Raw genomic sequence first — 72,089 nt, forward strand, 5'->3', positions numbered from 1 at the left:
AACTAAGAAGTCTTGGATTTGAATGGTTTCACCAGAATTTGTTATTTTAAAAATGTTATATATATATATATATATATATATATATATATATATATATATATATATATATATATATATATATATAAATGCATAATTATGCGACGTCCATCCAACAGTGCTCACACACACACACACACACACACACACACACACACACACACACACACACACACACAGCTGCTCCTCTATCATTCATCTATCCTTCACAGGACCCAGAGGAGTAATGAAATCACAAATGCCTTACTGACGCATACACAAGCTGAGCCACATTCCCTTTTCCCCACAAACAGGGACGACATGGTGCCTCTTTGGCTTAATTAGGATTTTGTCCCTTAGGGAACCCTGGGAGAACAAACACATAGAGAACAATGTGCACAAGTTCGGATTACTGTGGTGAGCAATTTAGCCAGATAGATAAATCATATAATCTTTGTGTGACTAGCTCTGATGAACTAGACTTGAGTGTTGAAGATGAACCTTTAGGAATTAAAAAGAGATGGTTCAGGACTCTGGACACTGAGCTTCCGTGAACTCAAAATGATTAAGTGAAGAACATAGTGTCATTTTTATTGCAGCAGCATGGAAAATGCTACCTGCAGGGCAGCCATTTTGGCTCACCCCTCCCTTCGGTTGAGTGATGATGGTGACTGTTGCAGGCAGGAAAAGGATCTGGTGCTGTTTGATTGAAAGCGCTGTACATTGTATGAATGCTTCCTAAAATTTCGAAGCCACACAAACCAAATGATATTACACTGTATTATGCTGGTTTGTCCTATCTCTGCTCTCTTTTCTCTCCAGAAGCATATCACATCATAATTATGCCTTAGGTAGGGATGATTAATTTTTAAATTGACCTAATGTTTTATTCATAGTTGTTCTGGATCCGCATCCACATAAAAAACAAAGCTGCATCTGTAACAAACGAATGCAAGCTTTGAAACGAAACAATGCAAACACTCCAAGCCCCATATCACCAAGCTTATGTATTCAAATAGTCCACATGCATGTAAATGTACTTTACCATCTGCATGTGTTTGCATGGAAATATCCCAGATGGGTTGGTGAGGAAAGACGTTTCTGAGTCTGAAGAGAAAGATCTGTGTGGTCTACCCCCTTACAATCTATACGCGCATGCATTCTAAGAGAGAAATATGGATTTTTAAATAGGCATCCTTCAGTCATTTACAATGAATGATTAATCATGACTGACTCTGGTTCTGTGGAAGGAATTACAAAATGTGGTGTGCGATATAGAGTGGCAGAAGTGCTTGGCCTATTAATTGTTTTAATAAGGTGCCTATTAAATTCAGCTGCGTGCAGTTAATGCAGAGAGAACACAGAAAAGCAGAAGTAACAAAACATTTAATACAGAAAAATATAATGCAGTGGAAGAAAGTGAACTGATTTTTAGCTTTTTATTTTTTAGTTTAATGACCACACATTTGAACAAACTTTTCTGTAGGTGTCCATTGATTTCAATAACCTTCGACCATATTTTATACACATTGTCTTGGGACCAAAAATGCAACCAACACACTATTTTAAGAACCTAGCATGGCAGTTCCAACATGCCATTCCCGGGATTAAAATAGCAGCAGTGGCGGCAGTTCTAGGCCCTAATGAGATCTCTGTCTGTGAACACAGCTGTTGTGCATGGGACTCCTGTTCTTCCTATTCTTTTTTCCTCTTTAAACCATCAGTTTTGTACAAATGACACTCGCCCAGGTAAAGCATAGCACAAACAGAAGGCTATCCACTCCTGCTATGCCCTCCACTCCAGGCCATAGCAAACCACACAAACACACACACCGGGGACATATCAGGGGACAGAAACATTTGCAAAGTCAAATCATTCAGAGTGCATAATTATGAAGGCAAAGATGTGCGAGATATGATTGATATTATTTGAAAAAGAAATTCCTTTTTCAAACAGCTAATTAACATAAACTGAAATGAGAAGAAATACAATAAAATACTATCAAACAAGTAAGTTTTTCAATTATTTTTGTATGCACAGTTAAGACTGTATAAATGGCCTAAATACTGTAGCAGCTTGACATATTTTTTTGATCATAGTAGACAATTGTGCATCATCGAATTTTATCTCGCATTATAATACTATATAGCCAAAAATTTAAGAACACCTGACCTTAAGATCCATATGTGCTTGTTGAAAATCCCATTCCAAATGCACCCTCCCACCCCTGTGCCAATATGATCTGGGAAGGCTTTTGACTAGATTTTAGAGCGTGTCTGTGGGGGTTTGTGATCATTGAAGCATTAGCGAGGTCAGGTACTGATGTCGGGTAAAGAGGCTATGGTGCTGTTTGCATTTGGATTGAGGTCAGGGCCCTGTGCAGGCCACGCGTCTTCTTTGACCAGAACCTTGACTATCCATAAAGCTTGCTTTTGCACAGGGACATTCTATCAATTTGTGCGCTTTGTACTTTGTGGCAACACATGCATGACGTTTAGGTGTCCACAAACTTTTGCCATTATCGTCTTCATCATCGTTTTATAATCATATAGGCTTATTATATTTATTCCCTTTTTCAAGTGATAAAAAGGATCGCGTCGTGACCTTCTCAGGCGGAGACTGAACGAGGAAGGGTGGGATCGCAGTACTCAAATTACCTTAAAGGGCAGAGAGATCTTTATGAATCGTCACGAAAGTAGAAAAATGGGCGTGGCTACAGTTGGCGCTGGCGAATCGGAATGTAGGATCGCGAAAACCGAGCGGCTCGTGCCGATTGTGGGAGGAGTTTTACATGACGGGGCGGGGTTCGTACCGGAAGTGTCTCGCGACCAGTCTCCTTGTCATTTTGGCTACGGCAGATTTGTGTGGAGTGAGACGGACAGCAGCGGCGGAGCAGGAAAGGGGAAAGAGAGACACATACACAGAGAGACTGCTGGCCCGAAATTAGAGAAAGCCTTCAAACAATGAAACCATCGACTGATTTCAGTGCAGCTCACGAGTAAAACCGAAACTAGGCTATTTAAAATTATCGTTAATTCAATGACGTAACAGTACTGGGTTTAAAGCCTGAGGTTAGCAGCCTGCTAGCGACGAGAGGAGAAGAAGAGAAGGGCTGTGTCATTGAGAAGACAGGACACGTCAAGACGAGGAAGAGAAGAAAAATCTCGGAAGCGGTTACTAAGCCAAACTCGGGGAAGACACAAAAAAGACCTGTTTTACTCACCACTGACAGAAATCAAGTGCATTTAACAAACAGAGACCAGTCCTCCGCTGTCGCATTGGAGCGGATCTTCCTACAGTCATCGCCTAGGACCAAGGGTAGCCAGGAAGGTGAAAAGTGAATCTAATTTTACCTTTAGCAACGCATTGTCACTCTTCCATATACTATTTTTTCATTTTTATCGCTAAGCGGGCCTGTTTTACTGCATTCGTCATAAAAATCTTGCTGTAAAATGCCTGTGAAATTAGAAGACGTCATCATTTTTAACCAGCGTCGCTCTCTCTCTGTGTAAAGAGAAGGAAAATCTCAGGAGCCTCGACGCTCTAGCTACTATAATATGGTTCTTTTGAACTATAGCAGCAAAAAGTCAAATAATAATGAGTTTTGGGTATTTACAGCTTGGTTTCATGGTGTGGCCTTTTTCAGTTGGGCTAGCCTATTAGCAGGCTAGTCGTGTCTAGCTGCCGGGTCGAAGCAGTTAGCCGGGTGCTAGCAGGAGCAGCAGAGACGTCACGAGCCTATAATTAGCGCAACGAGGCGACAAGCAACCTGCACATTTAACAAAAGTCTAATCGTGAAAATAATTTGAAAGAAAAACCCTAACAGTTTTAGTATTTTTGCAAGTGTGTCAGTATTGTATATGAATTATGTCATTGGTTGAAATAGTCCCAGCTGTTGTGGAAATGACCTGATCCATTCTGATTTCTTGTAGGATAAGAATACCGGGTGGCAGTGTCTACTGGAAAACATAAATGGGGGATTACGGGTTTGGAGTCTTGGTACAAAACAACACTGGCAACAAGTCTGCTTTCCCAGTACGTATTCACCCCCACTTGCAAGCTCCTCCTCACCATCATCAGAACGTAACGCCGAGCCCTGCGGCTTTCATCAACAGCACCGCAGCTGGAAATGGCAGCACCGGCGGGTCGCCCTGGCTGTTTCCAGCGGCCACAACCCATAACAACATGCAAGATGATCTGGGTGCAGACAAACCCAAAGGCCAGCAGCAGGAGCTGCAAGACACGCAAGAGAAGCAGCAGCAGCTCTCTCCAGGTCACCAAGAGGGCGGCATCATCTCTGAGCTTGAGAAAGCGCGCTCGGAAGAGAGCAAATCTGAGAACGGCACATCCGAGGGCACTAATAGTAAAGAGAAGCTTCGCCTTGAGTCCCCTGTCCTGTCACCCTTTGACTATCAGGAACCGTCTGGTCTGGGCACAGCTGTCCAGTCCAGTACTTCCTCATCCTCCTTGACCAGCTTTAATAACTGGTCTGCTGCCATCGCTCCAACCCCATCAGCCATTGTCAATGAGGATGTGGGTTTCTTTACCCCGGCCAGCAATGGCCCACTACTATTCCAAAACTTCTCACACCACGTAGGCCCAGGCTTTGGCGGCAGCTTCTCTCCCCAGATCGGTGCCGTCTCTCAGCACCATGCTCCTCCGCCCCACCCGCATTTCCAACACCAGCAGCACCGTCGTTCCCCAGCCAGCCCTCATAACCCTCCGCCCTTCCCCCATCGTGGTGCCACGTTTGGACAACTTCCTCATCTCTCCAGTGGCCTGAGCAAACCACCCTCTCCCTGGGGTGCATATCCAAGCCCCTCACCCTCGCCTTCTTCAGCCTCCTGGAGTCCAGGCGGTGGTGCATATGGCTCCGGCACTGGCTGGGGAGGGTCTCGGGGTGCTGACTTCCGTCGTGGCTTGAATGGTGCCGTGACTCCACTTAGCTCTGTCTCACCACTCAAGAAGACTTTCCCAAACAATCACTCAGCCTCACAGAAGTACACCCGCTCTGGCACCACATTCACCCCCAAGACCTGGATGGATGAGACCGTTGGCCGTAGCGACAATGTTTTTCCCTTCCAGGTATGTATAGGCAAAAAAAAAACATTGAAAAATATGCTGTGACAATATGATAATTGAATAAGTCTTCATGTAATTTGGAGACAGTATTTGTTATTTAGCTTTGCTTTGATATTGATTAAGGCACAGCGGGCACTGTTGTCACCCCTCAGTTCTAAGGCCTGTACGTTCAGTTCAGGTTGGTGTCTGTGTGCTGTGGTAAAAGCCTTAATAATCTGATCACTTGAGAGTTCATTCAATAATTTGGTAGTTCTTTACTTTCTTACCTACAGGTTTTATCATTATATTCCTACTCCCTGTATAAATGCACCCCTTAGGTAATTGTCATAGTTTGTTTTCCATTTAATACAGCGCACTAATGATAAAATGTTTTATTTTTTAAATAGCTTTTGACAGGTGGACGGGATAATAAATGTATAATGTTGGGTGGGCTGAAGTTGGACACGTTTGCGACTCACTCCTACACTCCTTATTTTTATTTTTCATCTCACTTTACTTGTTGCACTGTTAGGAGTGTGTGCATGTTGCAACGAAAGCTAAATTCCCTGGAATTAAATAGCTGATTTTTTAAAATGCGGATTGGGTCACTTTTAAAATTTAGCCTGCTAAAACAGGGGGAATGAACGGTGAGTCCAAGGTTCACGGTAGTTTCGGAGTCTGAAAGACTGACGCATACAATCTGATCCTGTAGTATAAATCAGCAGTGTCTAGGTTGACTCTCTTTCAGTAATACTGTAACGTCACACTGAATGTGACTCCTATAAGCTCACATTTCTCTGTGCCTATTTGTTTACACCCTCTTCTTTATAGTCCAGGCAGACCAGATGATGTCCAAGAAGGCTTTATAGACAAGCAGCATGTTTTATAATGGTTTATTACATATATTTTGTAACAAACGTATGTTATCAAAAGTTTTAGATTTTAGGTTACATTTTGAACACATGCCAGCTAAATTGACATCACTGTAATACTGCAGGTGACTGCAATCACAAGTGGTCTTATTGTGCAGATCATTAATTTGTAAACTATTATCCGTTCTTAACTTTGCTTCAGTTTAAAATGTAAACAAAACTACTCTGTAGGGTCGCTGGTCTTAACATGACTTTCTTTGCGCTTTTCAACAGTTCCAGTTTCATTAGAGCTGACAGTAGATAGATAGACAGCCTAGGGTTTCTTACTGAACAGTTTTTACAAACTCACCAAATGTTAAATTATCATTGACCGGAGGAAACAAATTTTAATCCAATCTTATATAATGTTTAATCAGATTTCACACTGGGTCAAATTCAACAGTTTTTGATTAGTTTGTATATGTTGCATATGTAAAACTGAACTAGATTTAGCTAAAAATTGACAAAAATGTCAGAAATGCTGATTGTAATTGTATAAGCTTGTGTATGGTGATAAATTGCAATCACCTATAAATTATTGAGCATGTGCACGGCACAGCTGATCTGTGTTTGCTGATGCCCGCAAAACCCCATAAAAGGCTAGGTTTACAGAATTGGAAGTGCAAACTAGGCAAAAACAAGAAGTTTTGTCTGCATCTTGGAGAATAAAAGCATTATTTAGCAATGGAATCGCAGCACCTGTAAAAGGGAAAAAAGCTATTCTGAATTTACAGGATTTTTTTTTTCCATGTATACTAAATTTGTTGTGTAAACACTGGAATTGTTTACGCATGCGCGCGTATGGGTTTTTTAAAATTTACTTTCATTATTTTTTTAAAGGGTGGGGGTCCTGTGTGAGTGCAGTGCTTAACAGCATTGGGCAAATTACTCACCCGGACACTGGAGCTGAAGTTGATTATTATTATAATATTTATTATAATATTTTATATATGTATTTAAAATATAAGTGTGTACAATCAGCTGCTTACAGTATATGGAGGTTACCATCCTTCTTTTGGTATTTATTTAATTATTGATAAAAGATCTATAATGGGCAAGATCTATTGGCTTAATAATATACATTTTTATTTGGTGTTTTGTGTTTAAACTCAGTGCACTGGTGGGATGCACCTCAATTTTGTAACAATAACATCCTACTCGTTTTAAACCTTCCACCTGCTGCACAGCACACATCAGCTGAGCCACATTCCACTTTCTGTAGAACAATAGTTTCTAGGTAGAGTAATTTGTTTGTATGGGTGACTGATCTTTTAAAATTAAAAGCAAGTTGTCACAGCTTCTGCTAGCCAATATGCAAGCACCATGCAGTTCAAGATATCAAGAGGAAATAAAGCTGTTAGCCATACTCAAATAATATCCTTTGTGTACCACAGCTCACAGCTCTTTGGTCACTTGTCTTTAAGGGTGTCAACATAATGTGCTACATTAGAAACCATTTTAGAGAATGAACAGAGCTATAACTGCATCCTTCCACTGAAATGTATGTACTTGTGTCCTTTTATTTATATATATATATATAATATATATATATATATATATATATATATATATATATATATATATATATATATATACACTAATACTTATATATTAGTCTGTATACGTACACATAAAAAGCTACAAATTACATGAAAAAAAATTAGGTGGATAAATACTACAGTGTTATTCATGTATATGTGTGCATCAATATCTAGTTTTAAATGTATCTTCCTCAAAATAATGGTGCGTGCAAATGTATTTATAGACTTTGTATTCATACAGGCAATGAGATTATTTGCAAGTCAGTATGAGTTCAAATGTCATTTCCCATCACATAGACACACATGCCGGGGCTGGTAAAATTTGGAGCTAATTTCTGCAAGAAACTGACAAAAAGGGGGATGCAACCTTAATTGCAGTGGAGAACAATCATCATGATTTCTGCACACATTCTGTACATGTGCATTTGCCTCACAGCACAAACTGACAAACAGGGCAAGGGAAAATTATTTTAGAATGGTATATTATTTTACTAGAGATTAATGTTTAATAAATCTCTGGACTATATCTGGTGAAAAGTTTTTATCTGTGCTTGTTTTGAAAACATATAATTTGTCTATTGTACCAAGGGTGCAGCACTTGAGAGTGAATAATTTGTTGCACAGGTCTTTTCACAGTCCTCTCAGTTGGGTGTAGGCTTGACTTGAGTATGCAAACATTTGTTAAGGCAGTCACCAGCTATTTGCATGGTGCGTTCCACACAGTTAGGTAATTCATTGTCGTGAATTCGAGAGCTTCGTGTCATCGTCATAAGCAACTCCTCTTTAATGGGCCATAAGTTCAGTCAGTCCTCAAAATGCTAGAATGTAGAGTTGATAGAAGCTAGTGTAGAGAGGCAGACAGAAAACATATCTAGCTTATATTTACATATAGTATTGAAATGGTGCCTGGGTGAGTATACACTAAAGACATTTAAGTTAAGGATCAAAATAGAGAGTGGGTCATTATTCCTGCTGTTCCCATCAAGATGTGTTAAACATTTAAAACATCCTTTCTTCAGACCCACCGATTTTTTCAAGTGATTGAAACACACGAATGACGGATAACATCTGTCTGTCTATACTTGCTCTTTGAATGTGCATTTGTTAAAAAGAAAAAAATGTGAGGACAAGAATGGGGATCGTTTTGCAACTGAGGAAAAAAAGGAAAAATTGATCAGAGATCATATCGAGATGAATGCTATGAGGTAAAGGAGCCTAAACATTTTCCTACGTATGGCCAAAAATCTAACTTGATTGAAATTGATTTTGACTTGATTGGTCGAAAATAAATGTTGCATTTAGCCAAACATTACATTATTATTAAAGTTGCCATGCTTCTATTATGATCTAAAAATTATTTAATAGAAATCCTTACTCTGTAACAAGACAACTAATGCAATCTTAATTACAGGATTTCACATTTTATTTCAGAGAAACTTGTAGTGCAATGAGAAGCAATACAATTTATTGTAACTCTATTTAAAACCATGAAGCTGGTCCTTATTTTTAAAAGTTTTCAAAATGCCATTTTTAACTTTTTTCCTTTATATAGGGCAAGATGGACCAAATCATAGGTCAACTTTGACCGATAAAAGTTATAAGATGTAATATTTAGAAGGTCAGACTGATGAGCCACAAAAGTTCTAGAACCAAGATTAGGCCAAAGCTTGGAGAAAGATAGGATTTGCTCATGAGTAAAAGTAGTAGAGTAGAGTGGATGAGGTGGGTGGTTTTGATTGCATGCCTGCTTGTGGAAAAGGCTCACAGACCTTTAATGATGTAGCTTATGATGGTAGCAGCAGAATGAGAAGTCCAAACAAAAATAAACTTCAGGTGACCAGTTGGGTTGATGACATGCAACTAAATGTTATTTATTTATTATAGTGGTCTATACTTTCAATTGTAGGTAATAAAAAAAATAAAATGAAAGCTGAAATTCTTCCGATCTCAAACACACATCTTTGAAATATAGCAGAAACAAAATAATTGAACTTGCTGTTCCAATGCTCTCAGAGGGACTGTGGGTGTGCATACATATATATTGGGTGGACCCCCTTTGCTCTTAGAAAAGCCTTTTCTCAGAACATCTTTTTTCTCAGAATTAATGGCATGGATTCCACAAGGGTTTAAAACAGCTCTAAGATTCTGGTTCATGACATGGCTGCATTACATAATGGCTGCGGTTTTGTCAACTGTACATTCATTTAGCTAATCTCCTGTTCTGCCACATCCCAAATGTGATCTTTTGTATTTAGAATTGTATACTGGTAAGGCCACTGAAGTACACTGAACTCATTGTCATGTTGATGGAACTGGTTTGTGATGACTTGTGCTCTGTGACAAGGTGCATGTGAGAAGAAACCATTATTTATAAGTAATTAAAGGGATGCATTTGGTCAGCATCAACACACTGAGAGCCTGTGGCATTCAAACAACGTTTGACAGATATTAGGGGCCAAATATATGCCAAAAAAAAAAATTCTCCCTACACCACCTGAGCTCATCCTCCTCAGGTTCAACATGTGGAATTTTGCCATGGTTTTCTGCAATAATTATAAAACTTGACCTACTCAAATGAGCTCATTTGGCACCAGCAAAAATGACATGTCTAGTCAGTGATTTTTCTCCCAGAGTGATATTTGATGCAAACATTACCTGAAGATTTTGACCTGAAGCTGCATATCTTATGCATTGCACTGCTGCTGCATGATTGACTGGTAATTGCATGAATCAGCAGTTGAACAGGCGTTCCTTTTGAAATGGGTGGTGAATGTACATGCCCTGAAATAACCCAGTTAATAGTAATTATAACTGCAGAAATCAACCATGAAGTGAATCTATCTGAAGTGAGCAACCTTAATGTTTAAGTAGCTGGAAATAGAACCAAAAGATGATTGACAGGCAACGTTTTAGGCTGTGGAAGCCAGTATTCCAGTAAATGTGTGTAGGATTATATAAGAAGTAGGATGCTGTTTTGAATACAGTTTATTTGTTTTCGTATTTTTAATGCTGTAATATTAATCACACACGGCAAAAATTAATGTTACACACCACAGTTTATAGAAACATCTTGCTCATAAAATGAATAAATTGTTTAATCCAGATTATTCTTTGAAAGGCTAAATAAAATTTTGATCTATCTAATAACTCTGTGAGAGCATAAATGTTTAGCCCAACGGCATTGGTGGCCATTTTGCTTTCGCCACAAGACTTTGTGAGCGAAAGAGTGGGAAAAGATGAGCGGATTATGGAGGGATCACATCCAGGAAGAGCATAAAGTGCTGCAGACGATCTAATCTGATCAAATGAAATTGCATTACAGATGCTTACATTTTGAATAGAAAACGGTATACTAGTTTGGTAGCATTGTTTAAAGTATTATATTAACACCAAATCTACTGCACTAAATCTCTGTTCATAGAAAAAGGTTTATTACCATTATAAATGTTTGTTAGTGCAAAATAAAAATGATCTGGAAATGTGTTTTCATAAAAAATTTATTTGTTTGTTTTGTCATACCATAGTTCAAAGCACACCTTCTGTGGATGTAGGTCAGGTTCTCTCCCTAAATTATCCCTCTTTGTTTGCCACATGCCAGAGGCTGTTTTCACTCTGTTGGTGGCTGTGCTCTATTAAGGCTGTGTTAGAATTCAAGTACTGTGCACAATGGCCAGCCAAGTCTTTTACTTTCTAAACCTCAGGCATCCTCTTAACGCTCTATAATCTGTGCTAAAGTCTTCTGTGATTGCATGGGTTTGGGTATGTGCCCATCATGGGTCTTGGTTTGGCTGTGTAGCTCAAAGGCCTATTTTTAGTTGTAGCCTTTTAGTATTTCACCTTATACCACAGCGAGCTTGAAAGTTCAAATGTGGTCAGTCAGACCCCGTTAATGTGTTTTACCATTGTGGCTGGATTATTAGATTAAACTTTATTGAGGAGCTGAACAGTGGACAAATGCACAGTAAAATGCATTAATATAAAGTAAAATAAAGTTTATCAAGAGAAAAGATCTAATTGAATAGAGTGACTTTCACCTCATGCGTGGCAGATACTCATGTAAATTATGACAATCAACTGGAAACTTATTTTCCATGTACACATTCACAATTGGCAGTAATGTTGTTTTTTCCATATGTATATTACTTCATGAATGTAGAGGTAGGATGCAGGTTGTTCCATCCTAGTTCCTTATGGTGTCACATTAGACTAGTGCCTGATGTGGACACTGAAAAGAAAACCCTTACTTATACGCCAATAATTGCCAAGACATCAGCTCAGTATTACATTATTGTTGTTATTATTCAGAATTACATTCTTCAGAACCAACGCATCATATATTTTCTTCACAGTAGCACAATTGTGAAGGTTACCGCTATGTAAATCTGTCGCTCTGACTGGTGCTACAGTTTAAATTACAACTCAAATACCCACACACACCCGCCTTGGAAAAATATTTCACCTCCTGCCTTTGCACCCATGCTTGGACACAGGATTAATAAACTTTAGGGGCATTTGATGTGGAACATTTTGAAATACCTCTAATAGACAAACAACCAATGTTAGGGCTTTGTTTTTCTCCTGTATTAGTTTAGCTATGATATTCTGAATGAATGGGATTTCTGATATTTTAAATATTGTCATCATTGGACTTTTTGTAAAGGTGTGAATGTCTTACCTCAACATCATTTAGCTGTAATAAATGGACATTCGGTTCAACCCAGATGAGGACGTGTTCTCTCTTGAGTTTGGTTTCTCTCAAGGTTTCTTCATTATGCCATCTAAGGAAGTTTTTTTCTTTGCCACAGTCGCCACCAGCTCGCTCATTAGGGACAAACTTACAATTATAAAGAACAATCTTGTCCATTCTTTCTTACTTTCTTGCTTTGAGACAATGTCCATTGTTAAAAGAGCAATACAAATAAAAATGAATTAAATTGAATTAAAGTCTTTCATCAAGGCCTAATTGTGAATTATCAAATATAAATTAAACTTTGCTGAAAGGAAAAAGGCTCTGTATTATACTTGGCTGCATCAGAAGGCAGTTGGACCTGTGTAGTCTAATTATAGTTTCACCTTGTTGAGACAACAGACAACCCAAAATAGCACCCAGCAGCGCAAGGTGAAGTGCCTATTAGCACTTCTTTTATTTCAAAATAAATTACACTGAATTTGTCCATGTGTAGAATTTTTCATGTCATGGCCCTCTCAGAAAACTGCAGTGAGCATTAATTTCATGATGATCTGCAGCAAATATTTATATTTTTGCATTTTTTCGTAGTTCAATTGTGTTTGGGAAGAGATCTGTGCAAATATTGTATCTGTGTCTGAGCATGAGTACAGCCTGCAGTGAAGTTGTGCTAAGCTAGGCTGGGCATGTTGTTCCAACAGCTCTTTTTGTTTCAGCAGTTTACAATGCAAACTACAAGTAAGAACATTTTGTGTCCTTGGCACTATGCAGAACATTTTACACCTTTTACAGTTTAGTTTTGAGCAATTTATTGCGCATCAATTGTTCGGCATGACTTTTAATAGAAAGAAATCTGTATATGTGATTTCAACATTTAATGTAAAACTGATCATGATCATAAATACTGAATGGAAAAAAATTCTGAAATTGTCCCTGAATGTCAGAATAAACCTGCTATCAGCAGTGTTTTGTAAAACCAGGTTTTTTTTTTTACTTCTGGGTATACCATGGCAATGTCTTTTTTTTTTTTTTTTTTTTAACTAATTTACACAATCAAACAGACACCACCTAACACCAGGCTAACTTGCATCTGATGGATTGGCACAGGTGTCCTTAATAATTACTGAACAATTTTAAATGCAAAAATATTTAGAGAGTTAACAGATTTTGGAAAGTAGCAATGCACTTATTTTTCATTTATATTAATTTTATATAGCTTAGGCTTGCACCCTTGTCCTCCAGATTCCTTGAATCTTTTAATTATGTTATGCACTGTTAAAGGTGAAATATCCAAATCTCTTCCTATCTTTCTTTGAGGGACATTGTTGTTAAACATTTCAATCATTTTCTCACATTTGTTGGCAAACGCGATCTTCTGCCCATCTTTGCTCCTAAAGGACTAGACCTTTCTTGGATGCTGTTTTTGTACCAAATTATGATAACAATCACCTGTTGACATCACCTGTTTCAAATCACATCATTATTTAACCAATTTACCTCATTACTACCCCCAAATTGCTCCTGTCCCAACTTTGTTTGGAATGTGTTGCAGGTCTGAATGACAGGAAAGGATGTATATTTACAAATGACATAAAGTTGACCAAACAAAACATGAAATATTTTGTGTTCATATTGCCTGCAATGAAATACAAATTACATTAAATCACATAAAATATGGATTTGTATTTAGATTGTTTTTAGATGCCCATTTTACATTTGCTTATTAGTTCAGTTATTTTCCTCTTTTTTTTTTAAGTAAGACTGCACAAGATAACTGAAATTCTGTTTGAACTCTAGAGACCGTTTTGGGTTATAATCCCAAGTGTTCAGCAGTTTAAATAGATATACCACCCCATCTGATACCATTCATGTCACAGTTAAAGTCCGAGGCATTGCTCTTTTTCTGTCCTTTTTGAGGAACATTAATTAAAGCTTGTGATCTGCATGATTTTATGCATTGTGCTGCTGCAAACTGAGCGGGGTGTACAGGTGTTCCTAAAAGTGGATGTTGAGTGTAAATGGAATGAATGAAGATTGGTTAAGACTGATTTTTATCCACAAGTGGCTTATGAGCTGCTATAAGCAGAATAACAGGAAATGAGAATGCCTTTTTAATTGTTTTTTTTTTTTACTTGTCCATTAATGATCATCATTTCCTTCTTTCTTTTCCTGACAGGAACGCACTCGATCATTTGATGGCTTCAGCATGCACTCCCTGGAGAACTCTCTAATTGACATCATGAGGGCAGAGCAGGACACTCTGAAAGGTAAAAGAAAACACATTTGTTGTAATGTCAAGGCTCCATGGGTGTCCATAGATAAAAAGAAAAACAGATAAACACTTGAACACTTTTTTTTTTCTATGGACACACTGTGTAAGCTTGTCAAACAAATTTATACCAACAATGAAATCAAAGTCATAAATGTCATTTTAAATAATCTGTATTAGTTTGCATGCATGTTAGCTTGTGACTAAACAAATGTTCATACTTATGTTTGTATATTATACAGTTAAATAGATACATTTTCTAAAAATGTTTATAATTCTCATAAATTCCCGGTAAGTTTCCAACTTGGAATAGTTCCAAAATTCCCCAGATAAATTTCCCATGGAAAGTTGCCTGGAATTTACCGGACACTTTTTGCCCCTTTCACCCTAATTGGAGATATTAAAGTATTTTCATGATTTTAGACATTAGATACATCATGTGGACACAGATTCACATCAGTTATCTGTGTGTACATGAAACTACATGTCTTATTGTGGTGGAAAACAACAAGGAAATCCACAGTGCTTGCTCTGGGCCAATAGATGAACTTTATATTACGCATTGTAATAGTACTGATTGCTTGTTCGGTCTTGAGAAAGTACCGTATTTTTCGGACTATAAGCCGCTACTTTTTTCCCACGTTTTGAACCCCGCGGCTTAAACAACGAAGCGGCTTATTTATGAATTTTCCTGGGTTTTTCCCGGTTTCACAAACTTCAAGCCAAAAAACGGAGCTCCATAACATTAGACCAATTAAATTTCCAAACGGAAACGAAAAAAACGCACCTCACCTGTGTTCTGAGCTGCACGGCATCGGGAGAAAATTAGTTTTTCTTAAACGCACGACGATGACAAAAGATAAACTCCCGAGAGAAATAGTTGTGAAAGGAAGGAGGAAGACAGTGAACAATGACTTACTTGGTCGGCTACTGTTTAGATACAAGCCGTTGTAACGCGTTGAGTCTGGGTTAAGGGGTAGCTCGCTAACTCCAGTTGCAACAGAAATCATATAAGCACAGACAGGTTTCCAAAACTCGTGCTTTTTTATTTTTGTTTATTTTGTGTGAAAAATCCTTTTGTCTGACTGCCTTTAACCTTGCTGTTTTTCTGAAATTTTACTTTTTGTCATGTGTTTTATGATAAAAGATGCATAGCATTTAATTGACTTTGTTTTTACATTTTTCAATCTTTACTAATGCAATCAAAATGCTTTATGCAGAGCTTTTGGCTAGTCACTATTAAGTGGACACTAATTTACTCTGATTCTGTTCAGGGCTTTATGTGTATTTTTTATACGCAGGTTGTTCTTGAGCATGAGGGTATGCGTATTTTTAATACCATGGGTATGCAGAACCCATCGTGAAATAAGTTCTGATGAGTTTACAGTATATTTCTTTTATATGCTGCTGTGAAAGAGACAAAAATAATGAGGGATTTTGTCACAATTTTTCAACACAACAGTTTTGTGTTGGCAAATTGAAAATGTGTGTGTGCCCATGCACGAGTAATTTTTTAAGCATAGAATTGATCAAAATTCACTGTGCACCACTGTGCATACACATGCGATAAATGCCAATTTTCTCATGCATACTGCTGGTTTTTAGATGCAGAATCAGAAATTGTTTTAAGCTGGTTAATGAGGCCCCATGTATTTCAGTTTTTCTGCCTTGAATTGCTTGTCTTTTACTAATTGATTCAGCTTTTGAATTACTTCCAGCAGTGTCCCATCAAGTTTTGGAATTAAATAAATGCCTTTATAATAGGAGCTCCAGTAATTAAAACATAATTGTACCCACTGTAGCCCTCTGTATGCACTCACTGGTGTTGGAAAATACACGCGATGGGATGAGGCAGAGAGAAACTCTGGTGTTAAAAGCTTTGAACGGCTTCTGGCATTGCCAGTATTGTCCCCTGCCAGTAGAAAGGGGTTTCTGTTCTCTCTGCAGCAACAAAACATTGTTCTCTCTCCAGCATTGGCACTTGCCTCGCTGCCTCACTGCTCCTGTAATGCCTTTCTGGAAGAGAATTGGGTACATGGGAGAATTCTAAAAGGAATTTCACTGTAATGGCATTAATAAACAGTTTGCTCTTTGAATGAAGATGGCCATTTATTTATTTTAATGGGGAAGAAATTGTAAGATTGTTTACCATTTCAATAAAAGGAATGAAATGTCCCCACCACCCAATGCAACCTTATGAAACTCACACCAGTCAAACGTGTGCAGTGTATATATGAATACCTTGACATGCAACATGTAAATATGTGCAATATACATACTGTTTTTCTGTTTATTATTCATAACAATTACATACACTTTTTTTTTTTGTACAAAAGATTTGTAACTTTTGCACATGGCGTCCTGATTGTACATTGCATTTAAATGTCTCTTCCTTTATATTGAACTTATATTTTGTTGTAGAAGCTGCACTGTAGCTCTGTCCCCACAACACATTTCAACGCAATAAATAGCATGGCAATAAAATCCACTCAGATTTTTAATCTGAAGTTTTTGGCCTTCAATAGCATTCTCTGTTTTAAACTAGCACTCAAGTGGCTTTGATTGTTTCAATACCATATATATATTCCCATGTGTATGTATAGAGGAAAAGCAGTCAGCAGTATTGTGATTATTAGTCTACTCATTTATATATATATATATATTTAGCTCTAAAATGACAGGGAACAACCTCAGAATTTCAAGATCCAATAAAAGCTTACCAAATACACTGGACTTTTTTAAAAGGTTTTTAAAGGTTGCCATCCAATTTTTTGTCCCTAATTTATAGAAATAGCCTTAAGTTAAATAACTTCAATGTTTGGCGTGACAGTTTATAGTGTGCAGCAAAAAGCTGTTAATGGTAGTTTTCAGAAAGACATTGTGTGTTGTAAAGAAAAGTCAGTACTTCCAAAAATAGACAACTTCTCTTAATATTTCTCTCTGCATTAATTTGCCTAAATAAGCCATTTTTTAATGTTTGATGACAAATATTTTACACGTTAAAACAGTATTAACCACCATTTTCACAGCAGACAGCCATATGCTTATAGTACTTTTCCACAAAGTAAATTCACAAACCTTAAGTGGTTAGAGGACACAGATGTTCTGTACTGTTTTTCAGAGATGGACTAAATGGTTAATACCCCATTTTTCCATAGGTCGCCTTGGATTCACTCATCCCGGAGGAGACAACCCTTTGCCTATAAATGGTGCGTAAATGATTTTATTGCTTTACTGTGCTAGCAGTTTAACCCTGTATAAGCAGATGGACTGACTGGCCCAGCAAGCTCATTGTTGACAGAGTCAGCAGATTTAACAGTATGTTTGTGCCTAGGAAGCACTATCCGTGTGTTTTAGAGCAAGTTATTTTTTCTAAAAGAGTGGGGGTGTTGGCCCATGCTCCCTCAGCTAAAGCTTATTTGCATAGATTGAAGACATGTGCTGATGCAAATACTTATAATTAACTACTATTGACCCATGACGGAGGGGTAGCTGAAAACTACCAATTTATGTCAAGAGAAAGTAAGACATTTTAACTAATAATTTTGTAATTGTTTCTTCTCCGTTAATGTAGAAGGTTCTATAGACAGGTCTAAACTTGCATAAAACACAAATACTTGTGTGCCGTTGATTTTTTTTTAATGGTGTGATTTTACTTGATCAGTGACCGATTTCAGTATTTTGAGTTATTTTGAAGCAAATAAGATTTTGTAATAATAAAAGAGAAATAATGTTTTGTGCATGTGGGAAAAACATATGGATCTTTCAGTAATCATTTAGGCAGTACTCACTACTCACTTGGGCTCCAATTAGCACATACCTAATATGTGTGAATGAAACCAGTTTGTATTCGAGCTGTTGAATATGCCCAAGGATGTTTATTACTGTGAATCAATAAGAGGAGAGGTGCCATCGCAAAAAGATTTTGGCTATGTACGTTGCTATTCATAATTATTTGCCCCATTTCAACCTGAAGTGTAGGTAATGTAGAGAACAAAAAATACATCTTCCTACATTACCTTTTCATCTGATCTTATTTTACATGCAGCAAGGAATTATGGAAGGCGACGAGGTAAAGAACAATCTTTTAACCATTCAAAATGATAAAAAAATAATAATAAAAAAAAAAGGAAAAATCTGTGATTGAGCAGTGAGAATGTTTGTGATGATCCAAGTGGCAATGAATGCATGATGTGTTTTGGGAAGAATTCTAGGCATGGACAATATCTCCATTTGTGACTGTATGACTCCTTGCATAACTTGTACCTCATTTCCCAAATTTTAAGTGGAAAAATAAATAGAATTTGGGCTTTTAGTTCTTTTTGAAATAGCAAATGTGCATATTCACTCATTCATTCATCTTGAACAATTGCTTTATTCTGGTCAGGGTGGTGGTGGATCTGGAACTAGTCACTGTGCATGTGGCAGGAGTACATATGCGCACTCTGACATTTGAGGCCTGCATTCTGTCATGGAAGGAGCAGTTGTATTTTAAGCCCAGAAGCAGCCGGCATAGTGGCTTAACGAAATAGATATAGTCATTTTAAACATTTGAGATTAAAATAACTTGTTTTGCTGTTTATAGCTGATGTAAAAAAAAATTATTTAAATGCACAATTTATATTGCCTAGCTGTAAGTAGTTATAGGGCCTAACGGTATGTCTTTCATGTGTATTACTGCTACTTGGCTTTTACCTAGACCTCATTTAGAACAGCCAGACAGGTACTTATCTTTGTGGTTCTTTTACAGGTCACTCATCCTTGTTCCCCATGGAAGATGGCTTTCCAGACGAGGAGAGGGCAGAGCAAAGCCTTCCTGGTCTGGGCTCTCCCCACTGCTTCCCTCATCAGAATGGAGAGCGAGTAGAACGTTACTCACGCAAGGTTTTTGTAGGTGGTCTTCCCCCAGATATAGATGAAGGTATTGGCATATTTGACTAACAGAAAAATAAAAAAAACATAAGTTGTTGGGAATGTTTTTTTTATATTTGGGATGACCTTTTCTAGATGAGATTACTGCTAGTTTCCGTCGTTTTGGACATCTGTTTGTGGATTGGCCTCATAAGGCTGAGAGCAAGTCTTACTTCCCACCAAAAGGTATGTAAAGATTATCATTATTTTTTGGTTTGTTTGTTTTCTTTTGGTTCAGTTGTTGTAGCCTGATGGAGTTCTCACTTCAACAGTGATTATCAACATACATAATTGTATGGCTTTTTAAAAAAAAAAAATTATGATTTTCAGTCCAGTGAATACGTACCATGCTTGAAGAATGTATTACATGTATTTACTGATTAATATGTAATAAATACATGGCTTTCCCAATGATAATGTCTTTTGTATTCCTTTAAAGGTTATGCATTCCTTCTGTTCCAAGATGAGAGTTCTGTCCAAGCTTTGATTGATGCTTGCATTGAAGAAGATGGCAAGCTTTACCTATGTGTGTCCAGCCCCACCATTAAAGACAAACCTGTAAGTTATTTTATATGTGAAATCGCATCCTTTTTTAAAGCAATATGCATTTCACCTTTCTTGAAACACAGCTCTATTTGTCTACCACTATGATGGGTGAGCACATGACCGTGGCTAAGATAAAGCCAGTATTGAAGATAAATGAATAATTTCAGTGTGTGCATCATGCGGGATCAGGCGAGAACCATATACACTGCCTGGTTAAAAAAAAAAAAAAGTCACACACTGCCTGCAGTACTTTGTTGTTCCGCTTTTGCTTTGATTGTGGCATGCATTAGCCATGATATTGTTTTGATAAGCTTATGCCATGTCACATTTTTTTCATTCATTTTGCCATGATTATTCTGTGTATTCTTCTTCTATAAAGTCTTCACTAGCACATCCCAAAGATTCTGAACGGGCTTAAGGTCTGGACTCTAAGGTGGCCAATCCATGTGTGAAAATGAACCACCATCATGTTCCTTTTCATCATGTTCTTTTACAATTTGAGTTCTGGCATTGTTATCTTGAAATATGCCCATGTAATGGCGGAAAAAAAAAAAAAAATTATGGAAACCTGGTAAAATGTCGCTGGCCAACTGACGCAACTCCAGATCATAACACTGCCCCTCAGGCATGCACAGTAGGCACTAGGCATGATGGGTGCGTCATGTTATTTAGCTCTCTTTTGATGGGTAGCCCTTATTTACCCATCACTCTGAAACAGGGTAAATCTGGACTCATCTGACCACAGGACCTTTTTGCATTGCTCCAGAGTCCAGTTTTTATGCTCCCTAGCAAATTGTAACTACTCATTGATAAATGTTCTTTTTAAAGGAAAATTCAACAAATCATTCCTTTTTCTTTGGGTTCTTTGTTTTGTTTTTTAAAATCAGGCTGTGGGATGTTAAGAGCTTATTCTTCTGCTTTCTTGCACTGATTTCATAAACAATATATGTACATCAGAATTAAAAAAAAAAAACATGCATTATTGCTCTATATTAGCACAAAGACTTTTACCCTTACAGTCATCCTTACAACCTGCAACATACAATTTTATTAGGCATCAAAGCATGCACATCTGCAAAAAAGTGATGGCACAAAGAACAGATAGTTGTCGACTTACGACCTATGCAACTTACGACCATTCGACTTTATGACCACAATCGATAGCCGCGGCGAATGACAGTGCGTACCAGCTTCCAGCATAATTTCACATTACTGTACATATAGCCTACTCTACTTATGACCAAATCGTGTTACGACCGGTCTGTCGGTCCCAATCGTGGTCGTAAGTTTTTAGTGTTTGCAGATAGCAGTCATGCCCTTACTATGCATAGCAGACGATACTGTGTTGTCAACAGCACATCAATTAACATAAAATGTTAGCTACAGTTCTGTTGTGCTCTGGAGGCACAGAAAGGAGCTTTACACTAAAGAAATCCTAAACCATTTCTGATTTAATTAGTGATTGTTATTTGAAACAGTATATTTCAAGTTTTCTTCCTAGAACACTTGGTTATAAGTGATGTCATTTGGGTTTCGTTAAGCTATGTCATTTAATGGAGCTGACCTTCTCTACCACCAGGTTCAGATACGGCCTTGGAATCTGAATGATAGCGACTTTGTGATGGATGGGTCTCAGCCGCTCGATCCTAGGAAGACCATTTTTGTTGGTGGAGTACCACGCCCTCTACGTGCAGGTATTGCGGATAACAGAGTGATTTCCCTGTTTTAACTGTACTTAATTTTCACATGTATTTATGTAATTCATCCCTAAATTTTGTATATTAATTGTCCTTTATAAACCTTTCTGATTCTTTACCTAAACATGTTTGTGTTTGTTTTTTGTTTGTGATTATAGTGGAGCTTGCTATGATCATGGACAGGCTGTATGGTGGCGTGTGTTACGCAGGGATTGACACAGACCCTGAGTTAAAGTACCCTAAGGGAGCAGGGAGGGTTGCGTTTTCTAATCAGCAGAGCTACATTGCTGCTATCAGTGCTCGTTTTGTACAGCTGCAGCATGGGGAGATCGATAAACGGGTCAGTTCTACCAGCAGGTTCCCTTCAAAATGTATTTATATATATATATATATATATATATATATATATATATATATATATATATATATATATATTATAATTTTGTATAATGTGTGTGTGTGTGTGTGTGTGTGTGTGTGTGTGTGTGTATATATATATATATATATATATAATTTTAACTAATAATGTATTCACGCAGTGCTGTTTTTACTTATCTGAAAATGTTAGTCTGTACCCTCAAAGTATTTATTCATTTATGAGAGTGAAACTTAGGCTGGCAAAAAGTTGGAAAGAAATTATATTATGCCACTATTATGATGATAATTGCATTTATTTCACTAATTTGATTTGCGTAATTCTTGACTTGCACTCTCATGCTCTCTCGGCAGGTGGAAGTGAAGCCATATGTCTTGGATGACCAGCTGTGTGATGAGTGCCAGGGCACACGGTGCGGAGGCAAGTTCGCTCCATTCTTCTGCGCCAATGTCACATGCCTCCAGTATTACTGTGAATACTGCTGGGCGGCCATCCACTCACGTGCTGGCCGAGAGTTCCACAAACCACTGGTGAAGGAGGGTGGTGACCGACCTCGCCACATCTCCTTCCGCTGGAACTAAGGTTACACAGGCAGGGAGTGAGAGAGACGAGGGAGAGAAGGGTAGGAGTCGCAAAATCATTGTCTAATAAATGCACTTTCTGTTGCTGTTTCCTTTTTAATTTAATCTGAAAAAAAAACCCATTACTTATAATTTTTAGTGGATGTCAATCCAAAAAAATGTTCAGGAAAAAAAAAAAGATACAATGTTTCATGCATCTGTACTATTTATGTAATGCCATTAGATTTCATTTTTGTTGGTGCACAGGCACCAAGAAGAATTGTACACCAGACACCAGAAATATTGAGTATTGGTAATTTGTTATTCAGTACCTGTTGTGGCTCAATTAGAAGTATTACATTTTATTTTAATTTGATTCAAAAGGCTACAGAGCAGACGTGAAAAGGTGTTGCAAAGAGTGCACTTATTTCTTTTCTGAATAGAGTGCAGATGCAGTGTAAGAGCCCAGTGTTTAACCAAAGCTTAATTGGTTTTTAAAGAACGGCAAAATAACATATATATATATATATATATATATATATATATATATATATATATATATATATATATATATATATATATATATATATAAAATATATAAATAAATTATTCAAATCAGCAATGCAAAACAATTAATTCCACATCAGATGCCTGGGCTTGATCTTAATTTTTGCAGGAAAACTTTTACCTCAAGCTTAGCTGCTAGTTTGTTGAGCAAAATGTAGAAATCAGGCTCGCCTTTCCTCCCTTATTTCATGCTGACCACAGAAAAGGGAATCGGCAGCAGAAAAGACAGTTGGAAAATCTGTATTGTCACTTCCTGAATTAAAAAAAAAAAAAAAAAGATTAGCAGCCAAACAGAGCATCCTAGCCGGGGAAATGTATGGCGTTGAGGATGTAGAGGTCTGCATACGAGCTGGTTTAACAGCAAGGAATTTTAATTCCATGGTGCCCTGCAGAACTAAAAATAGCTTTGTTCAGCTTACTTTAAGGGTGGCAATTTTTATTTTGTCCAACGATATATGCTAACTTCCAGATCTTTAGCCCGTTTTTGACACTTTAACCTAATGCAGGTTAAATGGCAAAAAGTGCTAAAGATATTTAATAAAAATACCCCATATACCTCCTGGTCTGCAGTATCCACTCAGCTGAAGTTTTGAAGCATAACTGAAGGTAGTTCACATTTACCACTCTACTTTATCCACTTTGACTTGCAGCATAGATTTTTTTTATTTTAATTTTTTTTATTTTTAGATGTTAGGGAACCAAAGATGGCTGTGCATTAGTGAGCAAGATGGCTCACTCTTGTTTTACTACTTCAAGTGGGTCTCATTTCAGTTTATTATTTTTTGCCCCTCACTCCCTTTGATATATGAGACCAGACGAACTCCAACGAACCAAAGATTGGCCTTGAATTGACGAGCATGCAGTCCAATTTCAGAGTAACACTAGTGAAAAAACTAAACAAAACAACGAGCATACGTGCATGCTGGCTTTTCCGCAAGTCCACCTGCTTCTTTTCCAAAGGTCAAAAAAAGGAGACGTATGTAGTTCAGCAGTCGGGTATCATTTTGAGAGATTGCTAGCTGCTGGGATTTAGAACAGAAATGCTGTACTTGGAATATAAAATCCCGTTCCAGTCACGATTCTAGACTTTTACCACCTTCTAATGCTAGCACAAAATGTCAGGGACATAGTGGTGAATTGTAAACTTCATACACTAGTGAGAAACGTATCCACACGTTGGCTTGATGATGTTCCAGCGCACCCATGCAGCACCACCACTTAAGCTTGTGGGTGTTATGGTTCTACATTTTAGAAGTTAAAACACTTTTTGAAGAATTTGCTGTTAATGAGATGATAAAGATTATTTTCTACATGGCCTAATGATTTTTGGTACAGTGTTTTCTAGCTAAATTATTTTGTCATGCACATATGAACATTTATTATGCACTACTTTTCTAAATACTTTTGTTTATTCAACAGTCATTTTAGGCACATTTTTCACAGATGGGAAAACTCCTTTTTGCAATACCTCAATTTTTCGCATTGTGAAAGGTAGCTTTTGTACTTTTGTTACTGAGAGATCTGCATATATGGAAATTTTCTTTTAAGAGGAAAAAAAAAAAGTCAAGTGATTTTAATATATATTATTTTCAATTATGCTTTTTATACATTTCAGTGCTGAGGAATCTTTACAACTAAGCGCACACTTGAGTTGATGCGACTTCAGATCTGCAGAAGAAAGATCAAAGTATATCGCTTAAGGTCTTGGATCTTGTACACTAGATTTTAATGACAATATATATTTAAAAAAATTTAATCCGCATGGCAAGAACAAGTTGTCATTAAATTAATGTTAATATTCAAAATGGTTAACCTAGTTGGAAATACTTGTCATTTTGGTTTCCTCTCCATAGCTGGAATATAAACTATAATCTAAGAAGAATGCTAAATTTGGCTGACTCTCGTATCACAAGAATGGATGTTTGATGTTTAGATATTTTACCATTAAAAAAAATATATATATATATTCTTGAACTGCCAAATAGCTCCTATTGTAATCCTTAGCATGCATGAAGACAAAAATAAGTACATGAATTAAATATGAAAATTAATTGTTGTGGTTGTGCACCAGATGTTTCTAAACTTTTAATTTGTTAAGGACACCCTGCACCCTCTTGTATATTACACTCTTATGCCTTCCCCCATAATCCAGTACATTCAGGACGCTGAGAAAAAAAAAAGCTAACATTTTAGGCAAAGAAAGAACTTTCAGAGTTAAAAACAAACAAAAAAAAAATAGCCGTGCAGAACGAGCAATTTATCAGACACTGTTGAAAAGACTTGAGAACTTCATCCCTACTGTCTGTCTGAGGTAAAATCAGAAACCTATTTGGAGGAAGGGGAACTTTAAGACTTGAATGTGGTAAATGTTGCAAGTTAACTTCGAGTTGTTATGTGCAATACTTTTTTTGAACTTTTTTCCAGATAAGGACTCTTTGCAATGTAATTCTTTAATGCCATTTTTAATTGCTGACATTTAAAAGAAGATGTTAATATGTTTTTCACAGTCATTTTCTACTGTTATTGTAATCCTTTTCATGCTGGTGTTTGTAAAAAAGAACAGAAATCAAAACTATTTGTACTAATATAAAATAATTGAAGTTATTTTTAAAACATTAAAGGTTTTTGTGCTCATTTGCTTATTTTATTTCAAGCTACTGTGATTGCATTGTAATTATTAGGTCAATAATGTATTTAGCTGTTTATTGGTATATTTTTAATTGGAATGTATAATTAATTTTTATAATTTTGATCAGATTTTTGTTATATTTTTGAGGTGAAGCTTTTAATATGTTAAAGTGTCTAGTTTTTACTAATTGCTATATTGTGCTCCACAATATATGGTTCACATTTTCTGAAGGAAAAGAAATATTTAAATATGTCTGTTAATGATGTTACTTAATGGCAAAATTTCAATAGTTTTTAACTGTGTATGGGAAGGTTGTTGTATTTATTAATAGCATTTTTTTACTTAAGATATCACCTTAATTTGTATTGTCATTTCACTTTATAAGTTCCTATTTTTGTATTTTCCTTTGTAATTAAGTTATGTTATACAAATGTCCATATTCTAGGAGTTGGTCTGTAAGTGCTAGTGAAATAAGAAAAAGAAAAATCTAATGTTATTTAATTGTTTGCAGCCAACTATTTATAACAATATGCATAATTTTTAAATATTTGTAATGTGAAACGTTGAATGAATAAATCTTAACTGTGACAAGGCATTCTGTTTGTTCTTGTGCTTTCTTTTATGCGTCATTTCACTACTGGGCCTGACATTCTTTTTTTTCTTTTTCTTTTTTTTCTACCATGTGCCACCAACCGTATTCTCTGCCAGATGTAGGTTTGAAATTATTTGAATATCCTTATTTTTATTATTTTTATTTTCTCCTTGCACATTACAAACAGTTCACTGAAAAACATTTTGCATAAATTACATGTTTGCTTGTGCATCTTTGAGCCTCTGGCTGGAAGATTTACTAATTCTAAGAAGACCCAGGAAATAAAGATATTGCACTCCGTAGCACCATCTGGTGTACATTTTACACAATATATTCTTGTAAAATATTTATTCTGCTCTACATCAAATTGTTTGTTCTATAAATTTATCCTAAGCAGTTTGCATTGCAATCAGTCTGACTTTTAGTCATAAAAATCTGCCTTGTATGTTTCATAACCGTTCTGACACACACACATCAGTCCTGTATTATTTTCCATCAACTAGGTTTCAACAAGTCTAGTCCTTACTGTTCAAATTGGCATATGTGAAATATATTCAAACAAATAAAAGTTTAGCTTCAAACAGGACAGAAACTTTTAAAGGAAGACCATTTCAAATATGACCTTGACCCAGTCTGGTCCTGAACCAATTCCACAATCTAATCAGTTTAACTGGTCATAATTACATATATAATGGATATAAAGTGTACAACAGTTGTACACACCCATGTTTAATTACAGCTGAAAGCAAAGTATTAGAAACAAATGATCATGTTTCCCTTCATCTTGTCTAGTTTCCCCAGTCACAGTTGAAGAGAAACAGCCCCATAACATCATGTTGCTATCGCCATGCTTTACTGTGCTGTTCATTGGGTGATAAGCTGTCATTTTATTGCAACAAACAGGTTTTATTTATTTATTTATTACATTTTCTTTTATTATTTCTAGTCCTACCCTGGTCTCATCAAACAATAACCCACTTTGCAACAATTTGGCATAATTAAAGCTAGCTAAAAAAATTTTTTTGTTTGTCTTTTAATGAAAAGAGCAATCCAGCCAATTCTATAAAAATATAAGAGATTGGTTACCCTGTGTAACGAGGGACCAGTACTTGACCTACTACTACGGATCCTTTAAATTTGCATCTGTATAACGCTCTGATGGAGGAGTTCTATAGTTTGGCTGCCAGCAGAAATGATCTACTGTGGCACTCAAGTAGGCTTTTATTGTCATTTCAACCATATACAGTACAGTACAGTACACAGTGAAACAAAATAACGGTTCCCCAGGACTAAGGCACTACATAAAACAGCAATTTTGTGCAAACGGTTACTAATTAAGTTAATTTAAGCATGTGTGTCAGTCAGTCCCTTCATTTTGAGTGGTCAAATGGATTGTGGAAAGAAATTGTTACACTGTATAGACGTGAAGGGCCTGCATGCTTCAGTACCTTTTTGCCAGAAGGCAGGAGGGTAAACAGTGGGTGTAAGGAGTGTGTGAGGAGTGTGTGAGGAGCCGCAATGCTAGTAGTGTTGCGATAATGAGTTTAAAGTGTTAACTTTCAGCTTTAATCAAGCTGTGTTGGTATGGTTAACAAAATCATTGTATTAATTGTTTAGGAATTCCAGCCATCAATTTCATTGTCCCTCCATTTTTACAGGCTCAAAAGTAATCGGACACACCTCCTGCTATTAGATATTAATGAGATAAAAGGTCTGTAGTTGATTCCAAGGGTTGCATATAGTAGCCGTTCATGAGAACTCTCAATATGCAGTCTGGAGATGTCAGTGTAATGATGCCAAACAAAACAAAAAAATTATAATAATAATTAATACAAAATTTAAAAACATCTACCAGAGAGATTTTTAGGAGTGACCCAATTAACAATTTAGTACATTCTTTAAAAAAAATCAATGAACTTGCAAACTCAGTGGATCATTTACCTTGGTGATAATTCCTTTGTTAGGAAAAAACACAATCAGTTAAGGATTTATGGCATTAAGTTAATTTTTTCCTGTAACCTCAGAAGACAAAAGACATACAATTAATTCAGTCAACTGTTCAGTTGGCAGTGTCTAGACAGTTTGCACCACAACTGTGAACAGATTAAACAGTTTTATTGAAGCAAGTGATATTTTTTATCGAAGCAAGTAATATTGATAATATTAGGTCATCCTTATCTGTGTATTGTAAGTGCAATTATACAGTTTAATTTGAAACAATCTGTCTCTCAGCTAAACCATAAGCATAATTTGAAGCTAAATAAAACTGGGCAGAGGTATAAACTTGATTCGTATTCAAGCTTGTCCACAGAGACTTTAACTGAATTAACTGGACGAAAAGTGCAGCGTTCCAGACAATCATGAAACAGAACACGTGTTAGTTCTGCTCCATTTCACATGTACTCCAAAGAATTGGCAGAGAATGCAGTCCAAAATTTCACGGATGAATTGAAAAGTTAAATGAAGACACTCATGACACTATAATGTACTCATTTCTTTTTAATTGCACAATGACACCTAAAACAATCACAGCATAATCATTGCAAAAATGCAAGGTCTAGAACAAAGTTCTCAAATACAAAGAAAGACAAAAAAGCATGATCAACATGGTAAAAAGAACAAGTAAAGGTTTGAATGTATAGAATTACAGCCATAGCACCAACTAGATACTAACTGTGATTAAAGTCTACAATATACTGTACAATTGTTCACTGTCTCATACATTGTAGCTTTGGGGAATTGTCATTTAATTAGAAGGTGCATTTAATACTTTTTTAGGTCTAGAAAGAATGAATCATTCTTTTGCATCTACATTGCTGGTTGGTTAAAATGCACATATGTTTTGTGTTAACTGCTGGAAGCACTGATTGAGTATGCTGATTATTTAATACTGTTTGTCAGTCAAAAACAGGAATCTTAGCCTACAAATGGGCACAGGCACACCAAAACATAGCAGCTGTAGACTGGAAAAAAATCTTAATTTCTGCTTTAACATGTGGTAGGATCAGAATACAGCATCAACAACATAAATTCATAGACCCAACCTGCCTTGTGTTAACAGCTCAGGCTAGAGAATGGTGTTGGAAAGGTGGGGGGAAATGCTTTCCTGGAACACATTGGGCCACTTAATAACAACTGAATGTTGTTTAAATGCCACCGCTGATCTGAATATTGTTCTTAACCATGTGCATCTTTAAAAAAAAAATCCCATATACTTCTTTAGAGGTACATAATCTTTATGAGGTGGGATACGACTGGAGCTGGAGCAACCTCAGGATGCTTCGGGATGGGAAGAGTAAGAGAAGCAGTGGAGAGGAATTAGTGTAGCTGCTGTTCATAATACACAAGTTGATAATGTGCATTTGATCAGATGTACTGGAGCACAAACTTATGATATGTGATGTGTGTTATGTGGAGGCTTTGCTAAAAAGAAAAGAGTGTGTCTGAGCCACGAAAACTGTCAGGAAGACTATTCCAAAGTCTAGGAGCTAAATGTGAGAATGCTCTACAACCTTTAGTGGACTTTACTATTCTAGGAACTACTAGAAGTCCAGAGTTTTGACATCTCAAAGAGAGTGATGGATTGTAGCGTGTTAGAAGACTGGATAGATACATGGGAGCCAAACCATTTAGGACTTTGTAAGTAAGTAGCAATAGTTTGTAGTTGATTAGAAACTTAACAGGTAGCCAGTGTAGGGATGATAAGATTGGGGTTATATGGTGATATTTTCTCGACTTTGTGAAAACTCTGGCTGCTGCATTCTGGACTAACTGTAGCGTGTTTATTGTTGATGCAGGACAACCACCTAGTAATGCATTACAATTGTCCAGTCTGGAGGTCATTAATGCATGGAAGAGCTTCTCTGCATCAGATATAGACAACATGTTTCTTAGCTTAGAAATATTCCTAAGGTGGAAGAAGGCTGTTTTTGTAATAATAATAATAATTTGTTACATTTATATAGCGCTTTTCTGCAGCACTCAAAGCGCTTTACATATGAAAGGGGGATTCTCCTCAACCACCACCAATGTGCAGCATCCACCTGGATGATGCGACGGCAGCCATATTGCACCAGAACGCCCACTACACACCAGCATATTAGTGGAGAGGAGAGTGATATAGCCAATTAATATGAGGGGATGATTAAGTAGGCCAGCGGGCAAGTTTTTTGGCCAGGATGCCGGGGCACACCTCTACTCGTTTTCGAAAGACATCCTGGGATTTTTTAATGACCACAGAGAGTCAGGACCTCGGTTTAACGTCTCATCCGAAGGACGGTGCTTTTGTTTTTTTTTGTTTTTTTTTTTACAGTATAGTGTCCCCGTCACTATACTGGGGTGTTAGGACCCACACAGACCACAGGGTGAGCACCCCCTGCTGGTCTCACTAACACCTCTACCAGCAGCAACCTGGTTTTTCCCAGGTGGTCTCCCATCCAAGTACTGGCCAGGCTCAACCCTGCTTAGCTTCAGTGGGCAAGCTGTCTTGGGCTACAGGGTGATATGGTTTTCTAAAGACATGTTGCTGTCTAGAATCATTTCCAGGTCCTTTACTGTTGAACTAGTATTTACAGTACATGCTTCTAAATGCAAGTTAAATTGCTTAACATCGGGGAGTTCACTCCAGACACTTTTTCAACAATTTTTACAAACCCGGAAAGTTATTTGGAGATCTTAGTTGGAGCTGCAGCCACTCTCTATGGCACATGGAGGAGACACCGGCGGGGGAAGCGCGCCGGCGCGCTAGTGAAGCTGCGACAGAGGGGATTTAGAACTGCGCTCCCGTCGATTCACCTGGCGAACCTCCGCTCACTGCCGAACAAAATGGACGAACTAACTCTTCTTAACGGAACAAACAAAGATTTTGCATGCTCCGCTGCTCTCTGTTTTACTGAAACTTGGCTCAGTCGCTCAATCCCGGACAGCGGATTACTTCTCTCGGGCTTTCACTTACACCGAGCGGATCGCGTAACGGAGCTATCGGGCAAAACGAAAGGCGGCGGAATCTGCTTCTACATTAACGAACGTTGGTGTACAGATGTCACAGTGCTGGATAAATACTGCAGCGAAAACTTGGAATCACTGGTAATAAACTGTAAACCGTTTTACTCACCGCGGGAATTTTCCTCATTCATTCTGACCGGAGTTTACATCCCACCTCAGGCCAACGTGAATGATGCACTGCAAAACCTGGCAAACCAAATATCCGGCTTGGAGCAAAAACATCCGGATTCTCTTTTTATTATCCTTGGAGACTTTAACAGAGCAAAACTAACAGTAGAACTTCCAAAATACAGGCAACATATTAACTGTCCGACAAGAGGGAAAAACACACTGGATCATTGCTACACCGTTCTTAAGGACTCGTATCGCTCTGTACCCGGGCAGCTTTAGGGAACTCTGATCACTGCTTGGTTCATCTTATTCCAACATACAGGCAGAAACTAAAATCTGTTAAGCCTGTAGTCAAAACAGTGAAGAGATGGACCAGTGAGGCAAAGCAGGAACTACAAGACTGCTTTGAGTGCACTGATTGGAGTGTCTTTGAGGCTGGAACTGACAGCCTGGATGAGCTGACTGACACTGTGACATCCTACATCAGTTTTTGTGAAGACATGTGTGTGCCAACCAAAACCTTCTGCAAGTTCAGTAACAACAAGCCATGGTTCACAGCCAAACTGAAAAACTTCGACATGCCAAGGAAGATGCATACAGAGGGGAGGACAAAGCTCTGTACAAGCAGGCCAGGAACCAACTGACAAAGGAGATCAGAATAGCCAAAAGAAGCTACTCTGAAAAGCTGAAAAGCAGGTTTTCAGCTAACGACCCTGCATCAGTGTGGAAAGGCCTGCAAAATATCACAAACTACAGGAGACCACCCTCCCACTGAAGCAAACAAAGACCTGGCTGACGACCTTAACACCTTCTACTGCAGGTTTGAGGACAATATCTTCACACCTCTCATCCAACCCAGCCCAATGTCTGCCCCCATCACACCTCTGGATTTCTCTCTTACAACTCCTTCCAGCACTCAAGTTGCGCTCACGATTTGTGAAAAGGATGTGTATCGGCTCTTTCAGAGACAGAAGACAAGGAAGGCTCCGGCCCAGACGGTGTCTCCCCTCCTGTCTCAAAGCATGTGCTGACCAACTGGCTCCCATTTTCACCTCTATCTTCAACAGATCACTGGAGTTGTGTGAGGTCCCCTCCTGCTTTAAACTCTCCACAATCATCCCAGTCCCCAAGAAACCCTCCATTACTGGACTGAATGACTACAGGCCTGTCGCTCTGACATCTGTCGTCATGAAGACCTTTGAAAAGCTGGTATTGGCCCATCTAAAGAAGGTGACAGAACAGCTGCTGGATCCCCAGTTTGCATACCGAGCAAACAGATCGGTGGATGATGCAGTCAACATGGGGCTAAACTACATTCTGCAACACCTTGACTGCCCAGGAACATATGCCCGGATTTTGTTTGTTGACTTTAGTTCGGCTTTCAATACAATAATTCCGGGAATCCTCCACTCAAACTCCTAAACCTTACTATACCCCTGCCATCTGTCAATGGATCACCAGCTTCCTGACAGGCAGGAAACAACAGGTGAGACTGGGAGGTGTTACCTCCGGTATTCAGACAGTCAGCACTGGTGCTCCTCAGGGGTGTGTCCTTTCCCCACTGCTATTCTCCCTTTATACGAATGACTGCATATCAAGTGACCCAACTGTCAAACTCCTGAAATTTGCAGATGACACCACGCTCATTGGACTAATCCAAGATGGTGACGAGTCTGCATATAAGCAGGAGGTGAAGCAGCTGGTGCTATGGTGCAGTCAGAACAACCTTGAGCTAAACACACTCAAAACTGTGGAGATGATAGTGGACTTTAGGAAACATCCTTCAACACTACTCCCCCTCACAATATCCAACATTCCTGTGTCACCTGTGGAGAACTTCAAGTTTCTGGGCACTACCATTTCCCAAGACCTGAAATGGGAATCAAACATAAACTCAATTCTGAAAAAGGCCCAGCAGAGGATGTACTTTCTAAGGCAATTAAGGAAGTACAGTCTGCCACAGGAGCTGTTGATACAGTTCTACACTGCAGTCATTGAATCTGTCCTGTGCTCATCAATCACCATCTGGTTTGGAGCAGCAACAAAACAGGACAGAAACAGACTGCAGAAAACTGTTAAAACAGCTGAAAAATCATTGGTGCCCCTGCCCACTCTCCAGGACTTGTACCATACAAGAACCAGAAACCGGGCAGGAAAAATCATTAATGACCCTTCACACCCTGGACACAACATCTTTCAGCTCCTCCCTTCTGGCAGGCGCTACAGAACTTTGTTCACTAAGACTGCCAGACACAGGAACAGTTTCTTTCCCCAAGCAATCACCCTCACTAACAACTGACCATAATTAAATTCCATGCTCATATCTATGAGTACTGCACAGAACTGTCACAGAACTGTCACTCATCACATTATCTGTATATGTTGCACACACTATTGCTTCTATATACTGTACAAAGTTTTATAGTAACCTCTCATCATACCTGGCACACAATACTGTCATTTGCACTACCATGCACTCCACACTTTATGTACATTACTGGTCTGTATCCCTATTTATTACCCACACTGTCTATACTGTCTCATATTGTCTGTATTGTCTGTATTGTCTTGTATAGTCTGTTTTTGTCTTGTTGTGTCTGTTTTGTCATGTATAGGTTTTTATTTATGTCTGTACTTTTGAGAGTAACAAACAGCTGGAACCAAATTCCTTGTGTGTGTCAACACACTTGGCCAATAAACCTGATTCTGATTCTGATTCTGATTCTGATTCTGTGTACTGGTTTTTGGGGCGATGAGCATATCTTTTAATTTTAATCTTATGCCTTCTAATAATATTTCCCAAGGGAAGCATGTATATTGTGAAAAGCATGGGTCCTAGAACTGAACCATGTGGCACCCCATAATTTACTTGCGTTAACCTGGATAGTTCTCCATTTAAATCTATGAAATGGTAATGAGAAATTTCCCCACTGTGGGACAAAAAAAGGAATGTCTTATCTTATCAGACCTGTAGGATCTAAACCGTCTTAATGCCTGTCCCTGCATGCCGATGTAATTCTGTAAGTGATCTAGGAGAAGGTCATGATCTATAGTGTCGAAAGCAGCGCTAAGATCTAGAAAAACTGTGGCAGTGGTAAATACATATTTTAAGAAGAAGGAGGATCATAGGGTGACGTATGTGAGCGGTGGAAGGTGCACTGGTGGACTATGTTCTATGTAGGAGATGTTAATAATAGAGACTAATAAGTCAACTACTGCAGAAGTGATAAGGAAGACAGCTAGGAACGTACTTGTGATGTGTGACATCTGGAAAGAGAAAGGAAGAAAAAGGGACATGGTGGTGGAATGAGGAAGTGCAGGAGAGCATAAGGAGAAACCAAATTTGGATCGGCAGAGAGACGAGAAAAGTAGGCAGGAGTACAAGAAGATGTGACAGTAGGTAAAGAGGGATGTGGCGAAAGCCAAGGAAGTTTTTTTGCAGCATATTTAGTGAGCGCATTTTTGAATGCGATACTTACCATTCTAGTGAGGGGGGGTTGATAGAAATTATAATGAGGTTGATGATGATGATGATGATGATGATGATGATGATGATGATGATGATGGTGATGAAATATCTGGTATGGTGCAATATGGATTTTAACATAGTATACATTGTATATTATACTAATAAAAAAATAGATTTGGACTCAATTTTAAATGTGATAGTCAGGTGTCCAGGTTTTTCCTTATACAGTGGCCCCCCTGTGAATTTAGGATGCACCATTGCAGCCCCTATGGTACCTTAGTGATTTCATCTAGACATTATGTCACTTTCATAGAATAATGTGTTTTAAAAATGTTTATGAAATTTGTTAATGAAAACATAGTTTAAAATCTTTATTAAATGAAATTTATGAAAGGGACCGAACAGGTAGGACGTTTGGAAGACAAGGTGAGAGAGGCACGATTAAGATGTTTGTGTCATGTGCAGAAGAGCGACATGGGGTAGAAGAATGCCGGAGATGGAGCTGCCAGGGAAGAGGAAAAGAGGAAGGCTTAGGAGAAGCTTTATGAATGTGGTGAAGGAAGACATGCTGGTGGTTGGTTTGAAAGAGCAGATGTAGAAGACACTATGATATGGAGACGGATTATCCGCTGTGGCGACCCCTAACGGGTATCAGACAAAAGAAGAAGAAAAACAACAAAAAGTCAGCTGAACATGTGTTACATCTGCAATCCCCCACCAGGTGGCGATTAGACACTATTAAGACAGTGTGCTGAAAAGGAAGCGCACATCAGAGCAACATTTAATGCCAAATATCCAATAAGAAATGAATTCCGTGTGTTACAGAAAGACACCATCCTCCTCTTATTCGAAGGTGTTTTATTTAATGCCTCATTATTTTCTTGAAAAAAATCCTCAAGCTTTAACAGACGCCTCTTTATCTGCCACGTGTCAGACTGCACACAGGCAGCAGGGGGCGTTCAGCTCCATCTTTCTTATCGCTCTAACCCACTGCCATTACATCCGAATTAAACGGGCACTTGGGCAAAAGCCCAATGCTAGATTTTCTCTGGATCCCTCTAGCGGCGTCGGCTCGGTTGTGCGTGTGGAGGAGCGGTGTGTTTCACGGAGCCTCACCTCCTCCATACTGCCTCCTTCCTCCTCCTCCTCCTCCTCCTCACAGCTGCGCGTGCACGTCTCCGCCCGACCGCCTTCAACAGAAACAGCGCTCATTGTTTTGGTGAGTGTACATTACTGATCAGCGCTTTCATATACCTGAGATACACAGCTGTGTCTGGTAAGAAACCATCAAAAATAGAGATTATTATTATTGTGGTGGTGATGATGATGATGATGATGATGATGATTTTGTTGTGTCGCTTGTGATAATGTTGGGGTACCTGATCAAGACAAGACATTACTGATTGTACCTGGGTTCTTATATAAACAGCATATTTATGCACAAGGATTTTACATTTAGTATTTTGCACTATAATTTCCTGCGAAATATTTTATGTATAACCGAAAATGTAAAGCTTCATTACGACCTCATAAGGATGCAGTCAGGTAGACAAGAAAAAAAAACAAAAAACATTTATTTATTTATTTATTTCGTGTGTATTTGTGTTGTTGTTGTTTTTTATGTGTGTTTGTGTGTGTGAGAATACAGCAAAAATATGAGTGTTGCTTTCCCCAACCAAAATGGTTATTTTACAGGCTGGAGAAAGAGGAGATCAGTAGATAAAAATGGTTAAACTTGGAAGTAATCTCCAGGACAAAGGGATTAAAGCAGCGACTGTTGAAGATGGATTTCAGACGGTTCCCCTTATCACGCCCTTGGATGTTACTAGTCTTCACTACCAAGCTCCAGACAAGGTAAGGGACATTTCTGTCCTGACAGCCACCTGATCATCTTACATAAGCACTCATCAGATCTTACAACGTATCACAATACAGTAATGGAGTCTTCGCCGCCGGCATGAATATATTTATTAAGATCTCTCAAAGGCTTGCCTGAGAAGTACAATTAAGTTGATTGTTGTATGAATACATACTTTTGTCTGTCCTCTGTGAAACCGAAAGGATTGAAATGATCTATATTACAATATTTGCCTCCCTGTTCCTTATTGAGTTTTGTAATTTTGCACGCTGAAATGAGCCCATCCCACCCAGCGTTTAATTCCTGCCTCACACCCAGTCTTTCTAGGATAGACTTCAGTGGCATCACAACATTAGCCAGGATAAAGTGGGTACTAAAGACAAATGCATGAATAAGATGCTTTGCGTGTTATTTCATGACGATCTCAAGATTTCAGGGAACATGGGTCAGTATACGAGTCAAGGATTTAACTTAAAAAAATAAAGAGACTGTTTTGAAGCCAAATTGCATTTTGGTTCATTTGTGATTCTACTGAGAAAAGCACAGTTAGTGCATGCACCTGCTATCTGGTCACCTTTTCAACTTGTACGCATACAGCATTCTGCTATTCTGCACCACGAGTAATACATCCACTTAACCTTACAAAACCCCACTCCCACTCCCACATATCTGCCAAGGGATTTTTATGATTCTTATGATTCTTTCATTTTGCTGAACATTGTAGATTCTGAAGAGAACCAGCCATCTCCTTTTTTTTTGTCTCAGACATTTCTCATATCGCAATTTTTGTTGGGGTCTGAAATTTGTTTTTGATTCCATTTTTTTGAAAAATAAAAAATGCATTGTGAAAAATTTCTACATTGTTAGAGAGACTATATGATTAAAAGGAATGAAGGAATGAATGAATGTGCTTTTAGACATCATGCAGCATAACAGTCATTAACAATCAGACACAAAATTGCTGGACTTTAAAAAGAAAAAGAAAAAAAATACTACAATAAACACAATATCGAAATAAATGTACACAATATGATTCGAAATATATGTTTAAAATAAAAATTTGGGCTTTTGCTAATTTTATTAAATAACTTTTTAAATAAAAGTTTATAATAGTTCATAGTTATACTAGGTTATTAATAATAATTTTATGTTACAGAAATGTGTGTAAAAATTTATTGGAATCCTGCAATTATATTTTAGGATTTATTGAAAGCTAAGAGCATGAACACAAATATTACACAAAGAACATGCATTGCCCCCTGAGGGCACCAAGATCATAGATTATTGATTTTTACCCTTGACCCTTGTCAGATTTCTCTAGTTTCTCAGAGTCGTTTGTACTGTAGCTGATGAGATATTTATCTTCACAATTTTATGTTATGGAACGTAACTCTGAAATTGTTCCACAATTTGTAGTTGCGTTTTTTTCGCAGATTGGTGTAACTCTGCCCATTTTTTCTTTTGACACTAGACACACATTTTTTTCTAATATACACTATTATTCTTTGCATTATTGTTATATAGATTCCACTATAGCTACTTCTATACTACTCATTATACTACACTATAATACCACACAATATACACTATATACCACTTTATAATAAATATTGTTTTAAAATAAAACTAGTAATTCATGATAAAACTGCATACCCATTTGTTTAAGTTCAGGATATCACACATTTCTATTCATTCTGTTTATTTTTGCTCATTTACATAAAGGGTGACAAAATACTGGATATGTGTTAAAGTTGTTCTGGTAACACCTGCCTTGAACTGTCAGGGCTTTGGCTTTAGGATTATGTATTCACTGTCAATTGCACTTAGGATTTCAACAGTTCTGTAAACGTGTATGCTAACAACAAAGAAAACCTTCAGTCTGGTCGGATTTAGGGCATTTCTGTTTACAGACTGCAAACACTTTGTAAGAACAGACCTAATCAGTCCAGGGTTGATGTAAGGGACACATTTAGAAGGCAACTGAAGAGATGTGATTGGTTTTATATGCATGACAAAAAGCAATCTAGGGGAAATAAATTAGGCCATTATTTCCCAAGGCAACTAGATTATTTCCAGGACACCAATTTAACCTCATTTCCTAAACCCATTGTAGCAAAACAATCATAAGACACAGAGTATGCTGACAGTGATGCTTATTTGAAATTTGTTCTGATCTTGAGATATCTAGTCTGGTGGGCCTCAGATGGGCTCGTAACCCAGCATGTAAATATGGAGGATAAAAAGTGTCAAGTGTACAGTTATACAAGGTGGCAAACAAGGAAAACTGAAAAACATAAATAAAAGTGAGCAATCTTTGCATAATTATAATGTGTTTTTTATTAATATAAAACCTTCTTTAACAGTTGTAGATATTTCCTTGAAACATTTCACCTCAATTCCTAGTTTATTGTTTAGACAATATTGGGTAATTTAACAGGATTATTGATTATTATATCTGAATGAATTCATTATTGTAAATAAGATTTATAATGTAATGCCCGGTTAACGTGTATGAACAACATTGAGAGGAACAAGACAGGTTCTTGTTACTGACTTTAAAGATGTTCATTTGTTTTAGAAACATAAGAATACAGAGATTTTCTGGAGAGGTGCATCTTTAAATAAGGCCCATATGGAGAAGATGGTCCTTGTGTAATGGCATTTTGCAGTAGAGGCTGGCACCCATGTGTCTTATAGGCCAAGATGATGACCCTCATCCAATGATCAGCCTCTGGTTAGACATGAGAGCAGCCTGTGTTTTTTTTCTCCATGGCAATTGAACACTTTGTCTGAGGAGGAGATAGCTACTATCTGGTCTAATTAATCCCAGAATCACAGCACAGCAATGAGTGCTCTTCAAGCGAGCCCTCACTCAAGATTGCAAGTTTCATGGACTGACTCACACAGTTGGGTACTATGACTTTGGACAGAAACCTTCCTGCCCAAAGTCCACCACAGAGTTATTTGGACATCAATGTATGCAAGGCAAGCTGCCACAGCATGTAACTTTCCTTTTTTTAACAGAAGTGACTTCTAAAAAAGACACACCCAAAGACACACAAACTTCATGCATAAGCTAATAAGGATGGTCTTTAATTTAGCAGAAGGTGCTGGGACCCAGCAAAGAGAGCCCTCAACCCTGTTACCCTGATCGCTGATTTATCTGACCTCCACAATGTTGTCTCTGCAGATGGCATTGTTTAAAAATCAGCAATAACTTAAGAGCCAGATGGACTGCCCTTAGTTGCAAGGAGTCAATATGCCCTTAATACCTCTTTGGCATCACATGTCCCTCAAAATATGAGGGAGACTACTGGGCCTTGGAAGCTAATTGGAAAAAAAACTACCACTCCCAAAAAAGGGTTTTGGGGAGTGTAGACCTGTAGTTAGCTTTTTAAAAAATTATGATGAAAAATAGGTGGTAAACACGGTACTGAAAGGGAAAGATGTATCCACTCTTGATAATTATCGTGTGGAGTAAGGATTGGAGAGAAAATTAAGTGGACTATGATTTAGAAGAGCCATTGGATGTTAAGCATTAACAATAGTTTAAACAAGAGGAAGCAAAGCAATTACAGTAAGATCCAAAATTGTTACCTGAAGAAATGTTATTTATTTTCTACCTAAAATACCTCTAATTACAGAAGTCTAGGTAGTTCACAATTTCAGGATTTTAACTGAGTTCCAACAAACTAAAGCAACTTAATTATAATGATCAGGTAAAAGCTTTTCTTGAGCTTGTTTGTTGTTTTATTGTGGGTTATATACCCACTTTTGTATTTTATTTTGTTGTTTACCCACTTTTTTGTGCAGGTTGTGGTAAAGACACGGACTGAATATCAGACGGAGCAGAAGAACAAGGCAAAGATGAAGGTGCCTAAAGTGGAGGAGTACACCATAAGCTTTACTGATGGAGTTTCAGAGAGACTGAAGGTATGGCTTAATTTTTCTTATGTACCAAAACAAATGGCTTTAATTATTTGCTGTTTACTTTAAATACACAGTAGCATTGCTTATCATTATAAGCTTTATGCATGTAATAGATTATGTATATGAATATCTATAACTAATCATGAACCTCCACATTTATTGAATCTGATCTATTGTACCAGTGCTTTTTATTGGTCAAAAATTCTTCAAGAAAGAGAACTTAACTTACCATAACTGGACAATCTGTGGTTTTTTTCTTAGATTATAGAAAAATGATAGGCTTGATAAAGGAGTGTTGTTTATAGCTGCCATAATATAAAACTGGCCTGTTTTGCATACATTGCTCAGAATATCAAATTCTGCAACTATCACTTCACCAAGCCAATTTTAATTGTCATAATCACTTTTAAGAATATACATTTTTGAATATTAATGTGTAGGTAAAGAAATTTGCTATTCATTCATCATGCACAAAAATGACATTAAATGGAAAACATATCTGGATCTACACTGCATGTGTGGAGTATCTAATGTTCTCCAACTAGCATTCTGATTTAGTTAGACTAAATGATGTACCTGTGATGCAATAGCATCCCGTTCATGGGTGAATTCCAGCCTTAGTTATTTCTTGACTGTTATTCAGCATTATACTACACCAGTATTTTCACTGCTCTAACACCCAGTTCAGTCCAAATCAGGTTGTCTACTATCTTGATTTATGTATAATTGATCAGGAAAAGCACTAAAACACTGTATGTAGGACAAAGCTACTACAGGACTGGTGTTGAAAAACACTGATTGTCCGTAATGTATTGAGTACTGACATTTATACAGCCTCCATTGATTTGCATTCGGAGTGAGATATTTGAGTCAGTATGTTTTAGTTCAGAGTTTTTGTATTGGAGAGATGCTGGTGCCAGTGACCTTCCAGGTTTAATTAATTCAGAAATGAAATAGGATGCTTTACTTTAGCGCTGAAGGTCATTGTAGTAACTGATAAAGGGAAAGGGAAATTATATGCTACAAGCACTTAGCCCTCTGCCTGTCCTATTAGGGGATGTGACTTAGATGTGGATCAAAGCTCTCCATTACTTGTAAGGCTTAACTGTGACAGTGGTGTTGCAAATGACAAAAAACAAGAACCATATGGCCCTGAAATCCCCAGCATATTTCTCTGTAACTAATGCACTTCAGGGAGGCATTTAAAAAAAAAAAGTGGAATATTCACACTAATACGTTTTCTCTCCTTTGATTATCATCATCCATCAAAAATTAGTCTGCAGAGCTGCGGGTCTGAAATTGCTTTGACTTTTGCTGAGGGCTGATTTCTGTGTTAATATGTAGAATACAGAGCATCATTTAGAATAGAAAAAGATTACTAATCGCACAGCTCTGTTGCTTGGACTCTCCCAGTGGAAGTCTGCCGTATTCCCTGCTGTTGCTCCACTAGCAGTTGGAGGAAGAATGTTCCTCCTCATTAAATGTTCAAAACAAAGAAAAGCATAGGTCTCTTGGTATCTAGTGCAGCCAAGCAGAACATATTAACACATCATGCTAAAATAAATAAGGAAATAAGACGGCATAACTTAGAGTGGGAAATTTCATCTTGGCTTGCGAAATTTGAGCTGCATTTAATTTATGAGCTGCGCAGACATCTCAGGCCCAGACATGCATCTCACGGCTTAGTTGATGAATGACAGGTTGTTAGTAAGCATGAAAGAGGAAAAGAAAGAAGAGAGAGACAGATGTAGTGAGGAAGATAGATGAGCCAGCACTGCTCTTTGTCAGTTGGCGTCTCTCTGACAGCTGACTACGTAGTTAGTGAAATTCTCACATGCCACCTGTAACTGAAATCTTTTATTTAGTCCCCTAATTATTGAGTGTGGAAAAAGAAGAGAGACAGGCAGTGATAAAATAAGCACCAGTGTGAAAAATGGTGGCAGGCTGTTAATTATGTGCTATTGGAACAGAGCTTAAGCCAATCAGATAGTAAAAAGTCACTTTCCGTCAGCAGCAAGACATTGAGATTGTGAGTATGTTTACAGCCTGGGTGATTTTAGAAACAACTCCTATACTTTACTTGTTACTCAGTCAGTTTTATTGTTGCTGATTTATTAGTTTAAATAATATATTTTGAAATATATGCAGGCTATATTACAAACTTCTCTTACACATTCCCTTAGATTGTAGCAGTTTGCATTGCTCATGTGTCATTCACACTAGGATATGATGCAGAGCATAGAGGTGTCTCCTGAAGCTACATTTAGAATCTTGTAAAAGCTCTACATTTCATGATAAAATATGAACATGATCCCACTTTGATGTAATGCCTTTTTGCTTTACATTTATTTGTTTTTGCTTTTTTTAATTCTGCATTATTGTGCAAAGATTTATGGCAATCTATTCACTATTAAATCAGTTACACAATGTGTACAAAAAGTGAAGAGGTTTGAATATATCCCCAACCCACTGTAGTGAGTGGAAATTATATAACTGAATTATTGATCTAGGGTAAATGATTGTGACTGTGACATACACTGTTGGCAAACTAGAGATCCATAATGAAAAGGCACTCATTTCCCCCTACATAGCATCTAAAGATTGTATTGATTATCTAGTATAAAAGATCAATTGTAATTCATAAGCACTTAATATAAATACATTATGAAAGTAGACATAACAGTGTTAATCTTTTTTTTTTTTTTTTTGGAAACACAAAAGGTAAATATAAGACTTTTGGCATGCAGTACAGATTTGTGGATCAACCATTTTTGCCATTATACATACAGCTTTGTACCGTATTAACTGACCTGTAATGGCTCTCTGTAAATTGCAAATTGTATGTTGGCTAATAAAATGGCCAGTAAGAATGAAACGGCAAAAGACAGACCTAAAGGACATAACAGTTTCTCACTCATGTTAGTCCTTTATATCTGAGTGCTTTGGGAGCAATTAGTACTACTGAACACTTTTCCCTGCTCTCTCTCCATTTTTGCTCAGTGTCTCTCTCTATGTCTCTCCCGCTTCCCTCCCAGTGTTCAGTATACACTGTTAGCATGACTAATAGTGAAGATGCCCAGTGGATTGTCTGTGTGGGAGAGGCTGCCCTAGAGAACTGGCCTTGTTATTCTACTTCTGGATTAAACCCCACAAAAGCTTTAAAACTGCCTGGCAGTTCACTTCTCCAGCAATATTTTGCTTCTACTTTACTCAATCCAAATGCCACGGGTGGTGAAAATAACTTGGATATGTTCTCTTATGCATATGTGATGAGACCTTCAAAAAAGTCCCAAAAGGATTTATGATGCAGCATTTGCAATAAACCCAAATATATTTGGGTTATCCACTTAGCATTCCCTGTCTCTTAGTTTTCTCTTGTCTCTACTGCTGTGATAAGTTTGTACAAGACTTTTTCTTGTAGAACGATGTGGCAACTGCTAGCTTTGAGGCTTTGGCTCCCCTTGTTAGCAGTGCTAGATTTATTAGCATTGTTGTTACCCACGTGTGGGTAGGGGTGTTTCTTCACTCTGTTGATGCCAAAAAAGTACATTCAGCTGACAGATTTAATGCTGGTCCACAAAAGGCACTGTGGTTCTAGGCACAATATACAGAATAAACAAAAAAATAAAAATAAAAGGATTATATGGATGGTACAGCCACAATGGCATGCAAACTTTACAGATCATGGTGACATCCGAATTTATAGATGTATGAATCATTTACAACCTGAATGGTTCATGTGTATACTGTGCATGAGTAAATTACCAGAATGAGTTTAAACATTCTTGTTTAAACTTATGTTTCTTCGTGTTCTTATGTCTGTGCTTGGTAATGCAGAGATCGTAATCCAGATGTGTGATGTCCATGGTGTTTTTGGATGCTCGCTTCCTTGCTCTAGGGGTAAACAGTTCTCAGAGGAGAACCAATAATCTTCTCAGCAGTCCGACCAAACTACTGTAGACTGTAATCAGTGTACAAAGGACTCAATGACAGCTGAGTTAAAATGCAGCAGCTCCTTTGGTACGTTGAAATTTCTCAGCTTGTAAAATGTCTCTTGCTTAGCCTGGATCATGATTGCATCAACGTGTGTCTCTCACTTCAGGTCCTGAGAGAGATGGTATAGCTCAGGAATTTGAATGACTCCACTGCAGCCACAGTGCTGTTCAGGATGGTGAGAATTAAAGGGGTGTTCTGTTATTATCTCTACTGTTTTGAGTGTGTTTGGCTCCAGCATGTTCAAACTTCTGCCTGTATGCAGGTTTGTCACTGTCATGGATGAGGCAGATAATCATAATGTCATCTGCAAAAAAGCTTGACAGAGGGTTTGTTAGCAAAGCAGTTTATATATATTATAGTATATATATATATATATATATATATATATATATATATATATATATATATATATATATATATATATATATAATAAATGTTCTCAACTTAATACATTTCCAATTGCTTCGAATAAATTCACACTATATAATGTGTCTGCAAACAGAATTATATTTACTATTTCATTATTAACCTAACTTTTGAAGGGACTGATTTTAAAACACATTTTCACTAAATGTTTAAATCTGTTTTGTTGCATAGTTAGTTAAAGTACACAAGAGAGTACACAATAACGTGAGCAAAATAAAGCTAGAGTTTATGGTTCTCTATACTGAGCAGCAAGATAAAAAATATCAATTGAGAACAGCAAAACTTCGGCTTGGAGCTGAAAACTAGGACAATGTAATCAGTAACCAAAGAAGGGAAGGAAAATTAACATGGAGAAAACTTTGCATTCCTCAAAGCAAATGCTTTGATAGACACACAGCGTTTTAGCTGAAATGAAAATCTTTAATGCTGACATGGACCTTCATCCAGGAGGATTTTGCTGTGCATAATGTTGTCAGAATTTTCTAGTGAGACTAGGGATACAGAGTAAGCCTAGCATGGAGTATTTTTAGAGAGCAATTAAATGCTACAGTAGAGGTTTTGTGTGAGGATCCAGTAAGAGCACTGTGGAGACTGCTTGTGGAGACCATTTACTTTCATAATTTTTAATTTTTTTTTCCAGTACCATCTAAGACATGGGTGTAAAACTCAGGCCAGATTTGGCCTGTAGTGTAATCATATTTTGCCCTCGAGATCATATTAAATGTGTATTTCCATTAAAAATAAACTTGAGAGGCTATAGATAGATAGAGAGAGACATAATAAGAAACGAATACCACTGATGTGTGTTTTATTTCAAAAGTAATTTCTCATGTGTTTAGAATATTAAGCTTTGGTTGTTCCAGATTCAATGTTTATGCAAAACTAAAGTTTGTTTCCATATGAAAAGGTTCAACATTACATATCTGGAGAGACGGGAAAAAAATTGCAGTCAATTTTTCAATAACTATTGAGTTTGGCTCGCAACTTCATCCCAGTTTTTAATTTTGGCTCACTGTGAATTTGAGTTTGACACCCCTGATCTAAGACATTTCATATAAACTTAAACAATTGTTTCATGCCACTGAAGGACATTGCGACTTGCCCTGAAGCTTGCTTCTGAGGCTTTATGTCGTCCTGAGAGGTAAATCTTTCCCACAGTTTGAGGTCTTGTGCACTCTGAAGTGCGTTTTTATCAAGGACATCTTTGTAATTTTGCTTCAGTTTAGCCACTTGACTATAAAGGCCTGAGATGGTTGTGCTTCAGGTTCTCCCATCTCTGACGGAGGACTTCGGAAACTCAATACACCACGGTGTGTCACTTTCTAGATCATGTCTAATCAATAACATTTGCTACAGCTAGACTCTAGGCAAGACCTAGACACAGTTTAAGAAAATTAAAGCAAACCTGTAGCACCTGAGATCAATTTGGTGTGCCCTAGCCATAGGTCTGAATTCTTGGCTAAATAAGAGAAATTTGTTTTTCACTTTTGAAAAAAACAAAATAGGGAAAAATATAGATGTTTTTTGGTTTGTCTCTGTGGACTGTGTGTAGATTCATGTCCAAAAATCTATTTCAAATTAAATATAAAAGTAACTGCAAAAAGTGCAGGGGTTACATTCTAGACCCGCTGTTTGTTTGATGCTTTATATGCAGCATGCAGTCAGAAAACAGCTGATAGAGAATCTGACTTGACATTCTACAGGATGATTTCCCCAAAGGTGAGATATGATCTACAGACTATTTATATGGTAAAAGAGTAATCTGTAGTCAACCCTGCACAGGACCAGACTCTTGTGGCCATTTTGTTCATTGATCACATTTGGTGAAACCCAGCTACCTGTCATAAATATATAGTCATAGCTATAACAATATAAACCTGGTTCTTTCAACACATCATAATCAATGACAGTATTTTCATTAATGAGTATCTAAAGGGTTTGCAAATCCTTTAAGTTCTGAGAGACATTTCCTGCATACTGAATAAGAGACTCCCAATATCTTGCACCATTATGAAGGCCATTGCCTCATCTGCAGTCAGGAGAAAAGCTTCACTTTCTTTCCCATCACAAATTATGGTGGTGTGAATCGTGCCTTTCGAGTGTTCATGAACTTAATTTAAATTCCACTGCTAGTGTATTTTTACTTGCTAGTTTTTTTAGAACAGCTAAAATTGCCTTTATTTTTGGATAAAAGTGATTGTGTACAGTATGTCCTCTCTGGGATATGTTTTGGGTAGCAGGTAGAGGTAGTCAGAGGATCTCTGATTATATTTTTATACACACCTGATTTGTTATTATTCGCCTTTCCCTTTCTTTTGTTTATTCTTTCTATTATTCATGAGTTTCTCTCAATGTTAATCTGGTGCTGCTTCTATAGAAACATTGCATAAAACAGTATTTGGCATCATTGCTGGAGCACTGGGAAATGTAAAAATGTCTACAGCTATAACAAACAGAATCTGTTATTGTTTTAGGGTTCACTGAATGTTCTCATATTGTGTCAGTGCTGCATCTTGTGATATGACTTCACATTAGAGTGAATGGTTTCAACAGCTCTAGATCAGTTAATATCTAAAAATATATGCTTATCACAACTTAGGAAAGAGCAATGATAAATACTTCTCCCTAACAACCTGAAAAGAACAAAAATTGTTGTCAAAAATACATTCCACGGTCACTTGTATTTTTCTCAATGAAGAGATTTTCTTTTGTTATTTATATGGCTGGCTGATGTGTCATCTCGCGATGCACCTTGGTACGCATAACAATGTATTATGTACAATTTGTGACCTACTCAAATGTATCACCTGTAAAACTTTTGATCCTCCTGATGGCTTTCCTCTTTTGAGGAACTGGTGGAGATCTTTCTGAACTGTTAATTAAGGTAGTAGAAATTTACTTATTTCTAAATAACTGAAACTAAAAACCATGACTCTAAAATCACATTTGTTCCCCTTTCTGATGTTTAATATGAACATTAGCTGAAGCTCTTAACTTGTGTCTGCATGATTGCATGCATTGTGCCGCTGTCACATGACCGGTACCGGTACCCCTGGCCTTCGCCAAAATTTCCGCCCAGCCCATTGGTTTCGCTGACACCATGTTTTCCGCAGAGGGCTTTGATCTGCTGCAGATCTCCGAGAAGGGCGTCACTCAACCTCATCACGCCGGCCAGAAGTTCGAGGTGCCCACCAGAGACCTGCCCCTTGGTGCAGCCACAAGGAAGCTTGCTCCACACTTTGTCTGGTCTTCCTTGTCCTTCAAGGCATTTTACCCAGTGGTGGTCCGCATTAAGTCCCAATTTGTTCTTTGCTGGCACCCGATCTTCCCCATCTTCCTCAAGGCCTGTCCAGTAGTGGCTGCTAAACAGCACATTTTATGAATGTGACGTGAATGTGAATGTGGTTTCAGTCTTATATAAAAACATAAACTACTGGTACTACAGAAGTTAAAACCACTGGTGAAATAGACTTTGACAACACAAATTTTGATAAAGGTCACATTAAGTTTGTGTTCTTTTTTCATTTACAGGTCACAATCCTAATTGTTCTGGCTTTAGCTTTTCTTGCCTGCATAGTGTTCTTAGTGGTGTATAAGGCTTTCACTTATGACCACACCTGCCCAGATGGCTTTGTGTACAAGGTGAGTGAGTATTTATTAGATTTTTTTTAGTGGGTATGGAAAACAGTACATTACAGTACTAAAAATGTTTAAAGTCCATAATGTGCAATGTTCCTGTGAAGCTTTTTAACACCTTAGTAAAATTTAACTTTTCACATGCCCTTTGTTTCAAGTGTTTTGGATTTAGAGTCAGTACATTCTTGAACAATTTGGTTTATTAGAGAGCGTTGTTGTAACGTAAACAGTACAAAGTCCCAAAGGTCTTTGTGTAATTTATTATAAACAAAAGTAACAATACTGGTACTAGACAATTACTGGATCACATGTAGTGCAGATTAAGAAAGTTACATATCAACATTCAAGAGTAGAGGTCGACCGATTGATCGGCTGACCGATTAATCGGGACAATTTTTGGCATTTTTTTTTTAATTCATTGCCATTGGCCAATTGTGCTGCGTATTAGGCCGATTATTTGGCAGGCACATTTGACACACCAAACCGTCCCTGCACATTCTGCTCTTGCAAGAGAGAACCAGCAGGTGGCCGTAGTCTTTTTGCAGTATCCGAACAGGGAAGCCGGAACTGTGAATATATAAAGCATGCAGCGTTCACATCTGCCACAGTCATTACTAACGGATTCGTGTAGCTTTTTTCAATCACGTCTGCTAAGTTTCAAAGATAAGAGCTAGAATAATAAGTGAATAATAAGCTTTCCCTCTTTACTCCGTTGTTGTTTGCTTTCTTCAGTTTTTTTTCTTGTGTGCTCATTCGCTAAGCTGAATAGCCAATCAGAGTTCTCTTTTTTGCCGACGAGCTTCGCTGGTGTTTAGACGTGCAGAATCTCTAAAAAACAGCTGACACCATCTGAATATGGCCAACAGTGTGGAACACAAAAAAAAAATGGCTTGGTGTGTCCCGAGTTTTTCGTTCTTAATCTAGCCTTTCATTAGTTATATTATATGCTAATTCAGGAGAAAGAATGAGAATAACATTTGAAAAGAGAATGCAAGTAACTTTTTAGAATTGTATTGTTTTAACGATCCTTCAATCAACTGTAGTTTAGGCTACAGGTAGGCACCAGGACCAAAACCTGGTAACAAGTGCACTTATTGGAGACGCTTGTGTTGTTCAACAAATGTGTAATTTAAGCAATTTTCTTTATCAATTCTTATTAATTATCTTTTTTATTTTATGAGAATTGGTGTGGGGGGGTGGGGGTTTATCAGACAAACATATTGGCATCGGCCAGAGAAAAACTTATATCAGTCGACCTCTATTCAAGCCAACAGATATGCACTGTGCAAGTAGAAATAGTACAACACAATTAGTAAAACAGTTATAATAGTAGAACATACCGTAAACATCCAATATAATAAAACCCAAATTCCAAAAGCGTTGTGCAAAATGTAAAAAAACTGATTTGCAAATCTCATATTCTAATCACAATTTAATTGGGATTGTAGATAGAAAAATAGATTGTTCTATTCAGAAACAAATTTTACGACATAATCTGACTTGAATCTGCAAACATGTCTTTAAATGATAAAATAAATGTTGTATTTTGAAATTAATCGACTTTCACTCCAACAGCACAAACGATGCATCCCAGCCTCCCTTGAGGCCTACTACACCGCACAGGATGCTCACTCTCGTGGCCGCTTCTACACAGTGATCAGCCACTACAGCAGCATGGCTAAACAGACCATGTCACGCTCTGTCTCACCATGGCTTCCAAATGCCAATATCCAGCACGATGATAAACCACCCAATACTGTCAGCCAATGAGGCTGCTACTTCTGATTTCTCTAGTGGCCATGTCTTCTCATCAACTTCCCTAATGCTATTCTCCAGTTCTACTCTTGTATTTATTTTTTTTACTCATATAGTTCATTTGTACAGGCTATTTATTTATGACTACTTTATTGTACGATTTCTGTTTTTATTGTATTGAATATCAGTTAATTGTTTGTACAAAGGGATGCGTCTGTGACGCATGTCAAAAGCAAGGACCCATAAGAAACCCATAGTTTCATGGCTGTCTTATTCATTGTAAAAGGCATGTTGCAGATACTGTATGGGATTTTTTTTGTGTGCTTTGTTTTCAAGCATATTGTTTCTGTGGTTTTATGTCCACACTGGAATATATGAAGAACACTAATTGAAAGAGAAAAAATCATATAATGGTGAAAAAAATACATGGTTTATGTTATGGTTCCTCCTTGAGCCTAAATGTAAATAGCTCATGATAAGTAACATCCAGTGTCTGTGTTTCCATAGAAGACGTTGTAAGATTAGTACTGTTTATGATTAATATCCTTTTGGAGCTTTGTGTTTTACTTTAGCCTGCAGTCTGTGATCAGTCTGAAGAGGATGTTCCAGGGCCAAAATACCCAATGCTCTGGGAGGTAGAGACCCTGACTGCTGCTTCGTCAGATCTGTGCCATGATTGCTTTTTTATTTCTTGCTGTCTGTGAAAAATAAAACTGTATGCTAAATCCTAGTTACTATGTAGCAAAGCCTTGAATATTTTATTCTGTAGCCTTGGGGTTTAAAACAGTAAAGATGTTATAAGACGTTAACTATTTGTGTACATTTTGTGTCTGCCAGGTTACTTCATTGTTACTGTATAGCTTGCGCCTGTCCTAGCAACATTTTAAGCTGTCAGTGACATTATCATGTAGGCAGCAGTAGTAAGATCAATATTGTACACTAAACTATTCACAAGCCAAGTCAATATAGCGATAAGATGCAGTTAACTCCAAGATTATAGGGACTGTAAATGAAAATAAACAAAATGATATACATTCATTAAGCATTCATCTTCAGAAACAGCTTTATTCTGGTCAGGGTTGCATTGGATCTGGAGACAGTCCTGTGATTTGCACCTAGTAACATTGTACCTTGTAAAGTGTTCAGTGATTCATTAAATTGACATTACAAAGATTTTAAAATATTGAGAGAAAGCAAAAAGTAAACCATTCCTCATCTGGATAAATGATCAATGACACCATTGATAATGGTAATGTATTTAAAAAAAATCTCTTCAATAATTGTCTAGCTTGGAGAGGTGGAGGTACATGCTGGAGAGAAGGGGAATGAAAGTCAGTAGGAGTAAGACAGAGTACATGTGTCTGAATGAGAGGGCGGGCAGTGGAGTGCTGCGGTTGCAGGGAGAAGATAAAGGAGTTCAGCTACCTGGGGTCAACAGGGTAAAGTAATGAGTGTGTTAGAGAATGAAGAAAAGAGTGCAGGCAGGGTGGAGTGGGTGGAGAAGAGTGACAGGAGTGATTTGTGATAGAAGAGTATCTGCGAGAGTGAAAGGGAAAGTTTATAGGACTTTGGTGAGACCTGCGATGTTCTATGGTTTAGAGACAGTGGCATAGTCTAAAAGACTGGATGTGGAGCTGGAGGTAGCAGAGCTGAAGATGCTGAGATTTTGATTGGCAGTGACGAGGATGGACAGGATTAGAAACAAGTTTATTAGAGGAACAGCGCATGTAGGACGTTTTGGAGACAAGGTGAGGGAGGCATGATTTAGATGTTTAGACATGTGCAGAGGAGGGACATGGGGTATATCAGTTGAAGACTACTGAGAATGTAGCTGCCAAGAAGGAGGAAAAGAGGAAGACCAAGGAGGGGGTTAATGGATGAGGTAAGGGGAAGACATGCAGGTAGTTAATTTGTAAGAGGCAGATGTAAAGGACAGAGTAGTATGGAGACGGATGATCCACTCTCTAACGGAAGCAGCCAAAACATGAAGATATCGTATAGCTATTGCTATCATTCTGATACTGTACTCATTTACCTATACTAGTATAAAAAAAAATCTGATTCAAACATGTGACACCATGTGATACTATGTTACATAACCATTTATGTTATTACACTGATGTACAGATAACATGAAATTATGAAAAGTGGGAATATTTCTCAGTAACTGATAAAAATCAAAGCAAAGTGCACATTGAGCTCATTTTTGTCATTAACTGTAATTGTTATATTTCCACACACGTTGGCTTTAAGCAATTTTATCACCTTGTCAAATCACACTTTCCTCTAAAAGGTGGCAAGACACCACATCATCATTCATTATCATTCTCTGTGTGAATGCCCTGAGGGCTCTTAATTCTGTCCCCACTAGGCCATTTAAACATTTTAAACCTTTTGTCTACTGTCACCTGTACAGAATGTGTAAATGCTCTTTTCTCTTTTAAAGATGATGTGATGCATCATGGGCCTCTTTACATCTGAAACCTGTCTTATAAAACCTGGATTCATTCCATTTTGCTATACATGTAACCATCCAAAAACCTGATCAAATAGTGTCAAAAGTGCACTAGAATTTTTTTCCCAAACCTGCCATGGATTACTGTGCAACTTCTGCAACTTCTCTTGGTTTGTGCAAATCATAGAAAGTAAATAATCAGAAGAAGACTTCACCAGAGTACCCTGAGAAGCTTACTAACAAAACATAAAAGCTTATACAGTCGTAGAACATGCAACATCCCGTGAACAGATGAGATAAAGAATACCTTGTACCAGAATGATGAAAAGAAAAGAGTTTAAAGAATGGCTGGAACTGCTGATAATCCAAAACACACCACCTAATCTTTTGCTGCGTCAAAACGAATTGGATGGCGTGTCACACTGCGGGTTGACCTGAAGTGTTGGTGAGTAGAATCTCGGAATGTGCATGTCAAACACGTGACAAGTTGAAAAAATGTCTGCTGATAACAGGAATCTGATAATACAGTGGGCAAAGGTTATCACAGAAAAACTTTTTTTTTTTAAAGCATATAAATTTTGTGTTTAAATTGTTACCACTGTAACTTCAGATTTGTTAGATTAGCTATTTTTTGCTTTACTGTGTTTCATGTTAGAAAGCTGCATGATTAAATGGGTGGCCTGTCACTTCAGAAAACGATGTTCTCAACATACTTCCTCATTCCAAAGAAGGAATTCATGATTTAAATCAATTCTAGATAGAAACAATATTATGGGCATATTATCTTTAATGTTATGTGGTTATAATAACCATGTTATTATTTGCTAATACATTCCCCTTTCGACTTCATAGATTCCACCTGATGTCACGTTACTTACATGTAACAGGGAAAAGACGTGTTTAGACCATTGTGTGGGTGTTTAATTATTTGTGGTAATGAACCACATACAAAAAAAAAAAAGAAAAAAAAGAAAAAGGAAAAAAAAAGGCACAGGAGACAAGGGATAACAGCATGAAACAAAACTCTGGAATAGAGAATACATCAAACAAGGCTAGGAACAACAACGAGAACAATTTGAAACAACGGAAATCATAAGCAAGTTATATAATGTCATTAAAAGGCTAGAAAATGAGCTGCAGATATTAGTTTTCCCCAGATATTGTTGTAGTGTTCTGGAGTGCTCCAGGATTATTAGTTTGTTCTTGTGAGATGGCAATTGCTATGGGAATATAGCTATATAGACCATTCCTGTATGATGATGAGTGATCTTACAGGGTGTCAGTAGCTAGTATACCAAAAGAGGAATCTATATGATCACAATGTTGATTTGTTAGCATAGGCATAGTTAGCATAGAAGTGGGGAGAGGAGGTATAACCACTTAAATTTCAACAAGCCTTTTAAAGTATTAACATGTCTACAATACACATTACACAATTTTTGATCTAATGGATGCAAGATACTGGCCACCATGAAAGGGTGTGTTTTGACATACTTAGTGAATGCAGTGTTGTGTGATTAGAATAAGAGACATTGTGGCGCAGTGATCCTGTTAGAAAGAGAAGCACTGACATCTTGTGGGCAACAGCTGCATGGAGATAGCTGTTGAACTGGGGGGGATGGGCATGATAAAAAAAAAATAATCAAATGATGTACAAAAAAACAAACAAAATATATAAAAGACAAATATATTAATTCTAGCACGGGAGCATGAAAAAATCACAACAAATCATTACACTATAATGGACACTATTATAGCGGAACACATGTACATATACTCCACAATGTTTAATTAGTTTATTATTACAAGGGTTACTTGTGAGAAGTGTAGGCATTAGGATGGAAAAGATTTTGGCATTTTAGAGACAACAAGTGATACTTATAGCTAGAGAGAGTAAGACATGTGTGCAAGCATGTGATGAAAAAGTGAGGGAACAGAAAACAGTATAAAAGCCCTTTTCCAAGAATACAAGAATTTGTCGGTGCTACTGAGCCTGGACCAGTTGGTGTGTAGAGTACTCTGCAGCTGCTGCAGCCATGCCCTGCATCATTTTGTTTAAGATGGGACCACAGGCCATCCCAGATGTGTTTGTTGAACGCAAGAGTGTGAGTCTCGCCAAATTCACAGTGGGTTCTCTGATTGCAGCTGCTATTGCTAGGGGAAGCCCATCTCAGTCTAACAGCTTTTAGGAAACATATTGGATGCCATCTAGATGTTTGGACAAGCAGGGAAGGTTGGAACGGATACAGAAAAGCCTCACTGGGGAGTACTGGCCACACTTATCTGTAAACTTATGGAATAAACGACTAGCAGATATATACATATAAAAACATACAGATTATTACAAACAACCAGCCTTAGAAAAACTTGTTAGAGTGGATTTAGAAGAGGCGCAATTTCTAGTCTAGTACATGAAATAAGAGCTGCTCAGAAAAATACAGAAGATGTGACAGGCCTACAGAATACTGTGGAAAGAAAGATTGCTTAAAAAAATAAGAAAGTTGGGTGACAGGAAGAGAAGAATATGGAATATTATGTGTCCTTCAGTTCCCTCCATATCTGCACCTTTACCTAAGAAAACTCTACTGATAAAATACTTGACTTAATAAATACAAACTCTATTCCAAAAAAGTTGGGACACTGTACAAACTGTGAATAAAAAAAGGAATGCAATAATTTACAAATCTCATAAACTTATATTTTATTCACAATAGAATATAGATAACATATCAAATGTTGAAAGTGAGACATTTTGAAATTTTGGATTTCATGAGAGCTATACATTCCAAAAAAGTTGGGACAGGTAGCAATAAGAGGCCGGAAAAGTTAAATGTACATATAAGGAACAGCTGGAGGACCAATTTACAACTTAATAGGTCAATTGGCAACATGATTGGGTATAAAAAGACTCTCAGAGTGGCAGTGTCTCTTAGAAGTCAAGATGGGCAGAGGATCACCACTTTCCCAACTGCTGTGGCGAAAATAGTACTAGCAATATCAGAAAGAAGTTTCTCAAAGAAAAATTGCAAAGAGTTTGAAGTTATCATCATCTACAGTGCATAATATCATTAAAAGATTTAGAGAATCTGGAACAATCTCTGTGCGTAAGGGTCAAGGCCCGGAAAACCATACTGGATGCTCGTGATCTTCGGGCCCTTAGACGGCACTGCATCACATACAGGAACGCTACTGTAATGGAAATCACAACATGGGCTCAGGAATACTTCCAGAAAACATTGTCGGTGAACACAATCCACCGTGCCATTCGACGTTGCCGGATAAAACTCTATAGGTCAAAAAAGAAGCCATATCTAAACGTGATCCAGAAGCGCAGGCGTTTTTTCTGGGCCAAGGCTCATTTAAAATGGACTGTGGCAATGTGGAAAACTGTTCTGTGATCAGATTAATCAAAAATTTAATTTTCAAAAGTTATTTTTGAAAAACTGGGACACCATGTCATCCGGACTAAAGTGGATAAGGACAACCCAAGTTGTTATCAGTGCTCAGTTCAGAAGCCTACATCTCAGATGGTATGGGGTTGCATAAGTGCGTGTGGCATGGGCAGCTTACACATCTGGAAAGGCTCCATCAATGCTGAAAGGTATATCCAAGTTCTAGAACAACATATGCTCCCATCCACATGTCATCTCTTTCAGGGAAGACCTTGCATTTTCCAACATGACAGTGCCAGACCACATACTGCATCAATTACAACATCATGGCTGGGTCGAAGAAGGATCCAGAGACTGAAATGACCAGCCTGCAGTCCAGATTTTACACCTATAGAAAACATTTGGCACATCATAGAGAGGAAGATGCGACAAAAAAGACCTAAGACAGATGAGCAACTAGAAGCCTGTATTAGACAAGAATGGGACAACATTCCTATTCCTAAACTTGAGCAACTTGTTTTCTCAGTCCCCAGACGTTTGCAGACTGTTATAAAAAGAAGAGGGGATGCCACACAGTGTTAAACATGGCCTTGTCCCAACTTTTTTGAAATGTGTTGCCATGAAATTTAATCAACTTATTTTTCCCTTAAAATGATACATTTTCTCAGTTTAAACATTTGATATGTCATCTATGTTGTGTTCTGAATAAAATATTGAAATTTTAAACTTCCACATCATTGCATTCTGTTTTTATTCACAATTTGTACAGTGTCCCAACTTTTTTGGAATCGGGTGTGTAATTATATGCTGCAAAACCCTATAAAAAAACTCATTAGCAACATTACATACAGTATAAGTTGAAAAGTCATATCCATCTATATAGTTTTGCATCAATAGTGTCTCTTTTGTCTCTCTAACATCTTAAAGAAATAAACATAAAGGAAATAAAGGCACACTGAAATAAAAAACGTTCTTTCGGCTTCTCCCATTAGGGGTCGCCACAGCGGATCATCCGCATGTTTGATTTGGCACGTTTTTACGCTGGATGCCCTTCCTAACACAAACCTCCCCATTTATCCGGGCTTGGGACTAAGAGTGGCTGGGGTACACTGAAATAAAATATAATACAATTATACATATGACTCTGGTCAGCTTAAATATGTATAGACTCTCCACACCTGTAGGGGCAGTAGTCATGTACTGTTCGCCAACCGCCATAAAACCAGAAGATAAAGAAGAGCGAGGAGAAATGAAGGAAAACTCCCCGATAGCCTCACTACAAGTGGAAATGGGAGAATTGCCCCTAGATCTCCGCAGGTTCAAGCTCAGACTGAGGTACTGGTACGGTGTAAAGGGTCATCTGGAAAATCATCCGGTTAAACTGATTTTGAGAGAATGTTGGGAATATGAGTGCAGGGAAATTACAAGCTTTGGTTGGTTAGTAAGGAAGGAGGTGGATAAGTTGGAGCCGAAAAACCATGAAATTGCTCCTTCTGTGGCTCTACCAGCAATTCCACCTTGGTTGTTTCATAACCCTGTGATAGATCTACGAGTTACGAAGTTATTGAGTAATCTGGGGAAGAATGTGCCAATTGAACTAATAGTTCAGCAGTACATCACTCGAGAATATGATGATGCACTGCAGGTATTTACGGACGGCTCTAAAGACCCAGAATCTGAAAGGACTGCAGCAGCAGTATATATCCCTGCTTTTGAGAAAAAGATCGCAAAAAGACTTTCAGATCAGGTGTCTGTTTTTGCTACAGAACTTTTAGCAATCATACTAGCCCTACAGTGGATAGAAGAAGTAGAACCAGAAAGAACGGTGATCTGCAGTGACTCGATGGCAGCCCTCACTAGTTTAAGAAGTGGTAAATCCGAATCTAGGCAAGACTTAATATTAGAAATTTTACAAAGTCTGTTTAGAATTAGGCAGCTAAGGGTGGAGGTAAATTTTCTGTGGGTACCTGCTCATGTTGGTGTGGGTGGTAATGAAATGGTGGACATGCTAGCGAAGAACGCGCTGAATCATTCCCTGATAGACATCAATGTAGCGTTGAGTAGAGCTGAATTCAAGGCAGTGATCTCATCTGAAGTGGGTAAAAGATGGCAGGAAGTATGGAACAGTGGGACTAATGGAAGACATCTTTTCCTGATCCAGGAGACTGTTGGGAAAGAGAGGAAAAGATTGGGAAATAGGAGGAAGGATGTTATCGTCACACGGCTAAGAATTGGACACGCTGCATTAAACAGTGATCTCTTTAGAATAGGTAAGCATGAATCGGGGAAATGTGACAAGTGTGGGGAACCGGAAACAGTGAGACACATTTTGTATAAGTGTCCTGCATATGAAAGGGACAGGTTCCAGCTGATCCAGGAATTAGGGTTAATAGGAGTGGGCAATATCTCTTTGAAGGTATTGTTGGGATGCGAGTATGGGCAATCATGATCTCGAACTGTTGTTTGAGTACCTTAAGAATACAGGGACTATAGACAGAATATAGGTAGTTATTTATTTCCGTAACCTTTTGTTTTGTTTTGTTTGTTTGTTTTTTTGTTTTTTGTTTTTTTTTTTTTTGGTTTTTTGGTTTTTTTTTTCCTATTCAGTGTTCGCTCCACACTCCAGATCAGTAGGTGGCGATAAATGCACCTTTCGTTGGTCTGCCAAACCGCCATAAAACACCACGAGAAGAAGAAGAATGAAGGAAAACCAAACAAACAACAATAAGAAGAAGGAGATGGAGGAGGAGGAGAAGAAGGAAATAGAACAAGGAGAAGAATAATAAGAACACCAATTATATTTAAGAGGCAGAAGAAAGAGGAGGATACAATTATACTCAGAAGGTCAATAATTAGAAGAAGAAGGAGAAGAAAGGAAGAAGAAGGAGAAGCAGGAAGAGGAAATAGAAGAAGTACTAATAGCGCTGAGGGTGCACTTTTGTTTTCATTTCAGTATGGCTTTGTTCGGGAGAAAGCTACTGGCAGTTGGACGGTATGTATTTGTCATCCATCTACAAGGGCAGTTTGTGGTCTTTAACATTAATACCTGTATTAATATATTTTTAAAATATGTCGTATGTCCAAATGTGCGCAGCTTCCTATATGAAAATAAGCGGTGGGGGATGTGGTTATCTTTCTTTTCAAAAACACTGAAGTTAAATTATTTATTTAGGAGCCAAATTCTGAACTAGTGTTTGTCACCTTTAATCATTACTATGCCTGTCATCCAACTTATTTTAGATGTATTAATATGAATAATCATTAATAAATCATGATTCTAATTATATAGTTCTTATTTGTCTCGTATAGATTATTATAAAGTAGTTTGACGAAGGAAACCTCTTTGTATTATCATTATGACGAAGTGCAAATGATTTATTAAGGAAAAACACACTGAATAAATAGTAGCAGAAGTGCACAAACTTGACGCTGTCTGACATTTTCGCGTGAGGGGAAATGACGTCATAGCAGAGTTGTTTTTTGATCCTTGTCACTAAGGCCTTCGAGTAAACTGGAAAAACCCAATCCTAATCTGATTTAAAGCGAATGTTTATATATATATATATATATATATATATATATATATATATATATATATATATATATATATATATATGTGTGTGTGTGTGTGTGTGTATTTTTATCTCAGATGTTTCTCCAAGTATATAACTGCAATAATTCCAAATAGCGGTTATATATATATATATATATATATATATATATATATATATATATATATATATATATATATATATATATATATATAATATATTACCGCTATTTGGAATTATTGCAGTTATATACTTGGAGAAACATCTGAGATAAAAATAATTAATTAAAATGATGTCTAATAATTGTATAATTACTATAAGTGGAACAATAAAATTCAGTTTCATTATTTTTTATCCCATTATTAGAAATTATTAGACATGGTATTATTTCTGATGTTACTCTAAGTATATAATTGCAATAGCCGAATAGCAGTAATAAATAATACGTTGAAATAAAATAATTTAATGTATGACCTATACATTCCAAAATAATTATGCAAGTATAATAACTATATGATAATAACTATGCTTATTAATTATAAATAAAAAAATATATAAAAAATAAACACAAACAATAATAAAATTTTTTTTAGAAGTTATTAGAAATAAAGTCATGAAAAATAACCTCATTACAAATAAAGTCATTACAAAAAAATGTCATCAGAAATAACATAACTCAAGTATAAATGTTATCTTTCTGCAATTTATTTTGTATCTGATTAAACAGGAAAAGCATGGAAAATTCAAACCAAAAGGTGTAACCAGTTTGGCATGTTTTTGCGCTATCACTTAAAGGGATAATAAATTATATTTTGTAATGATGTTTGTTCATAGCTGTGCAGTTGTCTTGCTGAGCGCTGCCAACAGAGCACGACAGATACTCCCATCAGTCGTCAGGAGGAACTGGATTTCAGTCGGCATCTCTGGTGGTCTGTGTGCTGTTCCCTTTGTACAGGTTTGATGCGTTTTGCTGACTGTATTCATAAAAGCCTGGTAACATCCTTAAGGGAAATACAACACAACAGAACTGAGTAGAATTGGACAGTATGACAAAATGTTTATCCCACTGTATAGTTTATTTTGTATTAGTATAATGGGATTTTCCAAGAACCTTAAAAACCCTGTTCCAATATTTTGGTCAAATATAATGATTGATAATGATTTATTAGGAAATGATGACTAAGGTTCAAGTATCCTACTACTAGTCTTAGTGCTACTGTGATAAATATAGCTAGCATTTCGTCTGAATGAAAGTCTTTCTCCCATGTGTATGAGCAGGACAGTGTGACCCATGAAACCTTAATTCGTAGAGCCTCATCTTTGGTGACCAACAGTGCCAATTCTTTTCTGTCTCAAACCACCCTGGCACTAGTGGACTCACTTACTCAGTATACTAAGGTATTCAAATTAATATTTTCAAATCAAAGCTTTCTATGACTTAAATATAAAAGCATAAATATGGTTTTGTGTTCATGTGTATTTTCGCTCTTCAGACAGTGCACACCCTTATATCTCTACACAAGAGCTACGTGAAGAATATCAACAAACTAACTCCTGCTGATGAGAACGCAGTATGGCAGGTGATCGTTAAGAAGCGGGAGGAGGTAACAATTTTCCAAATGTTATAAAAATGTTCATAGTTGATCAGTCACCTGCAAATGGATTCTGTCAATCACACAAACATTGATATTAGCAATGTCAAAGTGATTTTGAACTGATTTTCTTATTTCTTTGAAAGTTTAATATTAATAATACATTTCATGAATTATGTATGGACATTCCACTGAAGAGTGGTCATTCTATGAATCATCTTTTAGTCCCCTACATTTCCAGCTCTACTGGTTTTCTTCACTCAATCCCTCTTTTTTAAAATGTCTGATCTTTTTAAGACATCAGTGTGCATTGTGTATAATTCTTAATCCTTTGAGCATGTACTCATGTATTTATTCATGTATGGAAATGTGTTAACTGAAATGCAGTTTCTAATTTCTTGTTAGATTATCAAATATCGGGGAGACTGCAAAGAGTTTGAAAAACGATGGATAAACGCAATTAACTTGTCACAGCTGGCAGCCGAAGCAGCTTTTGACGCAGGTACGAAATGTTTTTTTTACCAAACTAACTTTTAGCATTGTATATGTTTTGATATAAACACAAATAAATTAAAGTCGAGTATCACTGAATAAGTACTGCTCTAAATTGGTACGATTTTAATTAAGGTATTTGGCCACCTCAATCAAGAAATAAAACACAGGGAGGCAGATGTAATACAATGATATGGTGATTATATGGGTTTAGTGTTACCACCATGGAACTGATTATTGTCTTACACCATTGTCCTGTGTCCTAAAGTGTTTTCGTTCTCCTTTTTTTTTAATTTACTATAGAATGCCACTTCCCTTTATTAGCAGCTGTAAAAAGCCATTCCTTCACCACCCTTCTTTTTGCTTGTCTTTTTAAGTAAAAAGACAAATAGCATGCAGGTTTTCATGTTGGCACAAAACCACAAAGTTTAATCTCCTTTGTTTTGAAGATTTAAGTGTCCTACAGCATTCCCTCTGTCTGTTCCAAGAATTTTGTAATAATTGTTTCACAGAAAACTTCCTGTGCCAACAGTTTATGTGGACAGTCTGCCCAACAAGTCCCTGTATAACTTCTATTAAAATATCATTGAATTAGAACAAGCACATTAATATAAACATATGATTTGTGCCATTGATTTCTCAAAACTGTTAGTATAGAACGTTTATTAACACACATCGGATTAAAGAATTCTTCATTACAATGTTGTGAAAAATGGTTTGCTTATGTTAGTACTGGGAGCACAAGGCCAACACTTTTGTTTTTGCTGTGCATGATAAACATTTGTGTATGAGCTCACAAATGTAATAATAGACGATCGATCAGTATTTCAGCTTTTTTTTTTTTCTTCTCAGATATTAACATCTAGATGCATTAAACAACTTTAAACATGACCTGTTTTTTATTGTTCTACAGGTGTTTTGTGTTAGATTGATAGTTTAAACAAATAATAGCTCTTAATGTCTACTTTTGAATTAAGCCAATTTTGGATTTTCTCATGTGTAGACTACATTTTTTAATTAAAAAAGGTATTAACCAATATATAGACCAGAGAGCTTTCTATAACTGAGAAAAAAGGTAAAATTAATCAGTATTTGTTATTTAGTTACCGGGACTACCTGTACTGATATGTTTACCCACTCAAAAATCCCTGCCACCCATTGTGTGATATTAATCATTTGATCTCAGATCTATACACCTTATAGCAAAAACAAAACTATTGGCTTTGCTGCTTCATACCGTTTGAAAATAATTATATGTTAAATTTATGTACAACTAAAATTCGCTGTGTTTTCTTTTCGTTTTTATCAGGAGCCGATCAGGCTTCGGCCACAGTACACACAAACCTGCAGATAGCACAGACTCATGTAGAGCATGCTCGACAGCGCTTCCTTGAGGCAGATCAGAAACTAAAAGACAGCGATGCAGAGTACAGCCAGAGGCCCCAGAGCACTGCACCAGCAGAGAACGAGGAGGAAATCCCCGAGGCATATCTGAGAGAGGACTAGTGACGAATAGCGTTTTATGAAACACATGCACTGTTCATCTCCACCACTCCAATCACAAGTGCTCTTTCTTTGTATACAATAGTGCACATTGGTTTGTTTCTTTCCTTCTTTCCTTCTTTCTTTCTTTCTTTCTTTCTTTCTTTCTTTCTTATAACTGTCTATTGAACAATAAAATATTGCACAATGAGAGTATAAAATACAACAGTCAAGAGAAACACCAGTAAAGAGCACAGTAAGCAAGCCATTCCTAGGCACATTGCTTAGATTGGTATTCGTTCTTAATGGTTTGTTTTAGAGATGCAGTTCCTGTATAGTCTCTAATAATAAAAGTGCAGTTCATAGTTTTTGTAATTGTGTAATATTTATGCAAAAAAAACCCATAAGATGTGATTTGCAGTATTGCCATACACTTTTTTTCTCTATCCCTTACTTTTTAAAGTATATGTAGTTGTGGGAAAGTAGAAGCCAGGACACAGCAGGAAAGGGCTCAAATATTTAGAAACTGCTCCTTTACTTTGTAAGTCTATACTTAACAATTTATACTGTAGTGTTAACTGAAGCTTTATTCCCTTTAGAATTTACACACACACACACAAACACATAGATGTATGTGATTCTTGATGATTTGCTTCATGCAATAATCAGAAAATGTGATTTATATGTTTTTGTTTACATTTATATTTAAATGTAAATACAGGCCAAGGGGGAAATCAAGTTGCTGATCTGTTGACTGATGTTTGTTGAGTAACATGATTCTGTGTGCTAATAAGTGAACATGTTCTGAATTGTGTGAATATGTGAATTGTCATTGAATTTACACTTTGCATGTTTAAACGTTTTTAACATTTGTGAGTGAAACAGCTGAACAATGAACAGTGGTCTGTCATTTATTTGCAGTGTAATATTTTATGACTTGTAATATAAAATTAGTCATTGGTTACATGTTTCATGTTATGAATTAACTTGTAGGAAAGTTTTCATTTAGTGATAATGTAGCGTTTTGGTCTTCCGTTATACAGTATACAAAATACTGTATTTTTGTGATGTATAAAAAGTGCACTTGAAATGATGGCACTTCAAAGTGCCATCATTTCAAGTGCACTTTTTATTCATCATGCGCACAGTAAAAACAGAAGTGTTAATTTAACTCCTAAAGAGTTGAATTTGACTCTGTTTCAGATAACATTTGGTCCCACTCGATATCAGTGTAAAATTTACTCTTTGGTCAGTGTCAAGTTTTTAGAGTTAATTCTACTCAATATTGTGTAAAAAAAAAAAAACAATGAAATGTGTAAAAGTATTTAACACTGTAGGTTAATCACACTGTTAAGAGTAATATAATTACACAGTATAGAGTTAATTTATCCACAATTTGACTTTTTTTTAAAAATGACACTTTAAGTGTAATATTGTCAGGGATCCACCTGCCACGCCCCCTTTGGTGGCTCTCTATGCCTCCGCTCTCCCTAAAGCTTCAGGTTTAACCACGCACACCTGGAGCTCATCATCACTCATGCCTCCACTCTCTATGGAGCTCCAGGCCTAATCACGCTCACCTGGGGCTCATCATCACGCAACCCCGCTTCTATATACGCTCCTCACTCACACTCACTCCCTTGTTCGTTATTGTATGTGTTATTAGATGTTACGTACTGCTGCATGGCTTAACGGTTGCATGCAGTCCTCTCCTCTGTCCGTCCCATTCGGACTCTACTATCCAGTACCGGCTGTGCTTCTCCCCGCGCATCTACACTTCTCCTCTAGCGCACCTCGGACTCTTTCAACCTAAGGACTGCCGTGTGTGAGTGTGTGCGTGCGTGTGTGTGAGTGTGTGTGCTCGTGTGTATCTCTCTCCCTCATCTTATCATTAAACTTGAGCGAGCTGTATTCCGGCGTCTGCCTCCTGTTTCACTTGCACCCTGACAAATATTTACTTTTCATTTCTCTACAGTGTTTTAAACATATAAATCATAAGATGCAGTGTTACTAAATTATAGAACTATCAACTACTATCCAAATAAAACCAAGCACAATAACACTAGATCACAGAACTCACATTTTATTGTAAACAAATAAATCATTTCAATGTCATTGTATTTACATTGCAAACACATTGCCTTGTCTCTGACCGAAACATGTATAACGTCATAAAAACTGTGACTCAGCCTCTAAATATTCAGTCGACTCTTCAACATGAGAAACATTTACTTGTATTGACGGTTCTTTGAGGATATAAAATCATATTTTACAGAATCAACTAAACTGCTTCCATGGCACATATTAAGATGTTTTCTTAAACCTGAAAAACTACCGAAAGAACGTGAGCATCCTTTTTGACCACACTTCAGAAAAAGAGTCCTGCCTGTACATAGCCCATGAATTACCCATGAAGTGCTTAACAAGGTTGTTTGGACTTTCATGGTCACTTTTGCAAAGAAAACACTTTATAGCTTTATCTCAACTAACGCACCATTCTTGCCCGCAACTCTAGGAGTCTCCTTTGTTTCCCCCATGTCGATGTTATAGATGGTTGTTTGGACAAAAATGAAAAAGCTGCTCAGGGAAGAACTGTATGACGTACCAAAGACGTAATGGGCTTTAAAGAGTTCATCAAAAGCTCCAACTGAACCTGTTGCCGTGCATGGAAGTGCATGCTTGCTAACCACAATGAAGTAGGAGTGAATGGTGCTCTGTGTGGATCCCTGGGTGAGAAGGTAGGGCTGACTGCTTTGGGTGATGTCTAGATGCTGCTGCACACTGGTTCCAACCTACAACAAAACACATTCAACAGAATTGTTTTGTGACTAACTTCTGATAGATCAGATCACCTCCAACTGTGCACAAGATTGAGGTGATGGAAGATATATTTTAAACTGTTAAAGAATTTGTTCACTTTAAAAAATGTTTTTGCTGATAATTTACTCACCCCCATGTCATCCAAGAATCATGTATTTCTTTCTTAAGTAGAAAATAAATTAAGGTTTTTGAGGAAAACATTCCAGGATTTTGCTCCATATACTTCCATGGTGACCAACGGTTTGAGGGTTCAAATGAAGGGTCAAATGTCTGTCTTATTATTTACTTAATATTATGCTATACAGTCATAAAAACTGCATAAGCTGGAAAATTGTCTGCTATTCGTTTTGACCAAATGATTCATGTACAATTAAGCAGCCCACAAGGTAACTTTCTGTGGTGTAAATAACCTGAACTGACACATAATTACGACCCATTATAATGAGCTTTTTACAGTAGCTTAAAAATGTTTAGTGAAAATACAACAGAATTTTTAAAATGTATTATTTACAACTGTGCTGCCATATCATTATTTTTTGCTCAATATATTTCCATTGCTTCCTGACTTTTCAGACACCCTGTGTAACTACTAGAGTACTGCTGTTTTACAGAAGCCACAACACCTCATGCAAATAAGAGCATCAGCCACAGTTCTAACTCAAATCATGACAACATATTATAGTGCAAGACCACGATCTTTATATAAAGATATTGAGATCGCACTCTGACATGTTTGTCCTGTGCTTGTCATTTTACAAGCTTCTGTCTTCCAACTTTCAACTAGCCACTGACTATCAATGTTCAACACAGTCTAACTATTATTCTATTGATTTGTGTTCATTGACGCGAAATTCCCTCTTTTTTCGTGTCACTCGGCACGACTGCCGAGTGACTCATAGGATCATAGGCAGAGGTGGGAAGTAATGAAATACAAATACTTCGTTACTGTACTTAAGTAGATTTTTCTGGTATCAGTATTTATTTTTCAGACCACTTTTTACTTTAACTCATTACATTTTAACACAAATATCTGTACTTTCTACTTCTTACATTTTCAAACCAGCCTCGTTACTTTTAGTATTTCTTCTTCTCATTGAGCGCTGGTTCCAGCCTATCAACCCTTCATTGCGTGGCTTTTTCACCATATCACTGGTGTATTATTTCCTGGCTATCAGACATAGATGTAGCTAAGCAAATCTAACAATAAGCAAGGCAACAAGAGGAATGGTTAATGTGAATTCAGAGTCACCATATATAAGGGAGATGTTCGAAATTATCGGTGTAAAAAAGTGCTGGCTTTCATGAATTCGACGTCAAATTTGATAAAGCATACATAATCTAACGTTTTATTGATATATTTTTCTTGTCATGAGCCATTTTAATGTCGAAAGTTTTTTTTCCCCTTCAATTTAGTTTGTCTTTTATATAAGGGATGCTGCCACTGTCTTTTTTTTTTTTTTTTTTTTAATAGGAATGTTCTTAATTTCTGTAGTATATAGCTGTCATTTGAAATCTGAGGTTTAGTCTGATAGCTTCTATATGTTGTAGAACTGCTATACAGGTGAGGTATAAATAATAAACTTCCTGTTTGAACTTCAATAAAATGCACAGGATAACTCACCTGAAATTTGCCATTCGTAAAACATCATCATAACTTTGAGTTGTTTTCAAGGACAGCTGGAATAACCCTACTATCTGGGATATATAGACCTTTCCTGCTATATGTGGTTATTTTTCACACTTTTACCACAAATCTGGAGGCACTCAATTGTACAAGACATCTTTAGAGGCACTAAAATACAATTTTGCATTCACTTGAAGTTGGAAACCCAAACCTGTTGGACCAGATGACATACCGGTAGAAGCATGGAGATGTTTAGGAGAGATGGCAGTGGAGTTTTTAACCAGATTGTTTAACAAGTTTTTGGAAGATGAGAAGATGCCTGAAGAATAGAGAAGGAGTGTGCTGGTACCGATCTATAAGAATAAGGGAGATGTGCAGACCTGCAGTAACTACAGGGGAATAAAGTTGATCAGTCACACCATGAAGTTATGGAAAAGAGTAGTGGAAGCGAGGCTGAGAGAAGAGGTGACCATCTGTGAGCAGCAGTATGGATTCATGCCGAGGAAGAGCACCACAGACACCTTATTTGCTTTGAGGATGTTGATGGAGAAGTATAGAGAAGGACAGAAGGAATTGCATTGCGTGTTGTGGATTTAGAAAGCGTCGACAGGGTGCCAAGAGAGGAGTTGTGGTATTGTATGAGGAAGTCAGGTGTGTCAGAGAAGTATGTGAGGGTGGTGCAGGACATGTATAAGGACAGTGTGACAGCAATGAAGTGTGCAGTAGGAACAGACTGGTTCAAGGTGAAGGTTGGACTGCATTAAGGATCGGCCCTGAGCCCTTTCCTATTTGCAGTGGTGATGAACAGGTTGACAGACGAGGTCAGACAGGAGTTTCCCTGGACTATGATGTTTGCGGATGATATTGTGATTTGTGGTGAGAGTAGGGAGCAGGTTGAGAAGAGCCTGGAGAGGTGGAGTTATGCGCTGGAGAGAAGGGGAATGAATGTGTGTGAATGAGAGGAGGGGCAGTGGAGTGGTGCGGTTGCAGGGAGAAGAGGTGGAGAAGGTGGAGGAGTTCAGGTACCTGGGGTCAACAGTGCAAAGTAATGGAGAGTGTGTTAGAGAAGTGAAGAAAAGAGTGCAGGCAGGGTGGAGTGGGTGGAGAAGAGTGGCAGGAGTGATTTGTGATAGAAGAGTATCTGCAAGAATGAAAGGGAAAGATTATAGGACTGTGGTGAGACCTGCGATGATGTATGGTTTAAAGACAGTGGCTTTGAGTAAAAGACAGGAGGTGGAGCTGGAGGTAGCAAAGTTGAAGTTGTTCATGTTTTCGTTGGGAGTGACGAGGATGGACAGGATTAGAAATGAGTTTATTAGAGGGACAGCCCATGTAGGATGTTTTGGTGACAAGGTGGGGGAGGCGAGATTGAGATGTTTGGACATGTGCAGAGGAGGGACATGAGTTATATTGGTAGGAGAATGCTGAGGATGGAGCCACCAGGAAGGACGAAAAGAGGAAGGCAAAGGAGGAGGTTCATGGATGTGGTGAGGGAAGACATGCAGGTAGTTGATGTGAAAGAAGCAGATGTAGAGGACAGGGTTGTATGGAGACGGATGATCCGTGGTGGGTGCAGCCGAAAGAAGAAGAAGAACAACAACAACAAACTAGAAAAAAAACAATACAGCATTTGTGGTATCCAGTGGCAGAAAGAAAAAAACTTCCTATTGAAATACATTATATAGAAAATCCTTCTCAGAGACACAAAAGAAAGAGGGAAATTCGTGTTTATGAACATTAATCAATAAATTACATTTCGTGACTATTTTACGAAATGCTGTAAGGCTGGGCTGCAATGTTGGCAATTACATTCTGTTTATATTTAATTATAGTTGCTGAGGCAGCACTTATTGCTTATGACAGAGTTTCATTTTAAGTTTTTTTTATTTTAATTTTTAAAGCAAAAACATTTCCACTGACATTCAGCTCACATTCTGAAAAAGCTTAGCTGTGTGGCCTAATGCAAGTAGGTATCTAATTGTTTTTTTTTCTTGCTCGATAGCGATACTTCAGTTAACAGACTACAGCTTAATTAAACAATGCTGACACTAAACTATTTTTTATTTTATTTGTATAGCGCTTTTTTAGCGCTAAACTATGAATTGCTTTTGAAATGTGAGGTATTTTGCTGTATTTTGCAGCATCCATTTTTCCAAAATTCGACAAACCATCATTTCTCAAAGCCAACCACTTGAAGGCATCAGCAAATTGTTTTGTTTGTTTTATTAACTCAATAACCAATGGAGAAATTATTAGTAAATTTGTTTAAAGACGTGTAGTGTAAAAAATTACTAAATCAAATTTCTAAAGATCACAGCCAGGCAGATATTCAGCACAGTTGCCCAGTAGCGCATAAGATAAACCTAATTATGTTCAAACATATTTCCCCTATTGATTATTTATATGTCCAGTTTAAAGAACGTGGATAAGAAATTAAGTGAAGGTTTTTTATATCTATTTGATGTCTATGCAGAATATGAATATATCATTATTTATTTATTTTCTGTTAATGCCTCCCCAGCATTTCTTTTTAAACTCATTCACATGTTCATTGGTCCACCTCTAATGTATTTTTTTCTACTATTCATTTCTCTTACACACTTTACACAAGTTCACAATTATCCATACATATTAAATCCCAGAAACCCACATGTAAATGTTGAAGTTTTGTTGTATTTTTCTTTTCATAATGTTCACATATACATTGGTATTTACATTCATTTTATTTCTATGATATCTTTGTTATTTGTAATATTCACATTGTGCATAATCATCAATTCCAGACCACCTTCGGCTGTTTATTAGCAGACCGTTGTGCAAGAGCTTCTTTTCAGTACTGCATGCCCACTACTTGTTTTGGTCACACTCATCTGTCCACACATCATTCCTCTTCCTTTTTTTCCTTTGTCAGGTCTTTTGGGAGCTGGACATCACATTGTCACTTCATTTATCATGTCAGGAAGGGTTTCTATATACTTTTGTGTGGTCCTTAGTTATCACATTTGCAAGAGAGTTACACCCACACTTAATGACCTGCACACCTTCATCCTGATGAGGGATAAGATCCTGAGATGCTGCTGGCATTTGAAATGATAGTAACACCAATGAAAATTAAATACACCAGTTCGAGTTGTAACTGCGTATTAAATGGACTATACTATATTAGAATTAGAATCTTTTTTGACTGTTATGTTACATACTATTTTTCTCTTAATGTTTTTATTTTACACATAAAGTGGTATAATGATCATACGCGCACCTTAAAACAGAACACTCGAAAACTAGAGCGTAAATGGCGTCAAACAAAATTAACAGTATTTCAAATAGCATGGAAGGAGAGCCTCCTAAATTATAGAAAATCTCTTAGTGCTGCTAGATCAGCATATTTCTCAACCCTCATAGAAAATAAGCATAATCCTAGATTTTTATTCCGCACGGTAGCAAAATTAACAGGGAATAAAAGCACTGCGCTAACATGCACACCATCAATAGGTAGTAATGATTTCATGAACTTTTTTAATAATAAAATTGAAAACATCAGGCAAGAAATCCAGGCGGTTAATATAAATCCAAATTATTTTACAAGTAACCCTGTAGACAGCAGTGTCATTATAGCAGACAATCAATTACAAAGCTTCACTCCTATTCATGAGTGACTTAATTTCATTAATCTCCTCATCAAAATCATCAACCTGTATTCTCGATCCCTTGCCTACTAGTTTCTTTAAATAGATAGCTCCAGAGGTAATCAAACCTGTTTTAAAAATAATTAACTCTTCCATTAGCACTGGTTATGTACCGAAATCCTTCAAACTGGCAGTTATCCACCCCCTTATTAAGAAACCTGACCTTGACCCATGTCAGTTGTCCAACTACAGACCGATATCAAATCTCCCCTTTATATCCAAAATTTTAGAAAAGGTTGTAGCACAGCAGTTATGCTCACATCTGCTTATGAATAACATTTTGAAATGTATCAGTCAGGATTTCGGCCTCATCATAGCACAGAGACGGCGCTAGTTAAGGTGGTAAATGACCTGTTATTGGCCTCTGATCAGGGTTTTGTCTCCTTACTTGTTTTGCTCGACCTTAGTGCAGCTTTTGACACCATTGATCACACTATACTGCTTGCT

General features: G+C 37.3%; 3 protein-coding genes across 9 annotated transcripts; all 3 read left to right on the plus strand.

Annotated features, from left to right (window-relative positions):
- The first annotated feature begins 2,819 nt into the window (after window positions 1-2,819).
- Window positions 2,820-26,366, plus strand: cpeb4b (cytoplasmic polyadenylation element binding protein 4b). Of its 4 annotated transcripts, XM_046867536.1 has the most exons (12): window positions 2,820-3,346; window positions 3,949-5,101; window positions 14,393-14,483; window positions 17,644-17,694; window positions 18,534-18,557; window positions 19,236-19,406; window positions 19,493-19,582; window positions 19,836-19,954; window positions 21,522-21,636; window positions 21,798-21,979; window positions 22,369-22,637; window positions 24,758-26,366. In XM_046867536.1, exons 2-11 carry the CDS (start codon window positions 3,989-3,991, stop codon window positions 22,594-22,596), a joined length of 2,184 nt encoding a protein of 727 aa, XP_046723492.1. In that variant the 5' UTR covers window positions 2,820-3,346; window positions 3,949-3,988; the 3' UTR covers window positions 22,597-22,637; window positions 24,758-26,366. The 4 variants fall into 4 exon arrangements, with proteins under 4 accessions (XP_046723492.1, XP_046723491.1, XP_046723494.1 ...); XM_046867535.1 differs by lacking the exon at window positions 24,758-26,366 and having other exon boundaries at window positions 22,369-22,696; XM_046867537.1 differs by lacking the exons at window positions 18,534-18,557; window positions 24,758-26,366 and having other exon boundaries at window positions 2,821-3,346; window positions 22,369-22,696.
- A 9,583-nt stretch (window positions 26,367-35,949) lies between these two features.
- Window positions 35,950-51,357, plus strand: nsg2 (neuronal vesicle trafficking associated 2). Of its 2 annotated transcripts, none has more exons than XM_046868715.1 (5): window positions 35,950-36,166; window positions 36,643-36,801; window positions 40,619-40,738; window positions 48,689-48,799; window positions 50,369-51,357. In XM_046868715.1, the coding sequence occupies exons 2-5, from the start codon at window positions 36,673-36,675 to the stop codon at window positions 50,561-50,563; spliced, it is 555 nt and encodes a 184-aa protein (XP_046724671.1). In that variant the 5' UTR covers window positions 35,950-36,166; window positions 36,643-36,672; the 3' UTR covers window positions 50,564-51,357. The 2 variants fall into 2 exon arrangements, with proteins under 2 accessions (XP_046724671.1, XP_046724670.1); XM_046868714.1 differs by having other exon boundaries at window positions 35,951-36,223.
- Window positions 51,358-57,588: 6,231 nt separating this feature from the next.
- On the plus strand, window positions 57,589-64,476 carry diablob (diablo, IAP-binding mitochondrial protein b). 3 transcript variants are annotated; one of them, XM_046868515.1, is made up of 7 exons: window positions 57,589-57,730; window positions 59,003-59,387; window positions 60,781-60,901; window positions 61,225-61,344; window positions 61,440-61,550; window positions 61,944-62,040; window positions 63,340-64,476. In XM_046868515.1, exons 2-7 carry the CDS (start codon window positions 59,350-59,352, stop codon window positions 63,534-63,536), a joined length of 684 nt encoding a protein of 227 aa, XP_046724471.1. In that variant the 5' UTR covers window positions 57,589-57,730; window positions 59,003-59,349; the 3' UTR covers window positions 63,537-64,476. The 3 variants fall into 3 exon arrangements, with proteins under 3 accessions (XP_046724471.1, XP_046724473.1, XP_046724474.1); XM_046868517.1 differs by lacking the exon at window positions 57,589-57,730 and adding an exon at window positions 57,766-58,811; XM_046868518.1 differs by lacking the exon at window positions 57,589-57,730 and adding an exon at window positions 57,766-58,665.
- The last annotated feature ends 7,613 nt before the right edge of the window (window positions 64,477-72,089 follow it).

Source organism: Silurus meridionalis, chromosome 15, assembly GCF_014805685.1.
Source record: "Silurus meridionalis isolate SWU-2019-XX chromosome 15, ASM1480568v1, whole genome shotgun sequence".
Taxonomy (NCBI): domain Eukaryota; kingdom Metazoa; phylum Chordata; class Actinopteri; order Siluriformes; family Siluridae; genus Silurus; species Silurus meridionalis.

What these genes read in the sequence shown, in the direction of transcription:
- cpeb4b (XM_046867536.1), top strand. Translation starts at nt 3,989, where the DNA reads ATGGGGGATTACGGGTTTGGAGTCTTGGTACAAAACAACACTGGCAAC. An exon ending in GAATTATGGAAGGCGACGAG is followed by an intron (nt 18,558 to 19,235) that starts GTAAAGAACAAT and finishes GTTCTTTTACAG; the next exon opens with GTCACTCATCCTTGTTCCCC. An exon ending in TCCCCCAGATATAGATGAAG is followed by an intron (nt 19,407 to 19,492) that starts GTATTGGCATAT and finishes GACCTTTTCTAG; the next exon opens with ATGAGATTACTGCTAGTTTC.
- nsg2 (XM_046868715.1), top strand. Translation starts at nt 36,673, where the DNA reads ATGGTTAAACTTGGAAGTAATCTCCAGGACAAAGGGATTAAAGCAGCG. An exon ending in GAGTTTCAGAGAGACTGAAG is followed by an intron (nt 40,739 to 48,688) that starts GTATGGCTTAAT and finishes TTTCATTTACAG; the next exon opens with GTCACAATCCTAATTGTTCT. An exon ending in CAGATGGCTTTGTGTACAAG is followed by an intron (nt 48,800 to 50,368) that starts GTGAGTGAGTAT and finishes TCACTCCAACAG; the next exon opens with CACAAACGATGCATCCCAGC.
- diablob (XM_046868515.1), top strand. Translation starts at nt 59,350, where the DNA reads ATGGCTTTGTTCGGGAGAAAGCTACTGGCAGTTGGACG. An exon ending in TCGTTAAGAAGCGGGAGGAG is followed by an intron (nt 61,551 to 61,943) that starts GTAACAATTTTC and finishes ATTTCTTGTTAG; the next exon opens with ATTATCAAATATCGGGGAGA. An exon ending in CGAAGCAGCTTTTGACGCAG is followed by an intron (nt 62,041 to 63,339) that starts GTACGAAATGTT and finishes CGTTTTTATCAG; the next exon opens with GAGCCGATCAGGCTTCGGCC.